This window comes from Poecilia latipinna, unplaced genomic scaffold (genome assembly GCF_001443285.1).
Source record: "Poecilia latipinna isolate Pla-1442-1.1 unplaced genomic scaffold, P_latipinna-1.0 Scaffold7, whole genome shotgun sequence".
Lineage (NCBI taxonomy): Eukaryota > Metazoa > Chordata > Actinopteri > Cyprinodontiformes > Poeciliidae > Poecilia > Poecilia latipinna.
This window is the reverse complement of record NW_015112623.1, coordinates 100,666-157,411: the sequence shown is the minus strand read 5'-3', so window position 1 is coordinate 157,411 and position 56,746 is coordinate 100,666. Positions and strand designations below refer to the sequence as shown.

At 39.8% G+C, this 56,746-nt stretch overlaps 1 protein-coding gene across 1 annotated transcript; it reads left to right on the top strand.

The window, feature by feature from the left end:
- Window positions 1–9,797: 9,797 nt before the first annotated feature.
- Window positions 9,798–51,473, top strand: atp10a (ATPase phospholipid transporting 10A). The gene is made up of 21 exons (XM_015019375.1): window positions 9,798–10,609; window positions 15,043–15,247; window positions 16,443–16,528; window positions 20,707–20,813; window positions 20,903–21,034; window positions 22,474–22,604; window positions 23,839–24,091; window positions 24,173–24,390; window positions 24,467–24,661; window positions 29,344–29,899; window positions 36,986–37,089; window positions 37,460–37,586; window positions 38,517–38,701; window positions 39,938–40,289; window positions 42,920–42,996; window positions 44,593–44,718; window positions 44,818–45,018; window positions 46,014–46,094; window positions 46,214–46,318; window positions 47,767–47,954; window positions 48,134–51,473. Exons 1-21 carry the CDS (start codon window positions 10,185–10,187, stop codon window positions 48,705–48,707), a joined length of 4,428 nt encoding a protein of 1,475 aa, XP_014874861.1. The 5' UTR covers window positions 9,798–10,184; the 3' UTR covers window positions 48,708–51,473.
- Window positions 51,474–56,746: the final 5,273 nt, after the last annotated feature.

Here is a 56,746-nt window from a genome sequence, read left to right as displayed (position 1 = left end):
CAAGTAAAGAGGATACATGGAAAAGGTCAGCTTAGGTTATTTAAGCCATCTCAAAAAGTTCATTCAGTTGATGTATGTGGAATGACAATCAAATCAATTTAATCTTTCAGACGCATTCGAGGTCAGTTGGATATATTCTAATATGACTGTCCGTATTCAACTTTGTTGTAAATATAGTTTATCATTCAAATTGGTTAACAGATTTTTCTATCCAAACAATCCCAGCCGACTACATGGAGTCAGAGGTTTGGCAGAAATCCCCTACACTGAGCGTGCATGTGGCAACCCTGGGAAGGAAAACTTCCATCTAAAGCTGCAGCATGTCATTTTTGTTTGAAAAGTTTTGACATATTTGTTAAAATTGTCACAATGTCACGACAGTATGAGACGGATAATGTGTGAAAAAGTTGAGCTCCTCCTATAGAACAACAGGAGGAGGGTTTTAGCGATGCTAATCAGTGGTTGTGTTCGCACTGCTAAATGTGCTAATGGTGGAGGAACAACTTAGAGTTACAGGAAAACCATTTGTCCGCTGTCATCGGTGGCCATGCTAGCCAGCCTTAGCATTCATGACGGGCTCTGCTATCTGAAAGAAGCTGTAGGGTAGCAGAGAGCAAGGGGGAGTGTGTGAACAGTGTGTACACAAGGGTGATTAACAGCGTTAAGCCCCTTCTCCTGGCTCTGACTGGTTGTTCATGACCGAGCGGCGTGTTTCTGCAGTTAGCACAGGAGAAGGTGGAGGAGCTCAATTCTTATACGACGACGTTTTGTACACGCTCAGAACAGTAAGGGAACAGTTCTCAATGCATTTCTAGAAGAACTTTTACAAATCCTGAAGCGGATTTAGTGTATCTTCTTTTATTTTCACTGAAAAACTAAACACCAAGATCATGGAAAACTCTACTCTGTGAAACGCCCAAGTCTTTTGCTTTGTGTTTACAATATTTGTAGATTCCTTCATAATACAGTGGATCTCGTAGATATCATAGGAACATCTTGAAACTTGCTTGCAGCTGAATTGGTCAGAGTTTGAGCGTTCCAGAGGACGCTACGGTTCTTCCCTCCAGCCGAAGAAAGAGTGTGATGAAGAGCCTGGTGTTCACTTAAATAACACCTACTTAAAACAAACTCAGAGACGTTTTTACGGTGTGTGTTTGTGTGCTTTTTATTAGCGGAAGTGAGGAGCAACAGCAGTGTGTGCAAAGCACACAGAGTTTGGCTGGCGTTTAATGAGAAAACTAATTGAATGAAGGTTTCTCCCGTGAGTTCATGAAGTGCACACTGGTCTGGTTAATTAAAGGAAAGCATGTTGTCATTCCGATGGAGATGAGTTTAAAATGATTATCTCCCTGAGTTTCCTAATTATAAGATTCTGCTCCTCACAGAACGTGGGCCGGTGTGACCCAAACGACAGCGTTTAGGCGGGAGTAGCGCTCAGGTTTTGTTGAACGGGAGAGAAATTGTCCCGATTTAAATTGACTTTAATTTGCTACAGAGACGACGTATCCAAAGGCTCTTTGGGGTTAACGAGCGAATACTTGTCCTGCGAATGTTCGACTGCAGTTTAATTCTGGCTTTGCTTGGAGGATAACTTAACGGATCAATGTTGTAACATCCAATTGATTCTCTTTACTCGAAAGGCTTTTTGTGGCAAATCCCAAACATTCAACAACCCGATCTCATTGCCACCAGCGTGTTCATGTTTGTTTGTGTGAGGCTGAGATGGGACTGCCAACACTAAAACACACAATCAACACTGTCGGATGATTTTATTACCCCACGAAAATAACTCATAAGTAATCCAAATAGTTTGAACTAGTTCAACTATCATTCAAAAGGAAAGTTCATGTTTCCTTTTTACAGAAAGTTTCTGTTTATGTCTTAAAAAGAATGGAAATAGATGGAAAGCCCATGTTGTACCTGCTTTGCTTTTGCAATTAGCGCATAAATTTGTCATGCATTTGTATCCTAACGATAAACATTCGGATATCTCACTAACGAGATTAACATACAACAGACTTACAAAAGTCCCCATATCACAACAGAAAGACTTTCATCAACTGGTACATTATTACGAGAACGCAAAAGAAAAAAGTTGCCCATATTGACCATATATGGATGGGAGAAAATCATGTGCACCCAATTCTAGCTTTTAACAATAACTGAAGATTAAAATATGAATACATATATACATATATATATATATCTGTGTGTGTGCAGGTGCGGATCAGTACAACATACAAAAATGTTGTCTGTCGATTACTGTTGATTAAACTCGCACTAAGGAACAGACCAGGGTTAACCGTGGATTACTGTACACTTTTAGATGAATGAGTGTAGATCCAATGCAGTGTGTGCCACAACATTCCTGAAATGCAAATGCAGAAAACCCCGAGTACGGAATAGCTCAAGCAGCGAAAAGAGCCAACAATCAGCCGCTGAAATGTGCTGCATGAGCAGAGTCACAATCCATTCAGAAACGGGTGGGGGAAGTACAAGAAAGCACGTCGAAACAAAACAAGCTGGTTGGGACTAGTAACACGTCCGCAGAACTGAAAGCAATGGCGAAAAAGGAAAAATAATTAACAGTTCAAACTCACCCCTCTGGTGTTGCACTGAATCTAAAACAAATCTTTGGTTGTGAGAATAGGAGCTTTTCTGAGTTAATGGAAAACAAATCTGGAGGACACGAGACGGGTCTTAACGAATTATTTCCCGAGCCGTAGCATCTGCAAACTGATAACTTTTCTCACAAAGGCCCCGAGCTACTGTTCATCAAACTTTACAGAGTTATCTGCAGCTTCAACAAAGTCACCAGCTTTATTGGTGACTCGCCTAGACAGGAACACACTTTACTATTGCTTATCTATGTAAAAATAGACTACAAAAAGCATCCATCTTGTGTATTCTTTGTAAGAAGGGGGGAGGACGGTGTTTTTCAGTCAGTTAGACAGATGCTTTTTCACATTTTCTCGTGCATCCATCAGAGTTGACCTACTTAATCAGAACACGGCGATTCAGATGCTGACATGTTACTGACACGCAACCAGTCAAAATGAAGGACCTTTGTTGAGTCATGGCGGCACATTTGCTTTGATTTATGAAAACAAGGGCTACGCGATCCATCCTGGTGTGTTTTTCTTTAAATGTGTTGCATAGAGACTGCAGGGGGGAAAAAAAAGTTTGAAGAGTGTAAAGGTGAACACATATTAGCATATCAGGAGCAATAGGTTGACTTTCTGGCAAAACTCGGAACTGAAAAAGTGTGTTTTCAACACCCAGGAAACATTGGGCTGACAAGAGTAACCTGTAACCTGGGTGAATAAATAAAACAAAAAAATTGGGTTTAATTAAATTGCTGTATTTCTATCCATCTACAAAAGCTGTTGACTATGAGTCACTGATGCATCTGGGGAGTGATATGTAGCTTGTGTGGTCCAGTCAAACAAGCCAATTACTCTGGTTCAAAATGAATGCTGGTTCTGATAGAAAGAGATCAGAACCGACATCATTTTTTATTGTCCACCGCCACAAAGACGAGAGAGTTGTAGAACAGCAGAACTAGACCTGGGAATAATGGAAGAAGGTGGCCTACTCTGTTGGATCATGTGGATAGTGAGAAAATATCACAATGTTCTGTTTGGAAATCTCTGTGTTACTTTGACCCTCATTTTGGCACAGGAATGGTTTAGGGTAGGAATGGATTTTTGGTCAATATACGATATACCGCATATAATAAAACTCACTTGGCCGATAACCGATACCAATACTGATATTTATTTGAAACTTGTAGAATGGAGGGTTTTTTTTTTTTTCCTCTCTGTGGTTAACCGCTCTCTTGTTTTCCCTTTTGGCCACCATGACCTCATCATAATGGTCAGAACAGTGATTCTTGAGATGGTTATTTAGGTTTGAAGTACTGTAGGACTTCATTGTCGCTCCTCCTCGCATCAGTGATGCTGAGCAGTCATTGCAAATAAACATTTTGACTTGGTCCTGCTCTCCCGCCGGGATCAGATTAGGTAGGCGCATGTGACATCGTGATGTTGTGCCGTGCTGCAGGCATCATTGTCACTGGTTTGTCGTATACAAACAACCTTTTATATCGGTGAGTTATTTTGACGGAGTGGCCGGTGTCCGATATTAAAATTTACAGCTAATATCGGCCAATACCAATAGCATGCCGACAGTATCGTACATCCCTAATTTGGGGAGCGCGATATGAAGCTCGAGGAGTTGACTTTGACCTGTAAATTCCCCATATTTTTAGTTGAATCAAATATCTGTGAAATGTAATGGAGGACAAGTAAAAACTGTTGAAGACCTACCTAATATTGGAGCCAGGTTGTGTCGAAGCAGAGAGATATCTAAAAGCTGCAGGAAACCAGCCCTGAAGGGACTCAGTTCAACACCACAGCTCCAAAGGGTCATGACTGCTTTGGCAGCAAAGGGAAAATCAACGCACTGTTGGGTAGATGGTCGTAATGTTATGATAGGTGTGTAACTCTGCATAATGTGTGTCTGTACTGACTTTATGACTGGTTCCTTGATCACCATGAATGTTGAACTTACATGGCACTAGCTTGCTCAAACTGCTTAGCAGGTATGAAGTGCAAAGGGGCAGAAAAGTTTCTAACGAAGCTGTGGGTGAACCTGCCCACCACCGTGGAGTGGAGTCCCACTTTGTCTCAGCGTTACGCTAAGCCAAGTAGTCATAGAGAATGACAGACATTTATTTCTTTTTTTTTTCCTTTTCTCAGCTGCTGTAGCTGTGGGAATGTGGGATGGTTTCAGTTTATCTGCATTTCATCATGTCATTACAGGCTAAAACTCACAGGATGGAAAACCTTTAGGTCTCTCAGGAAGAGCTATTGCTCAAATGCAGCAAATAAAACATTTTCTTTGCTTGACCTTCCTGACATGGAAATGGTATAAACTTCCAGTTCCCTAGATATTCCAGTCCAGACATGTTTATCAAAGGGCTATATATTGACATAGTCTGTAGCTAGAGAGAATAAAAATGATTTTTTTTTCTTACAAAGTTACCCATTCTTGTTGTAGTTTAAAGATTACATGTGGTAGAGTGCCTCATTGGAGTATCATGCCCTCTTCTGGCAGGATGCATGATGTCTGTGTCTGTTGACCTCTTTTCTTCTCGGAGGCAGTAAGTCAGCTGCCTTCTAAGTAATGTTATCAAGCTTTGTTCACAGAAACCATTACGTTACACATGTTTGAGACTGTGTTGTGTCCAAGCAGGATCCAGAGGAATTCTGTGCTGGTTACAAAGTAGCAACTCAAGCTTTGAACATCTCAGAAAATGTAGAATATTTCTCAACAGAATAGAGCAATGGAATAGAATAAAAATATAATTTAGTTTATAATGTGTGTAGGATCATGCAAAAGAGCAAAAAGTGTTAGATATATCAATAACAAGATTAAGAATGATATGTGGTACAAGATTGTCAAATCAGAAAAGAAGTTTATCAGAAAAGAAAATAGTGTATGCTGATCCAAAGGATGTTCAATTTAGTAGGAAAACCTTTTTATTTTAAAAAGTACATATTATGAACATCAAGAAGAAAAATTATTTATATAATGCTGTTTTATCATGTAAACAGCATATTTTATGTTATCTGTCGAGAAGAATAGAGGAAAGGAAGAAGGATAAAGAGAATTGGAGAAAACACCCCGGACGTCTGCCTCTACATCTGCAGAAAGGGACAGGGGAAAAAAAGAGAACTATGAGCCCACACTGAGAAGCACACAGTACTAATTAACACAAGCCATGTTGCAATGACTTCCTGAAGGCGGAGTTTCAGAAAAAGTGGGAGCCCCTTAAAGAGACAGAGGCCTAAATTAAAGTTTTCAAAATTACAAGGTTAAATTTATTTGAAGTCATATTTGATATATACACAATTTTTATAGCAACTGAAGTTAATAATTTGTTGTGCTAGGATATTGCACTACATGCCTGGAAAATAAATAATACTGCCACTTTAAGAAAAAGGGGGAAAAAGAAAGAGAGATACCACTTGCACCCATAACTCCAGTGGTTCTGCAGTGACTCACAGCACTAAAATACAAACACGCATTTAATAACACTGCAATGCCCAGATAAAATTGTTTCTGTCCTGTTTAAGCTGAAGCAGACAAGGTGTACAAAATCTGTCTCACCTCAGAATCATTTTATTTTCCTTGGGGGGGAACAAAAATCATAACCCTTTAGGGTTTTTTTCTGCTGTTTCTTTCAGTGCAGCAGCTAGGCATTTGGAGGCCATACTCAGCCAGCTCTCTTAGCACCAATCTCTCTCTGCTCATTCATCATGTGGAAATTGAATTGTTCTCAACGCCAAGACGCCGCAGTGTACAATCAGCCATTATTTTTCGGCCCAACAGCTGGACGGTGCTGTAGCAAATTGCTGGAGACCGCCCTGCAATAAGGCCTTTGATTTATCACCTCCAGTGAACCTGCTGGCTGAGAGGCCAGTCAGCCTCAGGAGGTGCTACTATTTCAGCACTTTCAGAGGCCCGTCCTTTGGGTTTATAGAGGGTGAGATGGGTGACTGGTTCCTTTTGGGGTGTTTTCCCATAACGTAGTAGATTATGGTATCTGTCAAAGAGGTTTTTAACACCTGGTAGGAAACAAATTACGTCTTTTTACATCTCCGTGGAGGAATGTTGGCCCATTTTTCTTTAGTTTTTTGAGCATGAATTGCAGGTCTTCAGTCATGTCACAGTATTTCAGTCTAATTTAAGCCCAGACTTTAACTAACCCACTCCAGAACCTTCACTTTGTTTGTTTTTAGCTATTCAGAGATGGACCTTTTGGTTTTCTATAGATCATTGTCCTCCTCCATCATATAAGTGCGTTTGAGTTTAATGCCACAAACCGGACAATGGACTTCAGGATTTTTTGGTACACAACAAAATTCACGGTTCTTTCAATTACTGCAAATGACCTTTGACCTGAACCTGAAATGTCCTCAAGCCATCAAAAGACCACCATTGTGTTTCACAATAATTACTTTTTGTTTGTTTGTTTGTTTGTTTTTTAGTTCTGTGTTTATTTCTTTACATATTTTCACTTTAGCCTCGTCATGACTATGATGATCAACTTTGGTTGATCATCTAAAAACTGTTTTTCAAAGTGTGGGCCGCCAGGGGGTGCTGTGTTGACCTCAGAAAGTTAGAGGAAAGATCAGAAAAAAGAGATGCAAAAATAAAATAAATTTCATCTCCAAATGTTTTTTATCTTAAAATTTTCATCGTAATTTTGTTGTTTTTCAGTTACGTTCACAAAAATAGAAGTTAAAATAATTGATTCAAATATTATATCTGATTCTTATTTTCTGATTGTCAAATTCATAAGAACTGCTTTGTTCCTCAAGCAATAGAAAAGTTTCTGACAAAAAAAATACCAAAGGAACCGTCCAGCAGCCCTGCTCTGGAGAAAAATAGCACTAAGAACCATGGGAATTAAATTGAATTTGATACAGATGTAGACAATATTACATATTTTCTTATAATAAGAAGAGGGGATTGTAATACAAAAATTGCATTATCTGGTACAAGTCATATCACATTATCTGATAATAAAAAAATGTTCATGGCAATCTAAAATCACAAGGTATAAGGTAGAATTTATGGTAAATGAATGTATTAATTATTGAATAGTGAATTAAAACAAATATTCTGAAAGTTGTTTCTTTACATATTTTGTAGCTTTGTCTGTGGGCTTGCAAAGAGGGTTCCTACTCAGAGGTTAATGCTGCTCTGCAAGGAGAAGTTTAGGAAAAATGTAATCTAAAACATTTAAGTGTGACCAAAAAAAAGCAGAAGAAATCAATAACAGGAAACTTCTTTCTCCCAGCACTGTGGGTAGATGCAGCGGCTTAGTGCCATTGTTACTCTCCATTTCTATGCCTCAACCTTTCTGTGCTCTTCATTTCCTGCATTAGACACAAATGTTTATGCTTGTCAGCCTCTTTTATAGCATGTCAAGTAGTATCTTCTTTTTTTTTCTTTCTTTTTTAAAATTTTTTTACAGTGAACATTGCATCTTCCTTGCATGTAAAATAGTTGTCTGTTTAGAGACCTGAATCTAGCAAGGTTGGTTTTTGCAGAGGTGGCACTTTTTAAATGTCGTACTTTAAGGCTGAATGTGTACCAACAATGTATCAAAGGTTTTTCACGATTAAAGATTTCTCTGAATACAGTTTGTAGCAATGTTTCCTTCCTCCGCCAGCCTGAATGGAGCTTCATGGTTGGATACTTTGAGAGGAAACGTGGCCAGAAAACATCCAGACACTGTGGTGGCCGTCCCAGGGAAAGAAACATGACATCTTTGAATGTAGCTAAGCTGTGTAAATCTTGTTAGAACAAGTAACAGTGTTTCTTGGAAATGGTGGAGACATTAATGGCTATATTTAGTTCATAAGTTCAATAAAAAAAACAATATAAAAAATAAAATGTAAAACTAACATCCAGCTGCATGCAGGGTACCAATACATTTACATTTTAATCAAATGCTGGTAGCTATTTTTGTTTAATTTTTATTCATAGGGGCAATTAGTTTTTGCAAAATATCTGCAGTAAGGGGCAACATTATGTCTTTCCCAGGCCCACAGTGCCATTTCGTTGCATAATCAAGAAACTGTTACCTTCACTTATCATAAAAATGATGTATACATGAAATATGACTTAAAAAGAAATTTGACTTTGGGCATCTGTGACTGTCTCTTTAAGAAAGAAAGTCCTGCTCTTTCTGTAACTTACAATAGTAATAAAGGTGAATTTGTATTTTAGCACTGTGAGTCGTTGCAGAACCACTGGAGTTACAGGTGCAAGTCTTTTGTGGTATCTCTTTCTTTTTCCATTTTTTTAAAGTGTCAGTATTATATATTTTCCAGGTATATTGTCATTTTATATCACAACTCTAACTCTGTTTCCCTTCAGTTGTTATGAAAATGCTGTACATATCAAACATGACTTAAAAGAAATTTGACCTTGTAATTTTAAAACATCTTGAAATTGAGCCTCTGACTCTTTAAGAAGCTCCTGCTTTTTCTGAAACTCCGCCTTCAGGAAGTCATCACAACGTGGCGCCTCTATTAACCCTTTTAACAATGTTTTTACCAATGTTGAACTGAGAATTAGCTAGTATAATGAGCTCAGTTGATGCTCAGTTCCACCAGGTGTTTGCCAATTGCTGCTGGCTAGTCTGAAGGAGCTGAGTGAGGGAGCCGCATGTTAGGCAGAAGCTTGGCTTGGAGACTACAGATTTGTGGGAAAAGGCGGTGCTAGGTGAGACCAAACGTTTCTGCACCCAAACTGGCTACCAGGGAAGATTAAAGGATTTCGCAAACATGCATGAAAGAATAAAACAACACTAAGTGTGTTTTTGATGAGTGAATAACATTATAACACGATGTAAAGCTCAAAGAAGTCGATTTCACATCATACTATCCTTTTAATTTTTCTTTTTTTTATTTTATTATTAGTAGAAGTAGTATACCAAATTCCACAAACTTGGTATATTACAGATAGACTTTTTAGCTTTTTTTTTTATTAGATAAAATGTTCCCAACCGAAGCAATTTACACACACACACACACACACACACGAAAACTTTATTACACATTTGACAGGAACAATTCAGTTTTTTCAGTCTTCCTGTTGGCTGTGTAAACTAAATTATACCGCGTGGCAAAGAGGAGGAAAAAAAAGGCTGGGTCGAGGAGGGGCCACCGGGTCAGATTTCCACAAGAGTGCGACCCCAAGCCCACTCACAACCATCCCATTATGCTTAAACTGCGCGCAGTCGCTGATCTGTAAGCAAACCGTCAGCTCGCGGCCTTTGCCTGTGACCCATCCATGTGTCTTGCAGATCCGTGCTGTAGCTACGGAAAGTCCAAGCCCTCCCTACTCTCCGAGCATCCTTCCAAACAGGCAGGGGGGAAAAAAGAAAAAAAAAGAAGCCAAACACGCAAAAGTTTTCCTGTCCCCAAAGCAGGACTCGACATGGATAAAAAGGAGAGGTTTTCGTGACCGAAGCAAACAACTTGGGTTAACTTTTTTGTCCTTCGCTAAAAGAATGATAACATAGTCTCCGGTTTTTGGTGGTGTTTTTGTGTGTGAAGACGCGAAAACGGTAACAGTGGAAAAGTTAGAGGCAGCGTCAGGCTATGGCGCGAGACGGCGAAGACACCGGGATGGCCAAGGCTTCAAAAGCCAAACGGCAACGAAAGAAAAAGCCAAAGGAGAACAAAACCAGGACTGTTCACGCCAACATCCATTATGACAACGCAAAGGGAGAGGAAAACCCCAACAGACACTATGCTAGCAACAAAATCAAGACCACCAAGTACACCGTGCTGTCATTCCTGCCCAAGAACCTCTTCGAGCAGTTCCATCGCTTTGCTAATGTTTACTTCGTCTTTATCGCTTTGCTCAATTTTGTCCCGGTTGTCAACGCCTTCCAACCCGAACTTGCTCTGGCTCCGGTGGTTTTCATCCTGTCCGTCACTGCCATTAAGGACCTGTGGGAGGACTACAGGAGACACAGGTCGGATAAAGAAATCAATCACATGGACTGCCTGGTCTACAGCAGGTAAGCCCGGCCTGGAGTCCAGCTGGCAGCCAGCAGCAGCGGTGTCCACCTGGCTCCTCAACCTGGACACTTGCTTCATTTTTTCCCCCTCTTTATTTCAGTCGTACAAGCTGTTCTGCTCTAATGCATCTGGTCCTCTCACATCAACTGATGACGGAAACTTGGGGAAGGAAAAAACAAAACAAAACGATAGTCTTTAAGATAGTTGCTAACTAGTCATGTCCATTCAGCTTTTTTTCCTGCTTCCTCACTGTAAAAACACCAAATCCTACCAAGTAATTTTAGTATCGTTTCTAGCGGAAATATCTTAATACTATTGAATTTAGGCAAAACTAACCTACGAGTATCTTTTCAATAAGATACAAGAGCTTGTTTTAAGTAAATAAATCCTTAATATTGATGAAAAGGTACTAGTTCCATTGGCAGATAAATTTACTTAAGACAATCAAACTATCTGCCAATGGAACTAGTACTTTATCAATATCAATAACTTTTTTACTTTCAACAAGCTTCTAAGTGTTGCTGATAAGTTAGTTGTGTTTTAATTCAAGTGTACTAAGATATTTGCACTAGAAACTAGACAAAAATACTTGATTGTGTGTTTACTACCAAAGCGGTCTTGTGTACTTCAGTAGGATTGTAAGTAATTTACCAAATTAAAGTAGAGCATAGTAGTGAAGAGGACGGAAAATGGTAGGTGGGTTTTCCCAAAATAAATGCGTGGAGTCAACTCAAGCTCAGTCAGATTTAAAACTTGTGAACATCAGATTTCAAGTTGTGCCACAAATTCTCTGTTGAATCTGAACCATTCACTTTTAACTGAATGGTGCTGGAAGAATATTTATATCAGATTTAAACGTTTTTGGCTCCGTATAAGACAGGGGTGTCCAAACTTTTAGTGGCATGTCAAAAGGATTTTGAGGACCAAAAATGTTCTTCTACATAATCGACTGCAATAAAGTAAGCATGCAATACTTTTAAACAACGTACATTTGCTGTTGGAAGGGATGTAGAAATAATTTTAGGTAATGTGGTTTAACAGCTTTTACCTAGTCATTTTTTTTATTATTATTTCTTGGTATTAGTACCAACAACATTCAGTCGTTTCTGACCAGTTAAATCAGGATTTATGTGGTTTCTTTAAAATGTTTTAGCTGAGTTTAATAAATGAATTAAAAGCAGATTTGGATGCAACAAAGCCAACTTTTGATTTAAAAGTTGACATTGTTGCATCCAAAGTGTTCCCTGTAAGAGAATGCAAAACGCCAGATTATTTAAAGACAAATCATTTGTGTTGTTTTCAACATTTTCTATTATCCAGAATATTTTACTTTGACTGTGACAATTATGTCCTAATCAATAAAAGCAATAAGTTGCTTTTATTGATTTAGTCGCTTTTATTGATTGATTTTAATTGATTAAACAAACTCTTAGTTTTTGAAAATGTGATTTAAAAAAAAAAATCGTATTAGATTTTTTTTTTCTTCACTATTTCACTCCTTGGGTTTTCACAGTTCATAGTGATGTCAGCACACCTAAGGCTGCCATCTTGTTTGAAAAGTATTTTAAAGCTTCTCTGTATTTGGACATCAAATTCAGGTCAACTCTATGCTGGAGTATTAGGGCCACACTAAGATTTTTTTTTTAAATTAATTAATTCTAAGAACAAATTCATAATATTTTAAGGATACAGTCCTATGACCATCGAGTTGACGTAATGTGACCAGAATAAAGTTGTAATTTTCTGAAAACTTGACATGTCATGAACAACATGAAAAATATAATCAAAATTATCACATCAGTTTCTGATCATTATTTTCACAATTTTCTTGTAAAATTGTCTCTTTTTTGCTAGTGAATATATTCTTGTAATTAAACAGAATTTCTGGCCCTGATACGCCAATCTCACAGAAGGGATGATGGAAATAAAAGCCACTTTTTTTTTTTTTTTTTTTTTTTCTTAAAGAAAATTGGACATGGCATAAAAACAATCTGAGATTGTATTTTGAAGTCCAGCTCTGGTGTGTGCCATGTCGTTTTTGGATGATTGATCTCTGTATGTTCAGAGTTTATCCCTGACCCGTCTGATGCTGTTTGCTCACTGATTTTTTTTTTATAACAAATCTCCAAAACCTTCAAAGAAAAGCCAAATTTACTCTGAGATTAAATTACAAACTGGTTAGCTGATCAGTTTAGGTTTGAGATTTCTGTCTGTTTAAAAAAAAAAATTAAATCACGTCTTATGCTCATTCTAACAAGTTTGCACCATCTTGTGCTGGTCTATTCATCACATAATATTCTTATCAAATACATTGATGTTTGTGGGATTTAAGGTAATCAACTGGGGGAAAAAAGAAAAAAATCAGTACTTTCCATGGCATGGTATAATGCAGGCTGGCCTTTATGTGCGTCACCTGAATCGTCACTTCCAGATCCGACTCTTCCGACTTCGGGGCTAAAGCTCAGACATAATAAAGTTCTCCCCAGATGTCCGTCAAAGAAATATAAAAGATTGTTTCTGCTGATACTGCAGCATTTGCTTTTGGTTCCGACTCTATTAAGTCTGAATGGCTTTCCAACCTGATGGCCCGTTTCTGACCAGTTTCCTGAGTATGTGTGCCCAGACTGTACTTCCCTAATGAAAAGCAGCACTGTCGTCCTCCCCCTACAGTGCATAATTCACAGCCGTCAAAAGCGCCTCAGTGCTTGGGGGCTCTAAAGTGTTCGCACACAGACTTGACCTGCGTTGTTGTTAAGTTTGGAGATAATTGGATTGTCTTTTGTGGCGGCAGCAGTGTTATGCTAAACATCCCGTCCTATGGAGTTGCTGACCTGACTGAACTCATACGGTACCCTGCACACCTCTGCTCATGCATAAACACGACGGACTACCAATCAGCGTTCATACGTTGGATATTCTGTAATGCAGCTAAATTAATTTTAATTAATCTAATGCAGTTGGACATTAATTTTTTAAGGAATCTGAATATTAGGTTTAAAGTTTTGAACTATATTGTTTTGCGGCTGCTTAATGTGAAACCAGAAGTTTTACACACACCGATTGAAAAAGACGCATATTTTTTTTCCCCCCCCCCCCCGCTGTCTGCAGTTAAATTAGACCAAACTTCTCATGTTTTCTGTCGCTTAGGATAACCAAAATTATTTCTTTTTGCTAAATGCCTAAAGATTGGCACATTTTCCAAAGATTTCTTGTTGTAACTTTCTTCAAATTCAGAACTTTACATACATTTGGTCAGTATCAGGGATAATTGTCCTTTATATCACTTTGTATCACTTGGGTCAAACCTTTTGGGTTTCCTTCCAGAAGCTTCTCCCAATGGATTGCTGGAGTTCTGGTCCATTCCCCCTGACAGAGCTGGTGGAACTGAGTCAGGTTTATAGCCCATCTCACTTTCAGATCTATCTATAACTTCTCCATAGCAACCTACCGAAAAGTTAAAACATTGACTTTGCTGTCATTATAAGTGACTTTATAACCTGTGGCTGGATGCTGAGGATCATCATCCCTTTGGAATAATCATTTGAGCAAAGTGTTTAATTTCTGGCTTTCCACCTTATTGTCTTTACTCATGAGCATTATGTATCTATTTTATGAAGTGCACCAGTTCCTCCTGCTGCAAAATAGCCCCACAAAGTGATGCTGCTACCACCATACTTCACAGTTAGGATGGTACAAGCATCCTGGTTTTTCCTCCAAATGTAATGATGGTCATTATGGCCAAGCAATTCCACTTTAGTTTCTTCAGACCACAGGACATGTCTCCAAAAATGAAAGTCTTTGTCCCGGTGTGCATTTGCAAACTGCAGTCTGGCCTTTTATGTTTCTTTTGGAGTGGCTACTTCTTCCTCACCGAGCGGCCTTTCAGCCCATGTCAGTCCACAGTTTCACCGTGGGTAATCACACTCTCACCAGCTTCAGCCAGTATACACAAGGTCTTGTTTTTGGCTCAATCTGCATTTTGGACCACAATTCATTCACCTCTGGGACAAAGAACCTATCTAATTTCTGAGCGGTATAATCGTTGGACATTCCCATCAGGTCTATACATGCATATAATTGTTCGAACAGAAGAACGCCGGGCCTTCAAACATCGCTACATTGTTCCCAAGGATGAACCAGACGTCTGAAGGAAATTAAACTCCATATCTATTCAAATTTTGCAGTGTTATAAAAATGGCCAGTTGTCATTTTTCTGGCAGGTAAACATGATCTATAAGACATGGAGAAAATTTAATCAAATGAAAAACCTCCAGTACTTAAACTTTTTGAAGACCTTAACGTCGAAGGCCAATCGCATGAACAAATCCCAACCTCCCAGTTTGGGCAAATCAGCAGTTGCAGCTTGCTTTCTTAGAAGTAGCACAATGTCTGTGTGAAGTCGCACACACCTGAGTGTATGTTGTTCCGGCAGAGAGGCCAAACGCTACGTGGAGAAGTACTGGAAAGAGTTGCGAGTCGGGGACTTTATCCGGCTGCGATGTAACGAGATTCTCCCCGCCGACATCCTGCTGCTGACCTCCAGCGACCCGGATCACCTGTGCCACATCGAGACCGCCACGCTGGACGGAGAGACCAACCTGAAGCAGAGGCAGATCGTCCGCAGCTTCTTTGACCTGGTGAGACCGAAACGAATGTTGTTCTCAACCTCGTTTCATCATGTGCTTGGTGCTGCGTTTTGCTGCGATTCCTTTTGTTTTCAAGTTTAGTTTCAGGTTTTATAACTGACAAAAATTTGATCACAAATTGCAGGAAGAAGCAATCACTGCTCACTCTCACTACTCACTCCTATCAGTGAGCAGTGGCCTAAACTGTAATTGAAATGCTTCTGAAAATCTTTACAATGTACAAAAGGCGGTTGTGATGGAAACTCAGGCGAAGAATCTCAGTTATGGCTAAAAAAAATAAAATAGTTTTCTCCGGTTGACGTTCCTGAGATTTTTTTCAAAACCCACCTGACAAATAAAAAGGAGATAATTTTCAGCTTTTAAGAACAATCAGAATTGAAAAAAGGGCAAAAATATTAACTAAATAAATACAGGTTAAGGCAAATAATAAAGTGTATGACTTGATCAAATGTTTTCTTTATTTTGGGTATCCTTCCATAAGTTTCACATAAGTGTGGAGGCAGAATTAACCAGCTCCCTCTGTGAGGAACTTTACAAAATGGAAGATTCGTCTAAAGAGTTGTTAGTCTCTTTATTCTCCTTTCCAGATTCCTACAGAGGTATATTATTTTAAAAACCTTAAAAAAGGCTAATAACTTTCCCAGATCTTTTTTTGAACAGAGGCATTTTGCTGCCCACACTACCACACTCAGTGGTGTCGAACTCAAGTGCAAGAACAAAATCAGACAAAAGTCCGATTTTTATACTCTGATATGAAGCCAATGTACCTATTATATGAATATAATGCATAAATTACACCTTTCCCCTGAGAATAGTCGGCTTTTTCACATACTTCTTTTTAACTCTGTCTATAAATTTCAATGGGCTTTGTAATGGCCATTCCAAAAAACTTGTTTACCTTAACTAATTTGTCTGCTTAGGTTTAGGTTTGGAAGACCCATTTGTGTCCAACCTTCAACTTTCTGGCTGAAGTCTTGAGATGTTGCATCAATATTTCCACAAAATGTTCTTTTCTCATGATATTTTGTAAAAACAATTTCCCCCTGCAAAAAGATATGCTCTCTGTCTTGGGTCATCTGAAAGTAGGAGTGTGAATAGAGCAAATATTACACACATCTTAGCATCCATGACCAAAGTGAAGTGGAGGCTCCATATGTTTTCTCACTGGGTGTTTTTGTCTTCACAGGACTGTGATTTTGACCCGTTAAAGTTCAGCAGCATAATTGAATGTGAAAAGCCCAACAATGACCTGAACCGATTTCGAGGCTACATGTGAGTATTACTTTTTTTTTTTTATCTTAATCATTTTTAGAACTTGTTCTTGATTTTCAATTGCTCTTGTACCTCATCGCGGTTCTATTCATTTCTATGTCCAAGTGAAGCAATTCTCAGAAAATAATCAACATAACTCAGACCCAAGAAAAAAGTACTGATGAGACCTCCAGTTTCTTTGAAGATCTTTTATTATTATTCGTCTTGGAGGTGGTGGAAGATGTAATTTGTCTTTGAGGAAGAAGGTTAGAGACCTAACAAACTGGCACCAAACCCAGGGATTTAAAAGGTTACCATAATATTCTTTCTGTTTCTCACCAGTATTGTTACTCCAAAGCTCGTGGGTGTGGCAGAACTTTGCTTACTTTACTTAAAGTATGGCAGAACTTTACTTACTTAAAGTATGGCAGAACTTTACTTACTTAAAGTGTGGCAGAACTTTACTTAAAAGTTCTGCCACACACCCTTAAAAATAACAGTCCCAGGTTGTTTATGTTAGCAATCCAAGCAACTGTGTATGGAAGTAGCTGAAAATCCCACATTTCAACACAATCGAGTGTTTTACTTGTGACGACAAACCAGGACTACAGGAAGGTAACCATCATTTTGAGCACTCAGAGTCCCTCAGGGGGGTTTCTCCTCTTATCTCCTTCCATATTAATTATTTTGTACTTCAGTTTTTGCAACGGAAGAACCAAAAGTTGTTCTGCTTTTGAACAACTGCTTACTTTCACATATCTCTGATGACGGCTTTGCGATATTAATTTATTCAACTTGTTGCGCTTTGTGCCACCTGCGATGTCTAAACTGATGTTTTTTACATCATGTTGCAATTTTATCCCCTCACCAAAAACATACCTGGAGTATTGGATATTTGAGAAATCCTTTAATTTCCATTGCAACCATTCAGCTGTGCAAAACGCCCGGGTGTTTCTTAGAGCCGCCTTTGAGGACAAAGCGCCTCCGGATAGTTGTAGTTTAGCTTCCTAGCTTCCACCTCACAGAACACCCGTCCCCTGCAATGCCTCCACTGAGCTCCTTCAGACTAGCCAGCAGCAATTAGCAAATATCTGCTGAGCTCATGATACAAGCTATCAGTGCAACGCTGGTAAAATATTGATTGTTAAAGAGTTAATAGAGGAGCCATGTTGTGATCACGTCTTGAAGGTGGAGATTCAAAAAGAGCAAGAGTTTTTAAAGGGACAGAGACCCAGTTTCAAGGTGTTAAATTATGAAGTATATGTGTATATATATATATATATATATATATATATATATATATATATATATATATATATATATAATGAGTTATGGCTTATTTTTGCAGATTTGTTAACCAGTCTTCTGTACTGTTTTTTGTTTGTTTGTTTTTTTCCATATGTACAACCTTGTTGGCGGTCCCACTCTGCTGTTAAATTTGCTGCGTCATTATCCATACAGTGCATGGTCACGGTGTTTTCATCTGAAAGAATAACGTGTCTTCTTCAAAAAACACTCAAAGGCACATTGTGATTTATTTGTGTCATGCATTCAATTTTAGTTGTATTTTTTCTGGCACTAAGTTCTAACACTTTTTTTTCCAGTGTCTGAATGCCAAGTCTTTGACTTGTTTGCTTTTATTAAATTGTTACATTTTCTCTGTAAATGATCTTAGATGATGGTTTGTAGACAAGTCAAGAGTTTCAAAGTTAAACTTGGGTTGCGCTCAAAACAAAAACAGAATATCTAAGCAAAAGATATAGTCAGCCTTGTTTGGATGCGAGGTTTGTGCAATTACAAGGTATGTAACAAAAACATACATGCCTTGATTATGAGCAGCTGTGTGTCCTCAAGCTTCTTGAAGGGTCAAGTTCAAGTTGTGTATCCAGTTTCAGTATTTGTACTGGAAATGATTAGGGTTGTTCTCCTAAGGTTTGCTTGCTACAATAAAAGTAAATTGAGATTTTTAACTTTTCTTTGCTTAGTTAATGACTGGTTTGGATGTTCAGCTGTAATTCAGTCAGTATAGATCATTTACTAAATGATGCTGTTTTTATTTTTTATTTATTTATTTTTGGACAAATTCCCTTTGGTTTTGGATGCTGCGGAGCTAACACTTGCAGCTCTGATATTAATATATAGATAGATAGCAGTTGCCCTTTCCCAGTTTCCAAACATATTTCTGCCTGTTTCATTATTACACTCCGCCTCTGACGATCTCTCACTTCCTGTGTACGTTTTTATGCGAGAACGACTTGACCGGGGTTAAACCAGTGGGTCTCTTGTGATTCCAATCTGTTGAGTACAGCAATGATCCCAAATGCGTGAATCTTAAAACTGTAATATCCCAAGAGTTGGTGATTGGACAGTTGACGGATAACTCTGATCAAACTTTCATCAGCCACCTAGATGTTAGTTGCCCCTCCACATGTTTACATGTTTCCTGTAAAAACAGAAGTTGTTGATGGGTCCCCTCCCTCAAAAGAGCCCGTTGGCTCTGATTGGTCTGCTTTAGTTTAGTTCGACCCCATCAGGTTAGGTCAGCCCTGTTGAAATCCAAACATGAAATGATGAGTCTTTGTTTCCTTTCTTAGGTGAGTGGTGCACATTCGTTGTGAAACCAGCCCTTTTTTTTTTTCTTTTGTTCATTAGAATTTAAAGTTTATTGATCTTTCAGAATGTGCATTTTTACCATCATATTACTTCAAAATGGACTCAAAACAACAATACTATGGTATCTGGGACAATTTATCGTCCAGTAAAATTCTGTCAGTGTAACAGGCCTGCCTGGAGCCCTGCCACTTCTCATGATGTCACCACATTAACACACTGGATTTGCCGAGCTCCCTGTAAAGGATCCACTGCGACTTGTCTTCAAACTATGACACGTATTATTTGCTTAGAAGCTCACCAGATGCTGCAGGTATTCAGTTGCCAGGCTACAGTGGAGCTCAAGGCTCACCGGTGCTTTATTACATTACGGTCAGTGACACCCGGTCTAATCTGGCTTCCCTTTCAGGGAGAGAGAGCGAGCTCAGAGGGGGTTATCTCCTTTTCTAGCAGTGCTAGCTGTGAGCTCCATTAAGCAATGTGTGTGAGCTGACTGCTTAGGGATCGGGGAAACTCGTGTTAATCTATGGACCAGTGATGATGTGTCTGTCGGCTTGGTGTCAGAGGTCAGAGCGTGACCTCTGTTGTTGGTAAGCATTCTGATAGTAGCGTCACAGTGTCAGTAATGTTTCAAATTCCTAAGAGCTACAGGAAACTTTATGAAACATTTGTTAAAAAAATGTATTAAGCTTTTTTTCACTTTTAATAAGGTAAACATGCAAAGCTTTTTCTTATATGAGCTTTGGATCTACAATGATTCATACATCCCTTTTCTATTAAAATATCTGACAAAAATATTTAAAATATTTCATACTTTATTTTAGCAAGTAAAAAAAAATCACAATATAATTTAGAGTTTTTTGTTAGATTTGGCTGAATTGACTTATTAGTGGAATTCTGGATGTGTTATATGTAGTGGTGTCAGATTAAAGGTTGCAGACAACACTCAGATATTTAATATGTTGTTTTTGGCTATGAGAAAATCAGTTAAATACCTGGAATTTTGTGATTGAAATGGGACATGAAGAAGTTAAAGGGGTGTGGATACTTCTGTGAGGCTTTGCCTTCATTCAGGCTAAAAACGGACAAGCTGTAGGTGACAATTGAGGGAAAGCAGCAAGACGTGAAAAGCCTCATTGAGTCCAAGCTCGAGAGGTTTCATTTAGGATCAGTGGGAATTTTGGCTTAAATCAGCGCCTACTGTAATGGTTCACAGCACCTTGGCAGAATAAATGTATCTAGTCTTTTATCAGGGTTCTTGCTGGGTCTTAAACAAAAAACGTCTAACATTTGAAAATCAAAATTTAAAGCTTTAAAAATCTTAAACTCCCAGATTTTCATCCACGGCCTGAAATGAAATTTCATCAAGTCTTAATATTTAATTTTGAGCATTCGTGATCAGAAGTTGAGTTATGTGTCACGTTGGTCTTAAAAAGTCTTTAAAATGTTTTAAATTTTTCTTGATGAAACTTGCAAGACCCCCCGTTTTATTATCCAGTAAGGAATCAAGGAATATAATTACTTTTTCACCTGAACGATAATGATTTTTTTTCTTTCATCCGAGTCATTTCTTAAAATGAATTTTCCAGAATCCACCGAAACGGCAGAAGAGACGCACTTCACAAAGAGAACCTCCTCCTGCGAGGCTGCACCGTCCGCAACACAGAGGAAGCCGTGGGCATCGTCATCTATGCAGGTCAGTCTGACCCAGCGCCGCCGCCGGACTGCATCACGCTCCCCTTAAGACCTGTGACCAACACGCCTCGCTTCTGTCTGTCTGTGCAGGTCACGAGACCAAGGCCATGCTCAACAACAACGGGCCACGTTACAAACGCAGCAAGCTGGAGAGACAGATGAATGTGGACGTGTTCTGGTGTGCCTTCATCCTGCTGGTGTTGTGCCTGTTTGTTGCTGTTGGTATGCAGAACTTTGTTTCATATGCACAAGTTGAAACATTTTTGCCCCATCAGAGGCCAGTTTATTTTTTTACTTCTTTTTTGTCATATTTAGATGTTTTTAGCTCAACAAACAAATGTTTAGAAATGAAAAAACAAGACCTGAGGAAAGATAAAAAGTAGACTTAAAACGATGATTTAGTTGTTAAAAAGAAACTTGATGCATTTCATTTTTGATAACTTTCAGCCAAACGCTAATTTTTTTTAAACATAATGAAAAAAAATTGCTTCGACTTATTGTCCCTGTCACCTTGTTTGTAATTAAAGTCACAAACTGCTGGCTGGACATTGTGTGTCAGGATTGTCCAGTAAGGAGAAAAATTAATACTTCCATTAAAGCTGCGATATGTAACTTTTATGAATTTTTAAAAATATTTTTTATGTATTTGTGAGAACTGTCACTATGGTGTGACGGTATGCTATATGAGGTAGGTAATCTGTGAAAAGATGAAGCTCCTCTACCTCCTCCGAGCCATTACTGCCATCTCACCAAAAACAACCAATCAGAACCAGGAGGAGGGCCTTGATGCTGTCAATCACCCTCACATACTCACTGCTCAACATGCTAGTGGTGGAAAAATCACTTACCATTAAAGGAAAACTGTTCATCCCCAGTCACCTGTGGCTATGCTAACTAGCCTTAGCTTTCACTGCAAGCTCTGCTGTTAGGAAGAAGCTGCAGCTAGCAGAGAGGAAGGGAGACGGGGTATTGACAGTACTAAGATCCGCCTCCTGGCTCTGATTGGTTGTTTCTAGTTGGGAGAAATCAGAGGAGCTCTTTTTTTTCCTCAGAGTTTCCCAGTATACATATACGGCACACTGCAGCTTTAATTACCGGAAGTCTTTCAGGTCCTGACGCTTCCAACAAGTTCCAGACCATCACATTACCACCACCATGTTGAACTGTGAGAACAACAGTTTGTGGAAATTAATTTCTTAATGTTGTTAAATAACAACATTATTATCAGACTGTTGTAACTGATAATAATAAAAAGCTTTGAGTCAACAGAATATAGAATTTTAAATAAGATTAATTAAAACCATTATTTTGTGATTTATGTGATTGGTTTCTATTTAGTGAGGGTTTTTTCTATTCTTACCATATGTTTATTTATATACACGTTTATTCATATATAAGTGAAATTGGAATCCATACAAAGTTGGCCTATTTAAGCATACCTTGTATTTGTACTATTATTGAGAACATAACCAATAAAAGAATGGTTCCTATGAGGAATTCAGAGAAAAAAAATAAAAAAAAAGAAATATGTGAGAGAGCAAATATTCCAACACTGTATCCTAAATCATTCTCATATTTTGCTTATATATATATATATATAAAATGTTGTTTGATTTTTATGCTCTCCGTCTTTCTGCTGACCTTTGCTGTTGCCGTTCCAGGTCACGGGCTGTGGATGTTTCAGTACGGAGATAAGAGACCCGTGTTTGATGTTCTTAGTCCAGAAGGGACAGACTTATCACTTGTGATGTCAGTCATTTATCTCTTCCTCACCATGATCATCGTCTTTCAGGTACGAAATTGTGAGGAGCGGGGTTGGGGGGTGGAGGGGACAAAAAAAAACAACAAGTGAAACCCAGATAACACGTGCAGGGACAAACCGTATCAGTATTTCTAAAAGATTCTCTTCCACTGTATGCAGGCAGCGCTGTAAATCAAGTTGTTAACTGAAATTATTGCAACCTCTGAGCATATGACCTCTAAATCTTTATCTCCATTTAGAAAAAAAAAGAAAAAACCCTCAGCATGCAGTGAGGATGTATGCACTTCATGCCTCACACAGCCTCTCTGCTGTGCAGGATCAAGTTGGGGAGGGAAAAGTTATCACGGAGATCTATTGATCTGTTTGCTTGTGACCTGGATCATTGGTGAACGTGTCACACCGCTCCGTGTCATAAGCAGCGGATCGGTTTTGATCCTCGGGGTTTCTGTAGAAAACGGCGAATGAATGTCGGCGTGGTCGGTGATGTGCTTTAGCTGTGTAAACAGTGGCTGCATTTGCCATGCGGGGGAAGAGCGGCGGGGGGAAAGCGTGCAAACTTAACTGCCTTCCCAGATGTTATGACTCGGTCTTCTCAGCAAAAGTGTTAATGGAAATGTCCCATCAAGGCTCATACGAACCTTTTTCTGAAATAATCGAGCAAATGCGGAGCACACTTTTTAAACAGTCTTCCTCCCAGACCATGTGGTACTCTTCTGTTCGTATATAAAAGTGCACAAAGCTTTTTTAAATGTTTTTAAACTTTCTGAACTTTTTTTTTTTTTAAGAAAAGTTGATGAAACCCAACCAAATTAAAAGTCTGATATCAACTTTGTGAGTCCATGAAGCATTTTTAAAATATTTTCTTCATTCATTTATATGTACATCAGTGGCTTAAAAAAATCATACCATCTTTTTTTCATTTATTCTCGGTTCCCTTTCTAAGAAAACAAACAAAAACAAAACGATGTTACAAATGACAGAAAATACTTGCCTACCAAGATGGCGCCTCAGTGGCACGGATCACTTCCTGTTCAGATTTGTAGGAGCTGTGCATAGAAGCAGAAAAACTTTGCTTGTCAAACAAGATGGTGGCCCTTGGTGGTCTGACAACATTCTGAACTACGGAAACTCAGGGAGTGCTTTAGTGGGGGAATACCGATGGCAAAAAGTCAAATGTTAAGCTCTGAGAAGTGGTTCAGACTGTCTGCTCACTTGTGCATTGTGTGCTCTGAATCCTCTCTGTAACTTTCCTTTCCTCTCCCAGGTGCTGATACCCATCTCGCTCTTCGTGTCGATTGAAATTGTGAAGATCTGCCAAGTGTACTTCATCCATCAGGACATGGATCTGTACGACGAGGAGACGGACTCCCAGCTGCAGTGCAGGGCGCTTAATATCACCGAGGATCTGGGCCAGATGCAATACATCTTCTCCGACAAGACTGGCACGCTGACAGAAAACAAGATGGTGTTCCGGCGCTGCACTGTGGCCGGAGTGGAGTACTCGCACGACGCCAACGGTGAGTTCAACTGGCCGACGCGCAACCCTGGTTTCCCCTTTAAGGTCCTTCCTAACGGCTGGGTGTCTTGACGCGACGCAGCTAGAAGGATCGCCATGTATCAGGAAATCGATTCTGAGGAGGAGGAGTTCATGTCCCACGGAGGCACCCTGCCCAGACGGGACAGCGTCACCAGCCATCAGAGCGGACGCGTCGTGCTACGCTCCCACAGCACCAAGTCCCACCGCAGGACGGGCAGCAGGGCCGAGGCCAAGCGGGCCAGCATCCTCTCCAAGCACACGGCCTTCAGCAGCCCCATGGTCAGGTCACCGCTCCGTCCAGCTCCGTCCTCATCCGCTCCAGTCCCCGCTAATGCGTCCCTTCGCTGTCCTGTAGGAGAAGGATGTCACCCCCGACCCTCAGCTCCTGGACAGAGTCAATGAATGCAGCAGTCAGCTGGACTTCATGCGCTTTCACCACCAGTCCATGTCCCACCTGCCCTCTGGCCTCTCTGATATCATCGATTTCTTCATCGCTCTCACGATCTGTAACACCGTGGTGGTGACCTCGCCTAATCAGCCCAGGCATAAGGTAAGGCGCGGCGGCTCCCACAGGCCTTCTGTTTGCTTTTGTGAATTCTTTTTGTGTCCTACAGTTCTCAACTTAAAAAAATAATTATTTTTATTAGTGGCCCTAATCCTCTTCTGCACATTTCCTATGGTGTATTAAATAAACACAGAATTGAAGATGAGTAACTTCACTGAATGAAGAACAAACATGTTTCAACCAAAAATACACTTGCAGTTTTTGTTAGTTTCATAAGTTTTTTTATTTGGAAAAAATACTGATTTGTAAAATTTTTCTTTTGCCTGATTTTATTTTTTATTGCTACCTATATGAATTATTATCATTTTCATCCTTAAAATAGCAAAATTTCCACCTAACTTTATCTTTTGATTTGATGACTGATAATTTGATCATTTACTCACTTGAGTAAACTTTTTACCAAAAACTTTTTACTTTTACTTGAGTCATTTCTTGGTTGGCTACTTTTTACGTTAACTGGAATAAAAATATGTCAAGTAGTTCTACTCTTACTTGAGTGCAATGCTTAGGTATTCTTGTCAAGTGAATGTGCATAGCTTGTAATTTAGTTTTCTAAGTTGCAATTCAATGATTGGTTTAGAAAATCACTAATATTTGTGGCATAATAATCAAGTTTTTCATCTTTTAGGTAGTCAAAGAATTTAAAAGTTTTCAGTCATCCTTCCCAAGATCCACTTTCACTAGTTACGCTTTTCCTAAAACTTTCCAAAATAAAGCAAAAATGTCCGTGTTCACGTACCTTTCACTGCCATTCTTTGATGTGCTGTGTCCAAACACAACTGTGTATCCGAGTTTTGTTTTGCTCCTGCGTGAGCCTGGGTGTGGTTGTCCTGTTCTGAGGTGATATCCTCCCCACCCATCACACAGCTGCTCCCCCTCCGCCTCCTGTCCTGTCCCCTCATGCCCCCCACTTCCCCACCCAGAGGGATGGAGCCGTGGCGATTAAACTGCACAAAATGACACATTATTCATGTGAGTTTGTCCTTCAAGGTTATCGCTTTAGATGAAGAAAAAAAATACAAGCCTTGCGCAAAACAAAATCAGCAGCTTTGATGCAGCCTCCCTCCAGCTTTTGTTTCCGCTCGTCTTTATTGTTGTGATTTGTTGTTCCCCGTGCCGATGCGATTGTTCACATTTTATTAAGATGCCCTTGTAGCTAACCCAGCCCATTGAAGGATTTATACTTGTGTATTTGTGAGAGCCGTGAGTCCTGCAGTCAGGAGACCGCGGAGTGAGTCACCCTCCGTGTTGTCGTACAGCACCACCCCGGCATGAAGGACTGGGTAAAGGATTTTTGCCAGGAGAGGCATTTTCATCAGTGCAGGCGTAGTGATGGATTTATGCTAATTAAAAAGAAAGGAGGGTAAAAATTGCTCTGAAAAAGTCCTAAATTTAACCTGCATATAAAATACTTTTAATCAATTTTCTAAAAGTTAAGTAGATTTCTCGACCACATTGGTGCTGTTTAATATAATGTAAGTAATACACTGATTGAGAATGCATTGATACTGGATTTGTTTGACTAAGTACTTCCTGGACTGGGCCTGTCATGATAACAACTCAGAATTGTCCCAGACGTGATTGCGATAAACAATTATATTGTTTCGAGATAATTTTCAAGTTATAGAATGATGATGACGTGGTAATGCAAATACACCCTCTCAAAGATCAATAAATCTTTATTTCTAATGATCATTTAACTCTGGACATTTTAAATATCCAAAACCCTAAATTTTTCTTTTCTTGTAAGGAAGACCAAACAGCACTGTTTGGAAATATGTTCATTCAAGAAAAACATAGACCCTTTGCTGCTAATTTATTGAATAACTAGATATAAAAGTGCAATAACATACATTTTTGTTATGAATCTGTTATTTAGATTATTCAACCATCAGATTACTAACTTAGCTTTCAGAAGCCCCTTGTCAATCATAAAACGTCTTTGAAAAACATACTTTAGAAATGTGAGCTGCAGACGTCAGTGCTGCTGCGACATGTTTTGCATTTTGGACTTGAATAGCTTTAGTGATACCTTCTAGCACAACTTGACCACAACAATATTCTTTTCCATTGTCACATCGGATCATTTCCAGGAACAAAAATTAACCCCCATGGGCCTAGAGAACCGACTTTTTCATCAGTCGCCGTTTGTGGGTGTCGCTTGTGTGTCAGAATTATAGACGTACAAGAAACATGTGAATACAAAGGTTCCTGCCAGTGATTTTTGTGTGTAAAAAAAAAATATAAAAAATAATAATAATCTTAGCCCAACTTTTTATTTTGAAATGGGTTCTTTTATCTTTTGTAACTCTGAATTACTTTCATACTACCTCAGCGGTACTGAAAGTGAAGTTCTATTCTTGCAGTAACAACTTCCACACTTGAGGGGCGTTGTGGTTAACATGACCTTTTTCCAACAAACAAACAAACCATTCCAAGTGCTGCACGGTTTGTTTACTTGCTGGAAAAAGACCCGATTTCTCAGTTTCCGACAATTCGAACTGGATGAACTGCTACACATGCACTTCTCCTGAGTGTATAAACTGGTGAGTGACTTCAGTTTCAGCATTACAAACATCACCATTGATTTGTTGGGTTCTTTTACTTTATCACAGGCCATTCCTTGTTGCCTTTTGTTTGATCTCCTGACAAATTGTGTGGCATAGTGTTCAAATTTAGGTGGTAAAATGTTGAAACGGAACCAGTAATGCTCCACAGGGCAGCAGCTGTTTCCAGGCAGTCTTTACTAGCAGTTACATAGTTTCAGGCTGAGTGTACCAACCTGATGACCCAGCCTGTTTTCCTTCAACAAGCCTTCCTCTGCTTAGACTCCTGTCTTTCCCAAAATTAGCTCAGTGTTTGCTCTCCTCGCTGATCCTCATAGCCGGGTCACATGGGGGAAAACTGCTTACGATTGACTGCCAGGAAGTTCTCAGTGTTTTTTTTTTATGCATGTGTGAGAATATAAAAGTGGAAAGTATTTGTGTGCTGTCAGAAACCAGCTGTTTGAGATCCTACAGTTTTGTTTTGTTAAATGTTGCAGCTGCAGCTTGGTTTTATTTTAAAAACCTTGAAATATTCTCCCTTTTACTTCACTTTTTTTTGCTACATTTACTTGAAACGCCTTTGATTGGCCAGGTTTTGGCTCAAACTGCATATCATTGAAGATTGTCATGTTGCCTGTGTGAAAAGTTTTGGTTTACGTCTTCAGCACCTAGCAAGTCCAGGTTAACATGACTTGATTAGTACTTATAGGTTGCAGGGTTGAAGATTTATTGTAGGCAATGTAGTTACTATCTGCTTTAAATGAAAGGGAGTTGTTTTGTTTTATGCTCTAAAATTTAGAAAACACTATACTAGGCTGTTTTTTTGGACTGTGTATTGCAAAAGTAATGATGTATAAACCTTTTGCCCTCTTTTGTCATGTTACATCCACAAATATATTATAACATTTCCAGAGTTTCTTTCAGAAAACCTGCTGGTAGAGGCGCTACAGCAGCCCACCGTGATTTTGTTTAAAGAAATGTTAAAAGTTACAAAAATGCAGAGGTGCAAAAGTAGACATCATAATAATTTGGAAATAATAGTGTGAGGTCAACAGGCATGTGCAGGGACCACACAATTAATGCACACCCCTTTGCTTAATCCGTCTTTAAAGGTAATTTTATGTATATAGCACATTTTCAGCAACAAGGCAATACAAAGTGCTTTACAGGATTTGAAAGGAAATACAACACTTTACTGTCACTGGTGTATTAAAAGTCCTATTTGAATTAAACAAACCATGCTCAGCCTGGTGGGGAGGCAAGTAAAGCCTGGTGGCCCACCAGGCTTATGATTCACTGGGGGAAACTTGATTTCATTGGGATTTTATGTCATAAAGGTCATTCAAACAAATAAAATGATTGACTGGTCTGATCAAAGTGACTTTGATTGGGACATTTCTACATATAAACCTGTTTTGATCTTTGCCTCTATGCTCAGCATTGTTGTTCTGTCCTCTTAACTGGTTTTTGTCCAGGATTGTCTTCTATTTAATTGAGTTATTAAGCATTTGCCAGTGTTATTATTGCAGTAGCTATTTGGTGAAAAATCATACAATAATGTACATGATTCCTCTTTGTGGCAAAAGTACCCCTGTGGAATCTAGATACAAAAAACTGGACAGTGGAAACGTACAAGTTGAAGAGAAACATCAACATTGCTGTCTATTGGCATGTTTCATGCAATGTGCTGAAACTTCTGACCAATTACACAGCACTTCGAGCTCGGCCCGGTCCTGGTGTCGAGTTTGGCAGGCAATGGAATGACGCAATTTACGTCATGTACCCACGTCAATGAAAGCCGATTTTAGCACTTCGGGGCCTTACTGTTCTCAACTATAACACTGTAAAGATAAGATAATACAGATAATGGATGGATGAATGGATTAACACACACCTTGCAGTTAAACAATTTAATTTTCAGATGTTTGATTGAACAGTATTCTGAAGTCCAAAAGTTTGGGATATTATTCTACAAACTCACCCAGCATAAACTCTTCCAAAACATTCTCCCTGCCCATTGATGTTTGTGGTTGTAAAGGGATGAAATAAAGTTGAAAGGGTTATGAATATGTAACCCTAGTACCGCAGACGGGTATTTATCCTTTGATCTGTGTTTTCAAGGTCCGAACAAGATTTGAACTGAAGTCTCCGGTGAAGACCTTCGAAGACTTCATCAAGCGCTTCACCCCCAGCCGCCTGACTTCGGGCTCCAACAGCAGCAGCTCTTCCAGTCTCAACCGCTCTTCCAACAGGGGATGCTCCAGCCTGCTCTCCTCTCCCTCGACAGAGAGCACGCTAACCAAGCTGAACGAGGAGCATCTTTCCGGCACCCTGGAGCAAGCCTTCAGCGCCTTTTCACCTCAGTACGACGAAAAACCGCCCGACCACCCCGAGGAAGGAGAGCTGCGCTACGAGGCGGAGTCGCCCGACGAGGCCGCGTTGGTCTACGCCGCCAGGGCGTACAAGTGCTCCCTGGTTGGACGCCTCCCTGACCAGGTGACGGTGGAGCTGCCTCACCTGGGGAAGCTGACGTTTGAGCTGCTGCACACGCTGGGCTTTGACTCCACCAGGAAGCGCATGTCGGTGGTGGTGAGGCACCCGCTCACCGATCAAATCACAGTCTATACCAAAGGAGCGGACTCCGTCATCATGAACCTCATCAAACCTCCCGACACAGGTAGGGAACTAGACGTTCAGTCATTTCAAGCTGTTGTCTGGGTTTGTGCAGTTTGAAGAGAAAGATGGTGGCAGAGGAAGACTTAAAATTTTATCGCAATATTTTGTGGTACCATTGTGGTAACGATAAGTGTGAAGATAAGAACTATTTGTTACGTTTTAGGTGACTGTATGGCTGCGACTGCATGACACAACAATTATTAAACACAAATACTGTCCTTAAAAAACATTCATTAGTAATTCACTTCTTTAGGACATCAGTCATATAAAAAAGTGTGATTCGTATCACTAAATTGCACACAGTAAGTATATTTAATCATATTTTCAAAGTTATTGACAATGGAGAAAAATTGCAACAATAACAATACAGACCATTTTAATTAAAAGAAAAACATTATTAATTTACAGCAACAGCAATGAATCAAAATATAAGAAGTGTATCACAATAAATGATAAGCACTGTGATAAATACCCACCTGTAGTTGGGGTTGTCTGTGTTTTTGTGGTGAATTTCCGTTCTGGTTTAGAGTTGTTGAGCTGGAAGGAGACCCTCCTGGTCTTAAATTGTTTTGCATCCTGTTCTCATGTTAAACTCTACAACACAACGGACTTTATGATGCCACTTGTTTGGGCAGCATAATATGCCAATCATGTCATTGCAAAGACATGATTGGAGTACAATATGAACTTGCATTTGACATGATGATGCTGTATTTATTCAGTTGGACAGTCACAGAGCAGCAGAGGCTCACACTGGACACAGACAACTGGCAATGTTTACCAGTAATATTGCTGTCAGAAGATTTTCTAATGCCATGAAATCCCACTGCTTGTGCACTTATCAAACCCTCTGATGCTTTCCAAAACACAAAGCCTGTGTTTTGGCTTTGCACTCGTTCTTTTGGAAATAAAAGGGGCTTTGTAACTACAGATGCAAGCCATAGTTGGTATTTTTGTTTGAAAACCAGTATCGTTTGTGCTACTTTACGTTGTGTTATCTTGTTGCATAAATAGTAATAAAATTAATTGACATTTGAGGTGATAAAGTGACCAAATGTGACAAGGTTCAAGGTTGTCTAAGGATGTTTTCACACCTGATAATCTGGTAGATTCAGTTCGATTTGGGACCAAAATTTCAACATTTGTTACATTTTCAGCTGGTGTGGTTCACCAGCTGAAAATGATCCAAACCAATTGGCAAAACTTTTCCCCTCTTCGCCTGTTGTGGCACTGCACAAAGCACTACTGAAAGAAATGACACGGAAACTTCTGAAGAAGACACCAAGCGCAACTTCCTTTTTCACAAAGTGCAGACAAAAATGGAGTGGCGTCAGATTGCTGTAGGATTGGTCTTTTGTTGCTGATGAGACAACAAGCCATTTCCCCCACTAGCGCTAAACTCTCACATTTGTTTTGGTTGTACTTACCCAGAATGCCCCGCGCTACAGTCTCTTTCTTGCTTTTGGAGCGGTCTCCGGTCCATTTAGCGCTGTGGGTATGTATGCGTATGTGGGTGCCAGCGTTCACTTCAATCGAACAGAGACCTAGGTTTGTAGGCAGAGCAGAGTTTATTTTTCAGTTCACATCAGAGCTCAATTGCGCATTCACACCTTCCCAAACAAATCAGACTTTGTAGGCAAACAATCTAGAGCTTGATGAAAGTGAGCTAAATGGGGCTGGTGTGAATGTACCCTAAAGGTTTTTCACCATACACCTAATACTCACTATTAGCATGTCAGCCCACATAACCACTCATTGTTGACTGCTCAGTTCTACATTTATCAGTTTCTCTCTCTACCAACAGTCACATTTCTGGAGAACAAATCTACCTGAGCCTTTCAGCTGCAGCGCATTCGTCGGATTCTTTCTTTCTTTCATAACTAATGTAATATTTCCTCGCTTCCATCCACTGAGCTTTCCTCAGAATCCCCACCTCACGCTTTGAAAACCTCTCCCTTAGAAGATCCACCTCTTACCTAAACTCTGCCCTTTTCCACGTCAACAAACAAAATCGCAGGTTATGTAAGAACTCACTTTGAGCTTAAAGTCTGCTTTCTGCTACCTTCCCCAAATAAACTTCCTTTTTTCTTCATTTTCCTTGTTGCATAATCAAGGCGCTCCTTTGTATTCTAATGGTAAAGGCGCAACAGGTTGTTAGTATTCCAGGCACACAAAGAAACACTTAATTATGTTTTCTGCTAAATCTGTATACACGGTAAGGAGTCTTGGAAAGATTCAGTCCGCATTAAACTCTGACGTTTGCATCTGAAGTCCTGCTTGCTATACCACAAACTCTTTCATAACTGATGAACGACATAAATAGTTATTTGTCATCATGTGGAGATTTAGCAGATAAGCTGAGCTTGGAAAAAAACGGCTTATTGTGTTTTATTTTAGGACACGGATCAGAGAGAATGGCAAAACTGTTGGAGGCATATTCTTTAGCCTTACTTGGGTTTGGTCACATCCCTCCACAAGATGTAAGGGTGAGACCTTAGAGTAAGCAAAACACAAAATAGAGACTTTTTAAATGTGACAACAGAGCACACACAAGCTACATTCATGTCAGAGCATTTTCTCTCCACATAAATACAATTCTCCCCCCTCAAAACATTTTTTAAGAAATCATTTTCTGATTCCTTGTCTTATCCCTTAGAAGATCTGCTGTACTCCATCTTGTCATGGCAACAGAAACCTCTTCATAACTCTATGTAGCTAAGCTTAGGAAAAATGTTCAAGGCTAGCATTAACCTTTCCCCTTAGACACTTTGTAGAATATCATGAAAAGAGAAGATAAATTAAAGTGAAATTGGTTAAAAACTCTTTATCCCCTTGCTTTAAATGAGACTTATTATTCAAAATCAACTTTTTTGTAGTCCACAAATACTTTTTGTTGTGAGCTCTGTAGGAGTGCAGAAAAGTTGAATTTAGTCTCTCGGTTCTTTGTAAACATTCTTATATTCTGTTTGGTTCATATTTTTCAATCCGTTCAGTTTTCTCTCTTCCCATCACGTTTCTTTGGGGGGTTTGGAACGTCCCAGTATTTACCATGGCAAATACTGAGACATAAACAAAGTAATGACAGTTGGTTAACAAATTTTGTGAATTGGCCTTTTATTTTTCTTGCAGTGACTTTGTAGTTGAAGGAGGCTGAATAAGTCAAAATGTTTGGTTGCTGTGTGTGTTAGCCCACACAATTCGTCGCACCGTCCCCAGGCATCAGAACCTCGGCTGAGTAGCAGTTAATATTGGATCGCTTTAATAACATCGACTGACTTTGGCATTTGCTTATATAAAAGATATAAAGGACATCTGTACCTCTCGTCTTGTTCATACTTACCTGTACAATAATAAGAGAAAATATTTTGAGAGAGACTGTGCTGCAGTTTAATCCCCCTGCTTGTCTGCGTTACATTCAACTCATTTGGAGACTCCCTCCATGCTGCAACGCCAGGCACATTAGCATAAAACTAAGGAACAAAACAAGAGTTTTGGTGATTAAAGTGTTTACCTTTTAATGTATTTAAACTCAAGTTTAAAGTGAGGGAAGTGCAATTTCAACAACAGATCATTACAAAAGTAGATGAGAAGTTAGTCATGTAAAATACTATCGACTCTCCTGAACAGAAAGCGGTCCTGTTCAACTCTGAACCCTGCAGTGAAAGTAGGAGTACTGTGCTCCGTGTTATGGCTGCAAAATATGAATATAACAAGACAATAATAAGTTACTTTTATCCAGAGAGCTACAACAATTTATTGTTGGTTGAATTTTATTATCTGCTATCTTGGCTCAACTCTTGACTAATGTTTGTATGCTTTGGCATTTTTCTTTCCTTTTTTTTTTTGGCTTTTATGATTCATTTGTTTGTCTTGTTTTCTATTTTTCTAATGTTTTATGTTTTCTTCATCCTAATAATTTAATACAAAGCAACCTGTGCACCACTTTTCCTTGGCCTCCTGTTAGTTGATTCCTGCTATTATGTTGTTTTTACATTTTGCGCCTGTTCATTAGTAGCAGGAAGTTCCAGCTTCACAGAAAAATGAGTCCCCAGATATGTTATCCTCCTGTCCTGAGTGTAGATGGACACTCCTGTTTCACATGTTTTTAGACTGGCATCCCCACATTCGCTCAGATAAGGCTGGATTACAAAATTATTACTCAACTCAGCTTCCATTATGAGAAGAATGCAACTCTTTGGAATGAACACTATGTGGTTTGTTTATCACTTTAGGGGCATTTATGCCGTTTTCTCTGTGAAATCCAGCACAGTGGTGAGATTTTGGCTTCATTCTCCCTCCTTTAACAGATTTAATGGTTAATAGGTTGGGTTCATGCAGGTTGGGTTTCACCATAATGCTGATCTGTGTAGTGATAGCTTTGATGAGGCTGTTATTTAGTGTTAGTCAAATACCATCGCACATGGAGGCGCTGAATGTGGTCTGAAGTCCCTTGAGCCTTTAGAAATTGCAGCACGACTTGCGACAAAACTCCAGTTTCACCACTGCTGCATGGTCTTGTGTTAGAAACTCGTATTTTCTGTAAACATTGTGCTTTAAAATGATAATAAATATGAAAAAAAGAACTTTAATATTCATGTCCAGGTTGACCTTGGTACACAGTGCCTTGTGAATGTATTCATACAGACTTTTCTCATTTTCTTATTAATGTTATAACTGCATAGTGTATTTTATTGATATTTTATACTCTTCACCCCCAAACAAATCCAGTTTGTTACTTCCACATGTGGTACTAAATCTATCGATCTGATCGTTTTCATAGCGCCTGCAGTCTGAACGGTCACATCACATTTCGTCCCAACTTTTAGGTCGTTCTGCACCAACCATAAACATTGGTCAACAGGCCTACCAATGTTTATGTTTGTGATAAATTGTCCCACAACTTATTGCAATAAATGATATTGTTGTTTTGAGACCATTTAATTAATATAGTAGTGTGACGGAGGAGCCGTCATGAGCTGGGACTTAATTATAAGTCCGTGTCATCATGCGAGCACGCCCGCACACACATACACACAATCGCTAACTTACTTTTGTTGCAGCTTAAACTGACGCGGTTCATCGTGGGTGCACACGCGGTGTTCCTGCTTCAGTTAGCATATCCATCCTAACCTGTTTTCACTTCCAAACATTTTCCCGGTTTTGTTTTCAAGCAGGGTTATTTCCGGAATGTGGCGCCCCAGGAGGGAGTAATGTGATGACGTAATGATGTCATCAGAACGTACTGAGTGTTTTCTATTAAATTGAGTATTGTATTTTTGATTACAAGTTTATTTTTTTTCTCTTTATTATTATTATTATTATTATTATTTTGTATCCTTTAATAGTTTACTTGAGTTAGAAGTAATTGTTTGTTTTTGTTTGCTTGTTTGGTCTTTCTGTGGGCGGAGCCTGTGGCTTTAAAAGCAGGGCTCTGCGCCACAGGGAGGCAGTCTGAGAAGTCAGTGAAGGTGATGGACTCTTACACTGAAGGTACTGCTGTTTGTCTGATTTTAACCTGCCTTGGACGTCCTTGTATGTATTCTGCACCTGCCATCTTTGTCCACCTGAAGAAAAGCTAAATAAATTTCACTAAAGTGATCTCTGGCCTTGGGCAGTCATTTTTTTTGTTTGTCCAAGTCATAAGAGAACCCTGTCACAAGTAGTAATAACAGTAATAATGGCAACAACACATTCTCAAGGATCAATAAAGTTTAAATACTGGAACTGGAAATATCCAAAATGAATAAAGAAAACAGCAAAATAAATTTTACTGTCTGTGTGAACAATTATCTTTCAAAGAAAGGGATAGTTGCGACTAAAGCACCAGACTGAAGACTTTTATCACTCAGTTGTTGGTAAAAAGAGAGAGAAAAGAGAAAAACAATAAATCAAGCAAATGCAAATTAATGAGTTTCTTTTAGGGCTGCACAGTGGCGCATTTGGTAGAGCTGTTGCCTTGCAGCAAGAAGACTTTGGGTTCGATTGCCAGCCTGGGGTCTTTCTGCATGGAGTTTGCATGTTCTCCCTGTGCATGGTGGGTTCTCTCCAGGTACTCCGGCTTCCTCCCACAGTCCAAAAACTGTCAGGTTAATTGTCCCTAGGTGTGAGTGTGTGTGTACACTGGAATTGGAAGATATTTTAAACATCCAAAATAAAACGACAACCAAAAGCAATAAAGAAAACGGAAGTAAAAACCACACACACCTATAAATAAGATGGATTATGAAATTCTCCATCAGAATATATGAATCAAGATGGAAATTATCGAGCTCATCTTAATTTGTCATGTGATTAATTGCTTATTGCAACACTTTTGTTGTTTGTACAATATTTTAAAACCCATCGTTTCTCCTTCCACTTCATGGCTGTGGTGCTCGTCACGACCTGTCTGCGTTCAGTCGCCATCACACGCATTAATGCACTGGGGTCGTACTGTGACAAAATGCGAACGTCCTGTAGCTGGTCACCTAAAGGACCGGAGGTTTTTGCCGAGCCGCTCCAGCAGAAAGGGAAGCGCTTTCCTGGCGTTTGAAGCCTGAGGCCGCTGCCAGGATGCAGCTCATTTGTTCCTTTAGGTAAAAATAATTTGCTGCGGCAGTTTGTGGGAGGTCATCGCAGCCAAGCTGGGCTGTTATTAGTGAGATTGTATGGCTGGCAGTCAGATTGCTGGCTGGTGCATCTGTGTCAGGAGAGCTATAAAGCCAATCTGTTGGTGTGCTGTTCCCTCTGGCCAAGATGCGGCGCCGCAGAGTCACGTCGGCTACGCTCCGTTACCAAACATAAGACCCAACATCCTCAGCAAACTGCACATGCTTGTATTAAACCAATTATGTAACGCGGCTGAAACAGGATGGTTTTATTTTTGTGAGACGAAGAACTTCTGCCACCAAGCTGTCTGCTTGATGAGACTGTGACGTTTTTGTGAAAAACATTGAGATGCATGGTTACTGTAGGTGTGAGCACAGATGGTGATCATGTTTCTGTTAACATCTCAGCTAAATTTCCCCTCCCAGAGCAAGGAGTATTTGATCTTTTCGAACCAATTCTTTCTGTTGTCTTTTTTATTTTATTTTTTATTTTTTTTAAGGCAACACCAAAGGAAAGCGTCAGAAAAAGATTTTCTGCCGGACGCAGAACTACCTGAACCTGTACGCCGCAGACGGCCTTCGCACACTCTGCATTGCCAAAAAGGTAAGCGATGGGGTTGTGCGTCTCGCTGGATTCTGGGTAGGCTGCGTTCGCAGTCCGGCACAGATGACTGCGCGGGCCAGCCCTTCCAAACGGGACATGCTTCATGACTCAGCTGCAATCTGTGCCTCGTTCCCAGGCTGCTAATTTATGCTTTCACAGGCCGGGCTCAGTGTATTCCTTGCTTGTGCACAGCCTGTCACCAAAGCCGAGTGATGAAACACCTTGTCAAGGTTTCACATTCTGCTGTGCAGGAATCACAGCAGTAATGTTCCGTTTTTACACAAAAAACAGAAAAGCAGTGATTCTTTAGCTGTGTGTGTATTTGAGTGTAACCTTCTGGTGTGTTTTGTTTTGTGTGTGTGTGTGTCAGACTTTGAGTAAAGAGGAATACGCCCGCTGGCTGCAGCGCCACCTGGAGGCCGAGACGACCATCCAGGGAAGAGAGGAGCTGCTCTTTGAGTCGGCGTTGAGGCTGGAGACAAACCTCCACCTTTTAGGTTTGTTGGGTCACTTTTCAGTTTCAGAACGACTTCCTTCATTTTTAGACCAGAAAAAATCGTCATTCTTCTGGAGAAGCGTGGAGTTTGGTTTCGGTATTTTCTAGATGTGGATAAGTTTGGAAAAATAAACCCCTTTTGTCTCAAATGTTGTGTCCTTTCCATCTTTTCTTTTCTTTGTGTTCTTTGCATTATGTCCTACCTTCTATCCCTCCTTTGTTCCCGTTTTCCTCCTCTCCTTTCTCTTCCTTCCTTTTCATGCTCCTCCATCGTTTCTTCCTTGTGTGCTTCCCTCTATGCTTCCTTTCTTTTATGTAATCTTCCTTATGTTCTTTTCTCTGTGTGCTCTTCCTCCTTTTCTTCCTGCCTCATGTCTTTCTTTATTTCTTTTCCTACTTCCTGGTTTTCTTTGACTCATGCCCTTTTATACTCCTTAAGTTTATCCTTAATTTCCTGGATCTTTTGTCTTTCTTCCTTCCTTCCTTCCTGCTCCTTTGTATCCATTATTCTTAGGATCCTTCTCTTTCTTTCTTCTGTCATTTCTTCTGTGTTTTTTATTCTTTCCTTTCTTGTCCCTTTTTCATTTTTATCATAAATCCTTTGTTTTTTCCCTGTGCCCTGTATTCTTTCCTGTCCTTTCTTCCTTGTCATTCTTGTCCTTCCTTGTGTGCTGTCTTAATTTCTTTTTTCCGTTCATTCTTTTTCTTCTTGCCTTCCTTTCTTTCCCCGTTGTTCACACTTTCTTTGTCTCTTTCTCTTTTTTCCCTCTTTCTTTGTGTCTTTGTTCCTGTCTGTCTAATAACATAAATGACAGAGAATTGTGGGAAGCTGAGTCTGGGAAAGTGTGAAACATGTCGATGAGAAACGTGTCTGTGTAATGCTGGCGGTTGTGCAGCATTGTTGCAGACGCTGATATGCATCTGTCCACAGGAGCGACTGGCGTTGAGGATCGGCTGCAGGACGGCGTCCCAGAAACAATAGCTACGCTGCGGAAAGCCGGCCTGCAGATCTGGGTCTTGACGGGTGACAAACAGGAAACGGCAGTCAACATTGCCTACGCCTGCAAGCTGCTGGACCCCGATGAGGAGATTATAACGCTGAACGCCGACTCCCAGGTGGGCCACAGCACCCAAAAGCTCACCCTGTTTACCTAATCAATGCCACATGCTGAATAATCAATATATTAATTATGTACAAACCAAACATTAACGTAGGCTTCAGACAATTCAGAGTGAAGGCGTACTGTGGTTTTACACAGCTACGGTTTCAAGACTGCTAAAATCCTCCATCATACCGTTGCTATGGTGTCAAAGCCTTTTCATGAGAAGCCAGAGGAAGTGAGAGAGTTTCCTGCTGCTGACTGAAGCAACAAAGGCACTTATATTTTCCTTCACTTCTAGAAAAGGTCTACACTGATCAAGCCAGGACTAAAACAGTTAATCGACTTAATTTTGATTAATCATTTTTGAAATAATCAACCTATTTAGTAATTGATTAATCATTAGCTGGAGTATGCAGACTCAAAAATGTAATTTTCAGAAAAAAAGAACATAGTTGGAGCAGTAGTGGAGACAAAACATAGATACATTTTCCATTCAAGACTCAAACTTCTTTGTCAGTAAATATTTTACCCAGAACTCCTCAGGTTGCATTTTTATCTGGTTCAAATTCTGTAAATAAAATCCATTAAACACCCTTTTGTTGTGTAATTACTTATCGTTTAATCACCAGGTCAGCTGTACGCTGTATTGATCTTAAGTCGTGAAGAAAGGACTATGATTTTCACATGTTGTTAGTCGTTTTCTTAGTTTGTTTTTGTTTTAGCTGCAGATGCATCATTTGCTACAAATGATCAAGCATTCTCTAATGGAGTACAGTTGCTGCATTTTGGATAACAAAATGCTTCTATTTAAAGATAGAATTGAATTATTTGCAGCTTTGAATGTATTTTTAATATTGTTTAGAGGGAGGCTTAAATGAAAAATTTGCAGAATGCACCAATTTATCATATTAATCGTTCAAATAATTGTCTAAAGATTGACTACTAAAATAATCAGACATAGCATTACGACTGCCTTGTATATGGTGTGTGGGTCCTGCAGTTGCTGCTAAAGCAGCGCTGAGCTGTCAAATGACGGACTCTACTAGACCTGTGAAGTTGTGCTCTGCCAGCTTACCTTCTTCTCTTAACGCATCCTGGTGCCAGGAGTTTTCCAGAAAAGATGATTTGATTTGTTGGAATCTGTTGCTGCTAAGGCATGTGGTTTCCAGATGCAAAGCTGCTCGTGCGGTTTAGACATCGGCGTGTTGGTGCTGACCTCTACCTGACCCCGTACTTCTGTCTAATCCAGGAGGACTGCGGTGTGTTGCTGGAGGAAAGTTTACGTTACATCCAGTCCAAATTCCTCTGCAACTCCAGAGACCCATCCACCAAGACCTTCCTGAGTAACATAGCGCACTTTGAGATTTACCCACAATCCTCCCTTTCCTCCTCCCAAACCGCTCACTTCATGGTGCACCGGCTGGGCTTGGTAATTGACGGGCGGACCTTGGCCTACGCCCTGGACAAGAGCCTGGAGGATAAGTTCCTGGCGATCGCTCGGAGCTGCCGCTCGGTGCTGTGCTGCCGGTCCACACCACTGCAGAAGAGCATGGTGGTCAAACTGGTGCGAAACAAGCTGAAAGTCATGACTCTGGCCATAGGTGAGCACCGAGTGAATGATGGAGTGTGACAGAAGTTCAGATTTCAGTGTTGCCAGGTTTTGCTTGAATCCGATGGCCCAGCAGTTTTCCTGAAACCTAAAAATTGCTCTAAGTAGAACAGAAGCAAAATGTTTACAGTCCTACTGGGGTGTATTAAACACGGTTCCTAAGAAGTCAGGAATCCAAATATTTTTCCATTCTTCCTCTAAATTTTCAGATTTTATTTTTTGTCCCATGTTATAAAAGTTTGAGTGGCTGGAGAGATGCATCTTTCTGGCCATCCAGCCGTCAAACTAGGAATATAAGGTAGAAACAATAGAAATTGGGTCTACGACAGAGATCTGTAGTCTATCGGCTAACCGCGGTAATGCTTGTTGATAACATAATCATTTGGCATCAAAACAGAGAAAGCAGCGTGACTGAGAGCACAAAGGAAGAGCTCAGTGAAAAGTCAGGTGCAAAAACATCAATTATCTGGACCTGGTTCAGGTTTAGCCTCCAGCAGTCTTTACGTGATGCTCAGGAGGAGTGCGGCAAATGTAACAGTCCGACAGCGGAGTAGTGGGGTGACACGGTGACGGTCTGGTGGTCTTTCCGAAACCACACCAAAAAAAAACAAACCTTGTAAAAGCGCACAGTGCAACCAATCCAGACCGAACTGAGATTAGAGAGCCGCTTCCAATGCTTTGGTTTGAAATCTAGTAACTTGAAACCTGAACGTTTGTTTAGAACCCAAAAATGTTTTTCTGTAACTTCTCCTGAAGGTACTGTCAAAATAAATTGAATCATTATTGCAGTTTGGCTCTGCATTTCAAATTCAGCTTGCTAATAAAGAAATTGCCCATTCAGATGAATTACTCTCTGCCTTTTATGCCTTTGCTTAAGAATAAACCTTAAGGACAGAGATGCTGTTTTCATCATCGCAATATTTGAAAATAATATCACAAATGACCGTTGTCCTAATGCAGCTCTAATCAGAATGGTCATAACCTTTTGGTAATTGGATTGCTTCAGGCTTGTAATTTTTTTTCTTTTGCTTTAATCATTATCAGCTGTGATTATACCTGCTGTGGTATCTGGGTCATTAAAAATAACGACCAACATTATTGAAATCTAGCAGCGTTCCTCGGGTGCGGGTACAGCTTGAAGTCGGGGCAGGAAATGATTCTGTTGAATTTAGTGTTTTCTTGAAATTGTTGCCTTTTAAAATCCATGCTGAGCAGCTTGTTGTTTTGGACGTTTGCATTTAAGTGGCGTAACCGGCTGCGCTGACATGCAGGAGGGATCAGAATCCTGCATTGCGCCACATGTGGGGAAAATTTTGGTTTCATAAACACAAACCCTCCTGGGAGACTAGCTGTAGCCAAACAATCCAAAAACACTTTGGTGTCTGTCTGGCTGGGACTCATCATCAGATTGTTTTTTTTTTTTTTATTACCATTCATCTAGAACAGTGTTTCTCAACCCTGGTCCTCACCGCCCCCCTGCTCTGCATGTTTTAGATGTGCCTCTATTCCAGAGCAGCTGATTCAAATGATTGCATGACCATCAAATACTGCAGAAGCCTGTTAATCACCCAGAGATACAATTCAGGTGTGTGGCAGAAGGGAAACACCTAAAACATGCAGGAGAGGGGGGCGGTGAGGACCAGGGTTGAGAAACACTGGTCTAGAAAGTTGAATTGTCGGTATGTTTCGTTACATCAAGCTTCAATCGTCCAATTCAATAAATCACACCAAACACAGCGACAGATTAATTAATCTGTTTGCTATCGACAAAGAAGAATTGACGGGTTGGGTTGATGCCCCGAATTAAAGTCAGAAAGGGGGGCAGTTTCTGTGGGATTAATCTGCAAAAACATAAAATTTTACCAAGTAATTTTAGACTAGTTTCTAGTGCAAATACACTTGAAATAAGTAACGTACAAGTAGCTTTTTAGCATGATATAGGAGCTTGTTTTAAGTCAATTATTTCTAAAATTGATAAAAAAGTACTTGTTCCATTGGTAGATTATCTAAGTTTTAAGAAGGCGTGATGTACGTGAAATAATCTTCCAGTGGAACTAGTGCTTTTTATCAATAATAAGGAATTATTGTCTTAAACAAGCTCCTATATCTTGCTGAAAAGTTGCATGTAACTAGTCTTATTTCAAGTGTAGGGAAATATTCGCACTAGAAACTAGACCCAAAACTCTTGGTAAGATTTTGTGTTTTTCTGAGGCCGTATCAAGCAGCTAATGCAAACATTCGTTAGAGTGGGCCGAAATGTTGCCTCCCTCTGCCCACTTTCGCTGCTCCCACTCCCACACCTGAAGGAACAAAAACAAATCGTTTTTCTCGCGGTAAAACAAAATCAAGACGTGCTTGTTAGTTCACCTCTAGCTACACGGGGACAGGAGAGAAACTATTATTCAGCACCACACTGCAAAAACAACAAAAAAACTGCACCATCATAAATCTAATCTATCCTTCTCTGTACACTTGACCCATCTGAGCATCATCTTATTTGATGATGCAACATTTTACTGCCTCCAGGCTGTCTGCTTCTCCCTTCTGACCAATTATATTTTCTGCATCTTTCCCGCTCTGAGGGACTGTTTTGTGTCTGTCTCCCCGACTCATTAATCACAGGTGACGGAGCTAATGATGTCAGCATGATCCAGGTAGCGGACGTCGGCGTGGGGATATCCGGACAGGAGGGCATGCAGGTAAGGGCGAAAAAGTCCACGGCAGATGGAGAAAGCAGCAGATCTTGTCAGAGGTGTGGAGGTAGGAAGAAAAGCAGGAGTGTTTTTTTTTTGTTTTTTTTTGCGTGTAGTTAAGGACGGGGCTATAAATAGAATTGCTTTTGTTGTGCCGAGTCAGGAGACTGAGTCCTGCATCCTGCAGAGAAGCAGCACAGCTTGCGAGTGCCTCTGTCAGATTCAGATCTAAGGTCTCTGAGCCTCATTGCAGTTGGCAGTGAGGGTTTTAAAACGAAGGTTACGTCCTTCCTCTTGTGGTCTCATTCAGTGTAGCGTCCAGTTTCAGAACGGTTGACTCTCACTTAGAGTTAAGATCGGGCCTAAAAAATCCAACCCGACCCCGAATCCGACCCAACTCCACCAATTAACTATAATCATAGACCTGAGCCCAAAGTAAACCGGACATGTCGTTTTAATCACAATTTTATTGCTTCTGCAGGCTGTCATTTAAGCTAGCAGTGTAACTTCTCCCATCTTCCAGCTCCGTTTTGTCACTTGTTGTAACAGTAGGTGAGTCAAGTTCAAATCATCTGGCATGTGTGACTGATGGGAGCGGAGCAGGGCGGAACGGCATGTTCATGCATTGGGCTGCGCCAGTCTGACTACACCGTGCTTACTGTCTTTAATTCCTCAACAGGTTGATTAACACATTCTTTCTCGTTTGGTTTTCTCTCTGCTGCATGTATAGCAGGTTTATTAAACGAGTCCAGCCATCCAGTAAGTAGTTGTGGCTCGACCCGGCCTGAATTTAGGTTGGGTTCAGACCCGGGCCATAAATCTAAACTCCAGCAGCAGAGGTTCCCAATTAACTTCCTGCAGAGCCTTCGGCCACATGCTGCTGCACAGCACGTCCGCTCGCTCCTCTGTATCCTGACGTTAGCTGAACTTCTGGCTGAACTGGACTTTTATTGAATTAGGCCAGTCACTTTAAAAGGTCTGAATATTTATGCAACCACTTTTTTATGTTTTAGATTTTTAATTGTCATTATTTTTGCAGAAATGAATTGGTCTAGAAACTAGATCAAACAGCCATATGTTAGCCATGACTGATTTCTAAAAGCAAATGAAATGGGTAAACATCCAAGTGGATGAATATTTTTACCAGGTGCTGTACTTATTCTGTAACTTCTGATGTACGTCGGCTACGTTTAGGGACAAAATGCCTCATTTTGTCTCATTTTTAATGCATGTTTAATACAGTAAACTCTGGATGTTCCAGCTCGTTTTGAGATGCTCGACCATATTTCCTGCATTAAGACCAGCATACATTTACTTTATTGAAGCATAACCCAAACCAAACAATGTTTCCGCTGTTATTTCTGCTGTTGACGGATAATCTCGAAGTGCTAGCGGTGTCGTCTGGGAGGGTTTTAGATGCCGATGGATGAGACTGACACTTCCCTACTGCTGCAGCAGGGGAATCCCAATAAGCACACAACTTGTTTAAGTGTTATTGCACCCATTAGAGATTGATTAAAAAGAAGCGGCTGAGTGGAGTAGGTCCAGACGTGTCGGTGAGCAGAGAGTCAATCTGGGCCGCCCGCCTCTGGTGTTTTGCAGGCGGTGATGGCGAGCGACTTTGCTCTTCCTCGTTTCCGGTATCTGCAGAAGCTCCTGCTGGTGCATGGACACTGGTGCTACTCTCGGCTGGCGAACATGATCCTGTACTACTTCTACAAGAATGCCGTAAGCCACTTTGTCTGCTGTGGGTTTTTTTTAACTTTTTATTTTGAACGAGGATCAAAGTTTCTGACATCAGTCTATCCCGTTGTCGTTTCCCCGCAGATGCTTGTAACCATCGTCTTCTGGTATCAGTTCTACTGTGGCTTCTCTGGTTCAGCCATGATCGACCAGTGGTATCTCATCTTCTTCAACTTGATGTTCTCCGCCTTCCCTCAACTTATCACTGGTACTCTGGACAAAGACGTGTCACAAGAGACGCTCCAGCAACTACCTCAGCTCTATATGAGCGGCCAGAACTCTGAGGTCCGCTCTGACGTTACACCACACCAGATCTGAGTTATTCACAGCTTCATAAGGGATTTTCACCCCGAGTTTTTCTGAAAGTTACTTGTAGATTTTAGTATTTTTAGACAATTTCCAATGTGATTTTTTTCCTTTAAACTTTAACATCCAAATACAAATAGTTCACAGCATTAAACATAATTTTCTATCCTCCCTTAATTATTTGTATTGCGTCAGAAGCGACATGCCAACGTGTGTGAGAAGCGTCACTAGTCAATTTGCAACTGCTGTTTCCAATAAATAAGAAACGTAATTAAAATCATGTGATAAGTCATTAAAAGTCATGGCATTGACAGATTTAAAGAGTTCCATGAGATATGTTCATAATTCGGCCATAACTATGGCGCTAATAATCTATCAGTCATCTGAGGAAACGTGGTTTTAAATCAGATGGTTAGAGATTTTAAATTCTAGGCTTTCTTTAGCTCCTCCATATAAGCAAGTAGCTTGGCTAGCATTAGTACCTATTAGTGTGTCGCCTAGCGATGTAGACTCTTACCTTAACTCTTTTTTTTTTTTTTACCACAAATTTATACTTGGTGAATAATAACGACAGGGAGGCTGGGTGATGCTACTCAGAAGGCCAACAACTGATCTTTTGAGAATAACCGAGCTATAAACCAGACGTCATTTTATTTTTCAGTTCAGTCATTGACTAGTAATTTCATATCCTATTCACAGTTTTTTTTATTAAATTGTTTGGTTTCATTTCTGTCCCCACGTTTGAACTTTAAGATTTTAAACGTCATCTCTCGCTGTTAGCCAACCTGGACAGCCTGGATTAGCAAACAGCGATTGTTTATCCTGTTAGTGCTGCAGCTAATGACTTTTTTTGGATTAAATTGATAAATCTATACAAGAACATTGGACATTTTCCTGAAGCAGAAGGCTACAGCAAAGCTGTCACTTCTGAGAGAGGAGCAGACTAACTGTGAATGCTGGGATTTATCTTGCAGGAATATAAACCATACATGTTCTGGATGAACATGGTTGATGCCTTCTACCAAAGTCTGGTGTGCTTCTTCATCCCTTACTTTGTAAGTTTGGGCTTCGTTTCCATCAGCTCGCGTCTCTAAGTGTTTCTGTTTGTTGTTGATTTTACTCAGTCATGGTTTCCTCTGTCCACACCCTGATCCTCCCACTAACCGCCCCTCAGGCCTACGCTGACTCAGACGTGGATCTGTTTACGTGGGGAACTCCCATCACAACCATAGCTCTGTTCACCATCCTGATGCATTTAGGGATCGAGACCAAAACCTGGGTAAGAGAAATGCCTTCACCTCCGGTGACCGTCCGTCTTCCGAGTCTTTTCAGCTATTTGCTCTTAGTCACATCCATACTAGCATCCAGGTTTTATGTGAAAACGGATGTGAAACCAGAAATTCAATCAAAAAAGCCCAAGATTTCATGATTGTTCCTGATCCAGAGTCCTGCCTTTTTATTCCACTCTCTTACTGCTTTACATTTAGCTTAATTCTCTTGGAATTATGTCAAACTGTCAGATTAAAGCCCCCCTTTAAAGGTATTTTAGGTGACGGCAGACAGCGCTCTTTTCACTTCCCCCGTACAATAGCTGTGAACCTGTAATTAATGGCCGTTTTTGTACTGGAGTCCAATTTAATGACCTGTTGTAATTACATACTGTCAGATCAGCCAGTGTGTTCAGCTGCAGCTCAGCAGCCGTGTGTGTGTGTGTGTGTGTGTGTGTGTGTGTGTGTGTGTGTGTGTGTGTGTGTCTACCTCCACCATGTGCTGCATGGTGACATGCACCTACTCGATTTATGTACAGAAAATGTACAGTGTTCTTTAGCAGCCATTTTGAATCTGTAAATGAGAAACAGATTAAATTATTGAGACAAGAGAGTGTTTTTAAATTTTGAAAAAGAGAAAAAAAACATCAAAATTTACTTCTGGCTACATTTTCTGTCTTTATGTAATTTCTGTTGCTACACAGAGATAAAAGTGACATGCTATCATGTAAGCAAGAGTAGAAACTCTGAATGCAAATGTAATTTTAAATAAGCTTGTATTCTGAAAAATTATACTGGGGAACATGTTTCCTCATTAAAATATTTCCCACTAAAAAAAAGTCATTTTCAGCATAACATACTCATCTGGATTATTAACAATGATTAAGAGATGTGTATTTCTTCTTCTCTTCATTATTATTTTTATCATTAATAACAGTAATTAACAAAACCTGCATTGCACTTCCAGTATCCCAGGACGTTCTGCATTTGGTCCATAACCCAGCCCCCACATGTTTTGTTATTAATTGCATCAAAAGACAAAAAACTGTTTTTTCACAGTAATGCTCCTGCTTTGTTGCATTTTTTTCCAACATTGCGTGGGAGTAGCAGCAACAGAAGATACAGAGTGTTTTTTAGCTTCTTTTTTTTTTTTTAAGCCATTGTGTGGCTCACACACCCTGTTGGCAATCATACATACTCAATTAGATCACTGATGATGTCTGGTCTTAAAATCAATTTTTTAATTTGTTCTACCTTTTTTTCTAAGGAGTTGTTCCACCTTTTAGTTCTAAATAAAGCTTTTAAAGTATGAATTGATTTTTGTCCTGATGCCTCTCCTCCGCTGACTTGGATTCTGATGAGACGGTGTGATTTTTTAAAATATTTTTTTAATTGAGGCGTAATGATCCCCATTAGATGAGTAATTGTTTCTTCTCCTTACTGCCTCCCTTCTCTGCAGACCTGGATGAACTGGCTGTCGATAGCCTTCAGTGTAGCTTTATTCTTCACCGCCGCTCTGTTCTACAACGCCTCCTGTCCCACCTGCTACTCCCCCTCCAACTCCTACTGGACCATCCAGAGGCTGCTCCAGGACCCGCTCTTCTACCTGCTGTGCGCCATCACCCCCATGCTGGCGCTGCTGCCTCGGTACGCTCTGGCTTCTGTTTCGCAGACATCTGAAAGCACAAGTAGTCTGAAATATTTATGATGCGTGCCGTGAAAACTATTTCTGCTATTGACACCAGATGGTTTCGTTTATCCCGGCGTTCATCGCAGGAGCAGAGCCGAAGTGTGTCCTGACGTCTTGACTTGATTTTCTTTTCCAGATATTTCTACAGGGCGTGTCAAGGCACTCTGTTTCCAAGTGTGGCACAGGCCGGGAGGCAGCTAGATAAGCTCCCTTCCGACACTCGTAGGAACGTCCTAGGGCTGAGCAGGTTCAAGATGAGGTCACTGCTGGGTGCCGGACCCAACTTCCTGTCGCTCAGCAAGCCCAAAGTTAGCCAGACGACCACGCCCGGCTCCAGTCAGGACAAACAGAGCCCCATGAAGCAAACTCGTAAAGAGAAGGGCCAGAAAATCCAGTTGGTGCTTCCCCACTCGCACGCTCCGTCACACGCCACACACAGCCCTCGGCTCTCCGGCAAGCCAAAACCTCATTCCACCAAACACTCGGATGAGACCTTACCACCACCAGGTCCGAGTTCACCCAGCCAGACAGCTTCCCCACCGCTGGTCAAACAGATGGTCAGCATCCACCTGAACCTGCCCCCCGACGGAGCCTCGCAGTGCGTTACGTACACACAGAGCTCAGAGGGAGGACTCCGCTGCGGCCGCGTTGCCGAGCCGGCACACAGGACCGTCCCGGCGGCAGAACGGGCGCCGCACACTTCCTTATGATGTCTCACCGTACAACTCCTGGCAAAAGCTTAGGGAACCACTGGTCTGGTGGGGGGAGGCAGTCGGTCTGTTTTACTTTGTAAATGCTACAGATACACCCACAATTATTTCATTGAACTATTCTCATTAGTTGGTGTGAAAACTTCAGAAACGTGCAAGTTGTGTTTAATAGCACTTTTTTTTTTCTAGATGAAGTAGAGGGAAAAAAAAAAGGATGGAACTCCTCGATTATTGCATGAACCAAAAAAAAAAACTCACTTGGAAATAAATATATTTATCAACTAAGTTCCAGTATTATATAGAATAAGCAGATCAGCTTCATGGACACTTGAAGCATCTATAGTCTGTGATCCAGACTGTGCTTCAGTTATATTTTTATAGCGAAATTCCTATCTCAAACATTTAGTTAGTTTTTCTTTTTAACACATTGGCATTAAAATAAAAAAAAAATTATCATGCCTCTTATTCTCACACACACACACACACACACACACACACATATATTTTAGCGTGAACTGACATTATCTGTTTATCGTTGATTATTTTTATTAGTACTTTTAGGAAGAGAGTCAATGCCATGCTGCGGATTTGAGAAAAACCATCAATAAAGATTTTAATATTTTAAGACGAACTCAGAATTATAACTTAGTTGCTATATTAAACTATCTTTAGCATCTTACATGAGCATTGAGCATTGAAAAAATGACTAAAATGGCAGTCTCCTTGTGTTTTAGAGTCTAGATTCTTTAAATTTTTTGAAAACTGCCAACATTTCTAAATTTCAAGCCGTCATAAATAATTTTTCCTTCTTTCATTCTTTATTCTTCCGGACTCCAAAATGGCAAACATCCGTTTTATGACATCATTAAATAATAGCTTTGCTTCATATCTGTATTTTTTTTTTTTTTTTTGGCTCCAAACTACTGACTGACCATCCTCACAGAGCAGTACATCCATACATTTTGGCAGGAGTTGTATGTTACTCATTCTCAATTTTGCACAATATATATTTTTTATTGATTTTATTGTATTCTTTTTATACTATTATTTCTTTAAAACATATGCAGAAAGGTACTTTATTTTGTTTTTTCCATGTTCTGTCAATGTAATTTTGCTTTAAAGATTTGGGAGAGGAAAGAACTGGAAAATCTAAAAAAAATTCAGCTTCATTCCTGGGAAAGTTGTGACTTCTCAGAGACGCATCTCGTTGTTGATCAGGTTCCGTTGTGCAGCGACAGAACCAAGACGTTCCGCCGTCGGCTCAGCCTGTGGGGGCATTAAAACCTGGAACACACACGACAGTGGCCTTGAATCCTCGCTGCAATGACTTCCAAAAACAGAAGTTTTAAGAGAAATCTCCTGCTTTTAGTTTGTTTATCCCAGATAGTGGCCACACCGCTGAACCAGTTTGTCCATTTTGAAAGCAAAGCATCTTTATAGTTGGCATGTTGCACAGTAAATTACACTGAATTGTGATTTTTATTTTTATTTTTTTTTATTTTTCCTCATCTGCATGTTCAAGATATAATTTTTCTCTTGTGAGAGTTCACAACAGATCTTTCATTCCAGTCTGTGTACATAGACTTTGCCAGGTGTTCTTCTCTGTGACTGTGCGTCTATATATTTTTTTGGAGCTGAGAGGTTTTAGTTTAAAGAGTAAAAAGTCTGGAAATGTTTTCATGTTACATTGCAGGAGAATCATTTTCAGTTGTTTTTTTTTTGTTTGTTTTGTTTTTAATCCAACCTTTTTAATTTCAGGACACACATTAAGTAGAGGAATAATCATTCCTTTTCTTTTTTCTGTTTATCGAAAGACCAAATTTCATCCCATTTTCAGTGTGCTGGCATCCCATTAGAGTTTAGTAACTACAACACAAACAACTGGGTGGCATGTCGATGCTCGACGCTCTAATAAACGATGCCATCACGGCTCTAGAACCAACCACTCAACACCAGCATGAAAGGGAGGTGGATGAGACCTTCTTCAGACGGCGCTTGTGTGTTTCAGATGACTTACCGCTGATTTCAGTGAAAAGTAAAGTTTTTTGGGAGATTTTTTTAATGGAGCATTTAACATTCTCATCAAAAGCTCAGGAATTATGCAACTCCCATAGTTGTCTGTTTTAATCTGGAGTTTAGATTAAAAAGCCTATTTTTATTTATTTATTTTTTTGTTCTTACAAAAAAAAAAACTTTTTTACCTCCTTAAACGCTCCTTTTGTCCTGGATACAAAAGCGAGAGTTTATGTTGGAGTTTGTCAGTGAAAATGTCTCTACACTATAGCTGCTCCAAGCCAGTAATTTGAATGCAAGACATTGTCAAGATGTCCGAGGCGCCGTCACTGCCACAAGTAGCCATGTTGTCCAATGTCATTTGTTTTATTCTGACTTTCCAAATGTTGAGCTTTAAATCTGGTTCAATAAGTTTGTTAGATGAAGCTGAGCTATTGAAGTGTTTCATTGCCAGCAGTAACATGAAAAATTCAGAAGATATTAAAATGAGTAAGTTTTTCATTTTAACATGCAATTTATGAGCGTTTTGCTGTCATAACGAGAAATCTTACTTGAATGAGACACTTTCTACAAAATTCATTCCCTAACTTACTAGCTAGCTATAATGAGAGCTAGCTGGTAGCAAGGAAATTGTGTCTTTTAAAGCTAAATTGTGTGTTTTTTTTGTTTGTTTTTTGTTTTTTTTATTTTGTTGTTAAAAATCCATGCAACTATCTGGTTACTAATTTCAGTGTGAAGTAAACTCTGCTAAGTGAACACTTTAGCACGTTTAGCAAGCTTTGTAAGGGGTAAGAGGTTAGCTCTAAACCTGTGTTTATAGCTAATACAGATTTAGAGCATGTTGACCTGTGTAGCTCTAAACACACGTTAGCATCCAGTCTTTAGTGCTAAGCTAGCTGTTTTCTAGCTGCTAACTGGTACTCTGCAGGCAAGCAGAACGAAGTTCAAGCTAGCAATCAGTTTTCTTTGCAAAATGGATATTTTCAAGGGATAGCCAGGTCTTCAAAAACAGATTTCAACCACCAGCACGGTATTATGAGAGTTTTGAAGCTGTATTTACTTTTGTTCTGCCCAACAAAAGTTTGCATTTACTGGTTAATGCAAACCAGTAGAACCTCCAAAGAGCCACTGCACTTCACCCAAAAATTGTCTGGTATTTAACAGCTGGAAAATCACAACATTTAGTTGCTTTGTTTTGTTTTTCAACAGGTGGGCTATATTAATTATTGGGATTTTGAGCCTCTGGGAGGCAGCTTTTCTTCCCAGTCTAAGCTAAGCTAAATTGACCTTTGTGGCTCTCTACTTTATTGTTAAAGCAAGTGTGCAGATATAAAACTATTCGCTTGAAGCGCAGCACAGAGCCAATTTGTTGCTCCTTAGCATGTTCTTACTTGCTAAGGGCCTTGTGAGAACTTCTATCACATGCTGGATTTTAACTAGCCAGGTGTGTTTCGCTGTAAACCAAATCCCCAGTGCTGAACCGTCTTTACAATCGAGTCTTTCAACATTTATATTTGCACTTTAAAGCATTTCATCAGACCTGTCATTGAGAATTTCTGTTGCACACGTTTATTCACTCAATATTGCAATGCAATATGAAAAAAGAAATGGGAGGTATTACTTTGTTCAACTAAAACTATATATTTTTTAAGTCTGTAGAAACTAATGGAAAACTGGCCAAACTGAACTTTTTACTGGGAAACTGTGTCCAATGCATTTTTTAAAAGCAAACCTAATACCAAAAGTGATTTATATCTATCTTGTATTTCTTAGTAATAGTAAGTGCCTTGACACTGGATAAGAAATTGCTGGATATGTTTGAGTAAATATGATTGAGCTTTTTATTTTGGGGGGGTTTTGTACAGATATTTATGAGGATGTGTGGCATCTTTGCCCCCGACTCCCCCCGTCCCTCTTGTTTTCATTGCCTTTGCACACAAATTCCTTCTCTGGCATGTTGTTTAGTTTGAGACTCGTTGGTCTGTTTGCTGTGTTTCATCTGTTCAGTTCATCCTGTACCCTCCGTGTGCCTGAAAGAAGCTCCATCATGTTCTGCTGCATTCCATCGTGCTGATTTCCTCTTAATACAACATTGAGCTTTTGCGCAACAGATATCCATGAGTACATGTGGTAATTTGGGTGGGGGGGGAAATCATTGACTTTATGTCCTTTGTATTAACACCAAGTTCTGGTAAGTAAAACGTTGGTGAGGAATCCTGAATCGCTTCAGCTCAGTAAAGAATGTGGAAAACTGCACAAGGTTCAGTTCCACAGTTTTGTCAAGCTCATGTTGTTTTTAGTTGTTCCAAATGTTCTGTATATGGCTGCTTGTGATCAAAATAAAACTGCAAGAATAAAGTATAATTTTTATGAAATCACTTTTTATTAGTGTAAATCTCTTTCTATAGCAAAATGTAACCCTTTCACCAGGCTGCACACTTATTTTAGTGTGTTTCTGTGATGATAAACCTGTCAAAATACATACCGAAGTCATTTCTTGTCAAAAGTGGGTTTGGAAAAATAAAAAGATTTACTTTTGGCAAAAAAAAAAGCAACTTAGGCCATTATTTTAGGAAGGTAATGATATTTAAGAACACAGTTTTGGATTATGGATTAAACATGTATAACAGTGGAAAGTAATTGATGCTAAATTATACAATAATATAAAAAAATCCTGTCTTAGTGCAGGTGCTTCACAACAACAAATTCAATCATTTTCTTTTCTCATTGAATGATCAATTCTACTTTTAACAAGCCTGAGAATCACCCTGTGTCTGCACCGAAATCTAAAAGACGAGTCTATCGTCCAGTGAAAAACCATTCAACTTTTAATGTATTTTATTAATGGGGCAGTATCATGTATATTCTGTTTTATAACGCAATCAAATAACTATGTTACCTTCAGTTGTTACAAAAATGCTACATGGATGTCAAATATGACTTTATGACTTTTCCTTGAAACTGGGCCTCTGTCTCTTTAAAAATTCCTGCTCGACCTGAATCTATACCTTCAGGAAGTCATCACTGCATCTCCCCTTTAACCCTTTAATGGTTTTTATTTTTCACTAAGAAGCTTGTTTAATGAGCTCAGGAGATTTTTTTTTTCCAACAAAACAAGGACAAAACAGCCAAACTAGAGCTTTCGGGACTTATTCAGCTGCTTTCAAGACAATTTGAGGTTACATTTAGGTATTTAGAGGCTTAAAGGTCTATCGAGTTTTTGAATTCAGAAAAAAGGGCTTTAGTGGCAAAGGGTTATGTAGCGGCATAGACCAGTAGTTTATCAGCTGAAGAGGAGCTTTAGACGAGTGTAAGTGTTGAATTTGTCTTTTTTTCTCCTGTACAACCAACAGAGGCTTAAAACGGACTCGGAGTGGGAAAGAGAAACAGTCACAGTGCTCTCTGTATTTCTGCTTGCTGTTTTTCCCTTTGCTGTTTTTCTGCTGCATCGTTATGTTAATGAGGAGAGCATTAACATGTATGTCTACTATTGGCCAATAGAGCTTTGGAACCAACGCCACTGCGTCAGACGTCATGGGGCGTTTAGGTGCAGTCGCTCGGTGCCATCTTTGCAGGCCACAGACCAAAGCAAACTTTGTCTTGGTGGTTTTATTGTGTTACCGACTGCAGTGAAGTGTACCTCCGAGTCCTTGAGGAGGGAGCTGGAGAACGGCTGGCCGAAATTAGTGTTCATAAATCGGACCAACCTTGAGCTGAACGCCGCTTGTTCGGCGGATATTGAAATATCCAATATCCAACTCGAAACTAACTTCTTATTTTTAAAGATTATATCTTTAAAAATAAGAATAAACAGGCAAACCCAGTACCCAATGGGATCGATTCCAGCATTGCAAATACAGACATTTCACAAACATTTCATTGAACAGTCCTTTAGAACCTCATAGAACTCACAGTATTTTCTGCAGACGTAAATGTTACAAAAGCCATAAAGTCAGTAATTGGTTCAACAAAACAGCACATTTCTGTGTATTACTTAGAACAGCTGTACATGGACATTTGTGTGAATTTTTTTCCCACCTCGACACTGACTAATGAAAATATTTCACTATTACATTGGGCTGAGTTAGGCGTTTGCTAATTTGCTGCTGGCTAGTTTAAAGGAGCTGAGAGGGGATTTTTTTTGGGGGGGGCGGGGGGCGACTGTGATCTGTGTGGGAGAAGCTTGGAAGCTGCAGCTCAGAGGAGGAGCTGCACCTCGAAGGTGTTGCTGGGTTCATACGGACATTTTTTCACAACTGAATGGTTGCCATGGAGATCAAAGCAACACTCCAGGTGTGTTTTTTTATGATAGAATAACATTATTACATGATGTAATGCTCAAAAAAGTAAATTTCATAAATCACAATGAATGAAATGAATGAATGAATGAATGAACGAATGAATGATTGGGAGCTGTAGTGTTCCCATTCTTTAATGGCGACTGGCAGTCCCTACAGAAGAACAGGTTCCACGAATTGGAAAATTTTGAGGAGAATTTATTATTACAGCTTTCTTCTTGCCTCGATCAGGTTATCCTGAATAATCATTCCATTAAAACTGAAACTACTGATGTGGCACCAGAAATATTGAGCCATTCAAAGTGACAACATACTTTTGTGTGTAACATTAACATTCCTTTCCAAATTTATCTTTCCACATAATTAAACCAAATTAGCACAAATTAATTTCCTTTGCTGTGTTTTTGTAAACTGAACGAGAGACTGTATTTTACAGAAGAAGCACATTTCACAGAAACATGTATCTATTGTTTGCAGCTGTCTGGTTTCTAACGAGACCAGAGCTGGAATTATTGTCAACTTTCTTCCACTGCTGATCTCCATCTCCTTCACAGGCCGATTGCAAACTAAATAAATATTTTTTTTCCTCATCTTTTTCTATTTTTTCATACACTTTTTTGTGTTCACCCCTAAGCCTGTAGGACATAAAACTCCCAGCAGGGTTGCATCTACCCTCTTCCACCCCTAGATCCTGTGCACCATTGCAGGATAACCAAACACGTGCAGTAAAAGTGATTTTATTCGTTGTCACGTTATGAGAAAACATATGAGATTGATAATGATAATTAAAGAGGCTCCGCTGCTGAACGGAGGCATTCCTCACGCTCTCCTGTCATTGTCTCTAATTACTTTTCAGGCGATCTGCTGTGGTTGCCAACCACCTTAATCTGAATTTTATCAGAGGAAGGGAGTCACCAAGTCAGGCCATTTAAAGATGCATCGTTTTATCATCAAGCTCATATCAGAAGATTGTTTTAAATAAGACTTGGAGGGGTTTGCCACAACAGTGGCTGTGTCCAAATGATCAATGTTTTTTTGTTTTGTTTTTTTTTTTGTTTTTTTTTTTTTTTTCAGAGCAAGGACCATCTGTGTTGCTGTTGGTGGAGAGAGCCTCCATTCTGCTCCTTACACAAAGCGTCGCTGTGCTTTTTGCAGCCATATCTTCCCACTGGTGCAGGAAGCCCGGCCAGCAGAAACAGCAGGGGGGACGAGCTTTCAGCTGATACCACAAAGAGACACTAACACCCACTAATGATCCGGGCTCAACCTGTCAGCTGGGAGAGGAGACATGATGGGCAACTCCACCTCACACCTCGCTCAGATGTTAGTTTTACTTTAAATCTGGATCAAATTTAGATCGTGCGGATCCGGGCCTGACGCAGAGGCCTGTCAGTGCCTGTTGTATTTCATTACCTCTCTGTTTAAACTGCTACTCCGTGCTGAAGCAGAAACGATACTTCAACATTTTCCGTCATCTGACAAGTAACAAGTCTACTCCACTTTATTCACCAAAAACGTTTTTTTTTTAATTCACCAAATCTTACATATGTATAGTTGTATGCTCTATATAGAGATTTTCCTTAGCTTTGATTGTATATGTCACAATTTTGTAAATTATCATTGTTTATTAAACTCTGAACTGAAAGCTGCCCAACTCTGATGAATAGGCTTAAAAAGAATATGCTTAGATATTTGATGATGATGATTATTATTATTATTATTATTATT

Bases quoted from the DNA above. Each gene is read 5' to 3' on its own strand.
- atp10a (XM_015019375.1), top strand. From the start codon at position 10,185: ATGGCGCGAGACGGCGAAGACACCGGGATGGCCAAGGCTTCAAAAGCC. The intron at 37,587-38,516 runs GTTTGTTGGGTC...ATCTGTCCACAG, and splicing joins GACAAACCTCCACCTTTTAG to GAGCGACTGGCGTTGAGGAT. The intron at 46,095-46,213 runs GTAAGTTTGGGC...ACCGCCCCTCAG, and splicing joins GCTTCTTCATCCCTTACTTT to GCCTACGCTGACTCAGACGT.